Source organism: Gossypium hirsutum, chromosome A11 (assembly GCF_007990345.1).
Source record: "Gossypium hirsutum isolate 1008001.06 chromosome A11, Gossypium_hirsutum_v2.1, whole genome shotgun sequence".
Lineage (NCBI taxonomy): Eukaryota > Viridiplantae > Streptophyta > Magnoliopsida > Malvales > Malvaceae > Gossypium > Gossypium hirsutum.
In genome coordinates, this window is record NC_053434.1 from 6,550,641 (window position 1) to 6,615,177 (window position 64,537).

The 64,537-nt window shown below is 32.1% G+C and overlaps 7 protein-coding genes across 16 annotated transcripts; all 7 read right to left on the bottom strand.

The window, feature by feature from the left end:
• Window positions 1–145: 145 nt before the first annotated feature.
• LOC107924180 (zinc finger CCCH domain-containing protein 41) lies at window positions 146–2,393 on the bottom strand. Its single transcript, XM_016854501.2, has 3 exons — window positions 1,805–2,393; window positions 890–1,261; window positions 146–554 (listed from the first exon to the last, which is right to left on the bottom strand). Exons 1-3 carry the CDS (start codon window positions 1,814–1,816, stop codon window positions 213–215), a joined length of 726 nt encoding a protein of 241 aa, XP_016709990.2. The 5' UTR covers window positions 1,817–2,393; the 3' UTR covers window positions 146–212.
• Window positions 2,394–3,127: 734 nt separating this feature from the next.
• On the bottom strand, window positions 3,128–17,394 carry LOC107924179 (zinc finger CCCH domain-containing protein 41). Of its 4 annotated transcripts, none has more exons than XM_016854499.2 (4): window positions 17,049–17,393; window positions 15,078–15,122; window positions 14,226–14,952; window positions 3,128–13,376 (listed from the first exon to the last, which is right to left on the bottom strand). In XM_016854499.2, the coding sequence occupies exons 3-4, from the start codon at window positions 14,850–14,852 to the stop codon at window positions 12,843–12,845; spliced, it is 1,161 nt and encodes a 386-aa protein (XP_016709988.2). In that variant the 5' UTR covers window positions 14,853–14,952; window positions 15,078–15,122; window positions 17,049–17,393; the 3' UTR covers window positions 3,128–12,842. The 4 variants fall into 4 exon arrangements, with proteins under 4 accessions (XP_016709988.2, XP_016709989.2, XP_016709986.2 ...); XM_016854500.2 differs by having other exon boundaries at window positions 15,078–15,129; XM_016854497.2 differs by lacking the exon at window positions 15,078–15,122 and having other exon boundaries at window positions 3,132–13,376; window positions 14,226–15,077; window positions 17,049–17,394.
• A 5,355-nt stretch (window positions 17,395–22,749) lies between these two features.
• Window positions 22,750–28,011, bottom strand: LOC107924256 (bromodomain-containing protein 4). Its single transcript, XM_016854618.2, has 4 exons — window positions 27,722–28,011; window positions 25,528–25,803; window positions 24,708–24,986; window positions 22,750–24,124 (listed from the first exon to the last, which is right to left on the bottom strand). Exons 2-4 carry the CDS (start codon window positions 25,783–25,785, stop codon window positions 22,961–22,963), a joined length of 1,701 nt encoding a protein of 566 aa, XP_016710107.2. The 5' UTR covers window positions 25,786–25,803; window positions 27,722–28,011; the 3' UTR covers window positions 22,750–22,960.
• A 993-nt stretch (window positions 28,012–29,004) lies between these two features.
• On the bottom strand, window positions 29,005–30,985 carry LOC107923155 (uncharacterized). The gene has a single exon (XM_016853369.2). It carries the CDS (start codon window positions 30,580–30,582, stop codon window positions 30,088–30,090), a length of 495 nt encoding a protein of 164 aa, XP_016708858.1. The 5' UTR covers window positions 30,583–30,985; the 3' UTR covers window positions 29,005–30,087.
• Window positions 30,986–39,207: 8,222 nt separating this feature from the next.
• LOC107924299 (serine/threonine-protein kinase BLUS1) lies at window positions 39,208–46,747 on the bottom strand. Of its 7 annotated transcripts, XM_016854663.2 has the most exons (22): window positions 46,424–46,742; window positions 45,219–45,618; window positions 44,859–45,113; window positions 44,337–44,461; window positions 44,166–44,210; window positions 43,967–44,048; window positions 43,789–43,857; window positions 43,533–43,703; window positions 43,378–43,443; window positions 43,095–43,163; window positions 42,728–42,871; window positions 42,556–42,629; window positions 42,414–42,419; window positions 41,960–42,220; window positions 41,520–41,611; window positions 41,353–41,423; window positions 40,512–40,637; window positions 40,385–40,427; window positions 40,260–40,306; window positions 39,993–40,054; window positions 39,861–39,912; window positions 39,208–39,501 (listed from the first exon to the last, which is right to left on the bottom strand). In XM_016854663.2, exons 2-22 carry the CDS (start codon window positions 45,384–45,386, stop codon window positions 39,460–39,462), a joined length of 2,070 nt encoding a protein of 689 aa, XP_016710152.2. In that variant the 5' UTR covers window positions 45,387–45,618; window positions 46,424–46,742; the 3' UTR covers window positions 39,208–39,459. The 7 variants fall into 7 exon arrangements, with proteins under 7 accessions (XP_016710152.2, XP_040936756.1, XP_016710153.2 ...); XM_041080822.1 differs by having other exon boundaries at window positions 40,260–40,427; window positions 46,424–46,745; XM_016854664.2 differs by lacking the exon at window positions 42,414–42,419 and having other exon boundaries at window positions 46,424–46,740.
• Window positions 46,748–51,878: 5,131 nt separating this feature from the next.
• Window positions 51,879–55,308, bottom strand: LOC107922802 (protease Do-like 1, chloroplastic). The gene is made up of 8 exons (XM_016852973.2): window positions 54,784–55,308; window positions 54,550–54,672; window positions 53,672–53,843; window positions 53,051–53,088; window positions 52,743–52,941; window positions 52,495–52,647; window positions 52,248–52,382; window positions 51,879–52,157 (listed from the first exon to the last, which is right to left on the bottom strand). The coding sequence occupies exons 1-8, from the start codon at window positions 55,191–55,193 to the stop codon at window positions 52,080–52,082; spliced, it is 1,308 nt and encodes a 435-aa protein (XP_016708462.1). The 5' UTR covers window positions 55,194–55,308; the 3' UTR covers window positions 51,879–52,079.
• Window positions 55,309–57,608: 2,300 nt separating this feature from the next.
• LOC107924820 (photosystem I assembly factor PSA3, chloroplastic) lies at window positions 57,609–60,290 on the bottom strand. The gene is made up of 3 exons (XM_016855424.2): window positions 59,851–60,290; window positions 59,374–59,538; window positions 57,609–58,205 (listed from the first exon to the last, which is right to left on the bottom strand). The coding sequence occupies exons 1-3, from the start codon at window positions 60,244–60,246 to the stop codon at window positions 57,882–57,884; spliced, it is 885 nt and encodes a 294-aa protein (XP_016710913.1). The 5' UTR covers window positions 60,247–60,290; the 3' UTR covers window positions 57,609–57,881.
• Between the last annotated feature and the right edge of the window lie 4,247 nt (window positions 60,291–64,537).

Sequence of the window (64,537 nt, forward strand, 5' to 3'; positions counted from 1 at the left end):
ATATGATCTGCCTAGGTTTTTCCGAATACATGAAAAACTTGGAGAAATTGAATATATCCATGCCGGACACATGCATCCCTAACATCTGAGCACAAGAGACATATATTGTTTGCAAAATGTGCTTATTTCATCTTTTCCTTTTCAATATATAAAAGATGATGAATCATTGTAAATTTCATCCTCACAAAAGATGGAGCCAGAAAACAATATCCTCAGACAAGGAAAAGGAGAGAGCAACCAACATGTGCAAAATCAGAAGGCAATGGTGAAATAACTCTAAAAGCAGTAGGTCTGTTATCCAATTTGTATTTATTCAACACGAATGGATGAATGCCTACTGGTGCTGATTGACAAGACTGCCGCTTTGATTTAGGACTGTGGGACAGAATATTCTCTGTTGATTTGTCCATATCTGTCACCCCCATTGTGCATGGTGTTGCAGCAGAAGCACAAGGTCCAGAGGATCTTGGAGTTGAAGCTTTTGCAGGATCAACCGCAATGTCCACCTTTTGCCTCTTGGCAGCTTGTTCAGTATCACCTTTGACACCACTAGACTGCAAAAGGTGGAAATAAACAAATGTTAAACCTGCCTTAATATGGGATCATATGCCACATTTATAGTTTAAAAAATCTAATGTTCTGTTTCAACATTCTCTCTCAACTTCAATCAGCATGTACATGCAGTCGAACTATTGGAAAATAGAAGGCATGCATGTTGGACAATGCCCATTGGGCAACAGCCAATAGCAATCTGATTGATTTCAAAAATACCATGAACATGCAACTTCTGAGCCTGATTAATACACATTAGGTTCTTGAGATGTAAAATTACTCAAAATACTGCATATTTAGGAATATAGTATATAAAAGTAAACTAAGTTCCCAGTACTTGTTTCTCAAGTTTGTGCAACTGGCGCCGGAAGTCCTTCCGCTTCTGTTCCAGCAGTTCCTGCTTCTTGCGTAGTTCCTCTTTCATCTGCTCCAAAGTCTCTAATTTTTTCCGCGGTGCAGGAGGAACCATGAGACCATTCATACTATGAGGCTTGGGGGAATTCAGAGGAATAGGTTGAAAATAATCTTTCCTCTGAGCTGGAATAACAGAAGCTGTTAGACCACGTGAAGTTACTGACACACCACTGCCACTGTTTATGTCACCATCAGGTATTCTATCCCGATTTGCACACCAGAGCTTAATAAAGCGGTTACCCATTACAGCATCGGGTGCCTTCAGAGCAGCTTCTGCCTCTTCCTTCCTTGAAAACTGTACAAAGGCCCGTTCACTATTTAGTGGAATATAAATGTCAATAACCTCTCCAAACTTACGAAAATGAGAAAGAAGGGCCTCTCTTTTGTTGCTTTTCTGGGGAATCCCATTGATAAACAGTGTACGCAGTGCCTTTTGAGTTGGTTTTCTGTTATTACATAAACTATCAGGCTGTGACTTCAATGATGAATCCACAACTTTGGATTCATCATCCTCACTGCTGATCCACTTCAAATGACTCAAAGTACCTTGAGAGGTAGGAAAGGCTTGTTGTTCTACCTTGGTTTCATTCTCAAGACAGTCCAAAGGTGTAAGGTCAATTTTATCCTTTGTATTTATTCTACTTCTTGAGCTACCAGTTCTACCCCAAACAGACAAATTTGTGCCCTCTGACCCAGTGCTTTTAATTGGCAATATATCATCAGGGAGATAAAGATTATTTTTTTTTTAATTTTTTTTAATTTTTTAATTTTTTTCTCTTCGATTTTTCTTCATTAATTGTTTTAGTATAATACAAAAATAAAAAAGATAGAAGTTTACCTCGTTTCCCATGGCCGATGTCGGAGAGTCCTTCTCTGTCGTCGAGGATCAACCCGTGAAAGGGATGGGATTGAGAACCATCACTTCTCGGCTATTCGGGCTCCGATTGCTTGGCCTTCAAATTCGCTCGGAGGCAAGGGTAAAGGCTCGTTTTCCTGCAATGCCGGCCACTGGCTACGGCGGCGGTAGGGCAGACCTCTGGAGAAGTCCCATAGTCAGAGAAGCAAGGAGAATTTGAAGGTTTTTTTTTTTTGTGTGTGTGTTTAGAAAGAATGGCCGAATGAGGTTTAAAAATTTTTTTGGCTTTTATAAAACGAGTGGAATGACGTCGTTTAGGGCCTGTTTCAGTGGCTTTAAAACGACGTCGTTCAGCAACCCATGCCCAAGATCCGACTCGAAAACCGCCTAGGATTTGCGTGTTTTTGGACAGAAAGTCTATTTGCGTCCTCAATCCTTCCGCTTTTGAGACTGTTTTCAATCTGATCCTTTTACCCTTTTTTATTTTCGCAAATTTGGCACTCAATTTCGTTTCTTTTTTAATCTAGTCCGTCAATGGCCAGATGAAACGCTGCGTGTGAGGGCCAGGATTAATTTCCTGATCAGTCCCCTGTCGTTTTTTGCGGGTTTATGTAGGTCCTGATTTGTGTTTTATTAATTTTTACATTTTTAATTTATGCCCCAAATTTTATTCTGATTTGCAATTCAATCCTTAACCTTTTAGCTTCATTTTTTATACATTATTTATTTTAAACTGTTTATTATATTATTTATTTCAATTTGTTTCATATACCATATGTTTGAAACTGTCTCATATGTGTTTATTCTCAATTGTACTTATGCATTATTTATTGTAAACTGTTTTACTATATATTATTTAAAATTGTTTATACTATTTACCTTAAATTGCTTATTTTAAATCTGTTTTTACGTATTATTTTTTTTAAATAGTTTTATTACTTAGTTTAAATTGTTCTATATATTATTTATCTTTAAAATGTTTTGTATATTATGTATTTTAATTTTCTTTTTACATATTATTTATCTTAAACTTTTTATATATTACTTTAAATTGTCTTATATATTATTTATTTTAAATTGCTTTGTATATTATTTGTTTTAAATTGTTTTACATATTATTTATTTTAAATTGTTTTATACTATTTACTTCAAATTGTTTTATACATTATTTTATTTCATTTTCTTTGATCGTTGATATTGATATTAAAATAACATACATTTTTGTGATTATTGCCATTATGTGTTTTATAATTCGTTTATTCATGTTTTCATGTCATTGTGACTTATTATTGTAACATTTTATTCGCAAATTATTATGCCATGTTCGATATTTTCATTCCATCTTGTTTCATTAAAATCACTTCAAAAGTCATGTTTTTATATCCATAATAGGCCGTTTTATTTTACTCCAAATAAAATAATTGCATATCGTTAAGTATTGTGCTCACTATTACTCAAAGAAGGAAAATTTCTAAATCAAGGTAATATTTCGCGTTTCGGGAACTCGAAAAATCGTACCCTAACTTACGGGGTTTCGATTTTCTCGTTAAACTGAAATAGCCAAATATTCCTTTAATTTTCAAAATACATGAATTTTAAATAAAAATAAATGCGATATTTTGTATTTAGAAACTCAAAAAAGTCGTACCCTAACTCACGGGATCTCGATTTTTCTCATTGGATCTAAATGACCAAATACCCTTTAAAAATCAAAGTGCATTTTTCAAAATAAAACAATTTAAAATGCTAAATTACTTTCGAGGAATTCAAATGTCGTGTCCTAACTTATGGGATGTGACATTTTGGTACTTTGAGACGAAAGGGCCTTCAATTCTCATTTTTATTCGCTCAAAGTTTCTAATCGACATTAATAAAAAAGAGAGAATTGTATTTTAAATTCTCTTTGAGTTTTCAACTTTTAATGTTAAGACATAAATTAATCAATTAGGTACCAATTTTGGGCATTACGAGGGTATTAATCCTTCCTCGTACGTAACCAACTCCCAAACCCGTTTTTTCAAATTTCGTAGACTAAAATTATCGTTTTAGTAAATTAAAATGTTTTATTAAAACGATCAATCATAAGGTGACCCGATTACACCTTATAAAAAAAAAGATTGGTGGCGACTCTCGTCTTTATTTTTAAAATGTCGACCCTTTTTCAAAAGAGAAAAAATAGTTTCGACAGCTTGGCGACTCCATTGGGGACTTGAATAAGAGAGTCAAGCCGTAAATTGATTAATTTATGTCTTTTCGTTGAAAATTGAAAATTTTATTTAAAATACGATCCTTTCATTGCATTTCATCTGTTATCTTTGTTATCTTGGTCATAATACCTGCCTTATTGGTTCGAGTCTTTAAATATTTTTTGCATATTGCATTGCATGACCGCTCGGTCTTACCCTTTAAGTGGGAGTGAGAAACTAGTACTTCGTGAGGTTTTCACCTCCGTATAGGGTGCTGGATTGCTTCCGGGATACATCCGTACCTATGTCTTCGTGAGATTTTCATCTACGTATAGCCATAGAGAAATGTATTCCCCTGAATCGAATTCGGTCTATATGAGCTTATAATGGGTGAAGATCGAGGAATCTGCTAGCTCAGGTACACTGTCTTTAAAATCGAACCACATGTAGTGACCTATAGGAGCCTACCCTAGGTAGAACCACACCAAACCATTAACAAGCATCCGAATATGTGCTCTGCTTGTTATTTCTTACTTGTTTTAATTTCATATGAATTGTACTGACTTGTGTTGTTTTGCTTGTGGTTGCATAGCATTTCATCATAAAAAAGGTGTCAATTCAAGTCGATTACTAAACAGAGAGCTTAACACGGAGAACAAATTTTTTGATAAAGTGGAAGATAATGCAGTTGTCCGTATATGGTCGGAGAAAATGAAATTGGAAAAGGGAGATAATTTGACAGCGGGGTATACGTCAGAGTTATGAGACTTCATTCGTATCAGCATGACACAGAAAGATCTTCGAAAATTGAAGGAAATATGGGCCCAATGAGGTGATTAAGTCAAACAGCTATTTTACGACAATTACGGTGACCTATCCTACTTACTCAACATCAAGATAGATAAGCATTTATTTTGGGCTTTAGCCCAATTTTAGAAACCGTCCTACAGTTGTTTCACCTTCGAAAGCGTAGATCTGGTGCCCACAGTGGAAGAATATACCGCCTTACTTTGTTGTCCAAGGGTTCAAGTTTACAAGGCCTATTCTAGAGCCGCTACTGTTCCGACCTTTGTGAAGATATTGATGAATATCACCAAAATGAGTGAACAGTGGGTTACGCTCGGATCAAATAGAAAGGAGAAAGCAAATGTATTCTCTGGAAATGTTTGTGATATTTGATTTTGGCACACCCAGACATGAAGAAGAGGATGAATGTTTTAAGTATCTACGGGTTAGTGGTTTTCCCTAAGGCACTAGAGCATGTAAACAATGCAGTTTCTGGTCTATTTGACCGGCTAGATAAGAGAGTTACGCCGATTCCTACGATTTTAGCCAAAATATTCAGGACCTTAAATGCGTGCCAAAGAACTGGTGATGGTCGATTCATAGGATGTGCGCAACTGCTACTAGCTTGGTTCCATAGCCATTTCTGGAAGGTAGATAATGTGTCATATCGGGTATTCTCTAAGAATTACTCACCATTAAAGAAGATAGTGGCTACACCAAGACAGGATGACATATCAGAGGAAAGATGGATGGTAATCCTCTAAAATCTCCAAGAAGAGGATGTCGAGTGAAGAGCCCATTGGTTAGTTCTCGACGAGATCTTATATCGATGTGGGAATTTTGACTAGGTCCCCCTACTTAGGATTTAAAGAGCCGTAGGATATGCCCATTTGCTCGTGTTGAGGCAGTATGGGCTAGCTCAGTGCGAGTTTTCGTATAAAAGGGATAACTATAAGAAAAAGATATGAGAGATGTCTAACGCTTGTAATCAGACTCGTCGGATGAAGAGATTGGTAGTATGTCCGATAACGACCCCTGAGTATAATGGGTGGCGGAGTAAGAGAATCAATTATAATATTCTCGAGCCAAATCAAGAGGGCGCACAGTCGATAGAAGAATATCTACAAGTGGTCTCATCTGAGTTAGAAATCATAAAACAGTACTTTAAAAGAAGAAATGCAAAACTCGGAAAGAAGATAGAGGAACTGGAAGAGGAAAATATGCATTTAAGGCTAGATGTCAATATTAAAAAATTAGAGACCAAAAAATGGAGAAAATGAAATAATAAGGCCGAAGAAGATTTGGATAATATAAAAATAGATTATAAGAAATTTCACCTATTGATGAAAATCACTGGGTTGAGAAAAAGTCTAAACAATGGCGACACGAGATTCAAGAAGAGAATGCTAAAGCCGATCGATGGGAGAGAGAATACTAAGACGGTTAATGTAAAAAAAAGCCTTAGAAAAGAAACTGTCAGAAGCCCAAAACGAGAAAGTCGGGTTAAAAGCCAGAATAGTTGAACTAGAAAAATCGATTCATCAGTATCGTAGCCGTAACTCTGCAATTGAGCTGAAGGCGAGCTTGGATAAGATTAAAGAGTTGAAAAGGAAGGTCAAAAAATTCTAGATTGCATTACAAAACAGTGAGCTCCGGGTTGAGCTCTTTGAAATAAGTAATGAGTGGTGTAATGAGCAACTCCATCAATCTCAAAGTCGAATTAGGGACAGAAACTACATTACGGGTGAGGCTGTGGCCCAGATTCAAGAAGTGGCCGACCATTTATAGACTTTAGCAGTTCAAGCAGATTTATTGAGTGTGAAATATAAATTAGGATCAGACCGGGGCCGAAAATTGGCTTGGTTGCCTAGGAAAGTTAAAATTTTGAGCATTAGAGCTAGACCATATCTGTAATCCATATCTATGTAAAGAATTTTATTTTCTAGTAAAGTTGTTCTAAATAGAATTGAATCAGAGTCGACACATTTTTTCTATATTCATGAATTTGTATTTCATTGCATCATATGCATTAATTTTCACAAAAAAAAGACCCTAATTAAAAAAAATTATTTCAGTAATCTGAAAACCGACAAAAATCTACCAAGTACGCATCCTTACGGTACACAAGGAAAAACTAAAACGATGAATAAAAGATTAGAAAAGTTGGAACAAATGCAGAAGGAGATGCAAGAAAAGATACAAGCCCAAATGCAAGAGCAATTAGCTAAAATCCAGCAGGATATGAGAGACCAAATGTTGGAATCACAAAGCTAACTGTTGGACAAGAAAAAGGAAATGGCCCTATAATCAACACTGGAAATGACAATTAAGATCCTTTTTACCCTTCTGATTTTACCCAGACAAACGTTCAAACACAACCCAATGTGCACATGCGAAAGCTATCCATTACAATCAAGCCCCAACAATTTTAGGCCGATGCCTCGATGCCAATCAACTATCAAGCAGACTCAGGCTTTAATCTAGGGGATAACCCAACTAATCCCGTACTCTCCGATCTGGATGACATGGTAGAAGCCGAAAGAGTAAGAGTGAAACTCTTGAAACAATTTGAAGACTAATACAAGTGGTTAGAGGAGAAGTTCAAAGTAATGAAAAGTGCTGACTATCACTATGGGATCGATGCTAAAGATTTAATCTTGGTTTTGGACTTGTTGTTTCCCCCCAAGTTCAAAACTCGTGAGTTCGAGAAGTATAACGAGACTAGCTGCCCCGGGACTCATATTACCATGTTTTGTAGACGAATGACTATGTACTTCAACAACGATCAGTTATTGATTCACTACTTTTAGGATAGTCTGGTTGGGGCAGCATTTAAATAGTACGACTAATTGAGTCGTACCAAGATCAACTCATGGAAAGATCTAGCTCAACTTTTATGAAACAGTATAGTCACGTAACGGATATAACCCCGGATAGGATCACCTTGCAGAACATAGAAAAGAAACCGAATAAGAGCTTCTGACAATACGCCCACAGGTGGAGAGAGGTTCCTATACAAGTCCAACCACCTCGCCTAGAAAAAGACACCATCATGTTGTTCATCAATACCTTAAAGGCTTCATTCATCACTCATGTGTTGGGGAGCGCCACTAAAAGCTTCTCAGATATAGTGATTATCGACGAAATAATTGAGAATGTGGTAAGAAACAACAAAATAGATGCAGGGGAAAGTACAAAGAGGTCAACCTCAAGAAAAAAGGAGAACGAGGTGAATAACATGAGCACGTACAACAAAGGTCATTCCAAGTCGTTTACAGTGAGCCAACCAAAAACAAAGGTCAACCGTGCTTTCATTCTCTCTTAATTCTTTTCTAATTTTTTCTTTCTTTGTCTCGCATCCGACTTAAATTCTAAGCCGAAACGGTCTTATTTGTCCTTTAATATTGGCGCCCCAACCTTTTTTTGGAGATGTCTTCCAAGTTTTCTTCCTAATAAGGCCCCATTTTCAACAGTCAACTGCAAGCCCATTTTTGTAGTCCTAGATATCTTTGGCATTGGGATCCTATTCCCTTTGGTAACGAATATCGCATTCACAAATTCCAAAAATCGAAAAGAATATTCGATTGCTTCATCATTTGCCTCTAAATACGGAGCGTTATTGGTCACCGCTACGATGATGTCCTCTTCAGCATTTATCGTCACTAGCCACCCTTCTGTTACCAATTTTAACTTTTGGTGCAACAATGAAGGCGCCCCCACTGAATGTATCCAGGGCCTCCCTAATAGGCAGTTATATGAAAGCTTGATATCCATTACCAAGCAGTCTACCTTGTATGTGTTTGGGCCGATCAGAAGAGGTATTTCAATTCTGCCTATTACCCTTTTCTCTGTGCAATCGAATGTCCTCACTATATTTTGGCAAGTTCTCATGTGAGAGCTGTTTACAGACAATCTGTTCAGTGTGGATAATGGTAGGACGTTCAAAGTCGATCCGTTGTCAATTAACACTCCTGGTAGCGCATACCCCTTGCAGCAGGTAGTGATGTGTAGAGCTTTAGTTGATCCCATGCCACCGGGTGGTATTTTGTCAAAATTAAAAAAGATGAAGTTATCATCGCTTATTTTGCTAAACAAACGTATATCTAAGAAGCTTTTAGTGGCGCTCCCCAACATATAAGTGATGAATAAAGCCTTTAAGGTATTAATGACTAGCATGGTGGTCTCTTTTTCTAAGAGAAGTGGCTGGACTTGTATAGCAACCTCCCTCCACCTTTCGACGTATTGTCGGAAGCTCTTATTCGGTTTCTTTTCCATGTTCTGTAAGGTGATCCTATCCGGGATCATATACGTCACATAACTATACTATTTAATGAAAGCTTCAACTAAGTCCTTTAATGAGTTGATTTTGGTACGGCTCAATTATTTGTACCATTTAGATGCTACCTCAATTAGATTTTCCTAAAAGTAGTTAATCAATAGCTGGTTATTATTGATTTACCCAGTTATTCGTCTACAAAACATATTAATATGAGCCTCGGGGCAAGAAGTCCCGTTAGACTTCTCAAACTTAAGAGTTTTGAACTTGGGGAGAAGCACCAGTTCCAGAACTAAGCTCAAATCTTTAGCATCGATCTTACAGTGATAGTCAACACTTTCCATTGCTTTGAACTTCCCCTCTAACCACTTGCATCGGTCTTCTAATTGTTTCTGGAGTTCCACTCTTGCTCTTTCGGCTTCTACAATGTCATTCAGATCGGGGACTATAGGATTAGTTGGGTTATCCCCTGGGTTAAAGCCTAAGCTTACTTTATAGTTGATTGGCATCAAGGCACTGGCCTGAAATTGTTGCGGCCTGAATGTAACGGATGGCCTTCGCGTGTACACCTCGACTTGTGTCTGAGAATTTGTTGTGGTAAAACCAGGAGGATAAAGAGACCATAGGGCCATTTCCTTTCTTCTGTCCAACAGTTAGCAGTTGTGTTAGCTGGTTCATCACGTTCCTTTGTGATTTTAGCATTTGGTCCCTTATATCCTGCTCAATTTTAGCCAATTATTATTGCATTTATGCTTAAATCTGTTTTTGCATTTCCTTCTACATTTGTTCCAACCTTTCTAGTCTTTTATCCATCGCTTTAATTTTTTCTTCTATACCATAAAGATGCGTATTTGGTAATTTTTTGTCGGTTTCCAAAATACTGAGATGATTTTTTTTATTTAAAGTTTTTTTTGTGAAAATTAATGCATATGATGCGAAGAACTGCAAATGCATGAATGCAGAAAAAAAAGCGTCTAGTCTGATTCAATTTAATTTAAAACTTTACTAGAAAATAATATTCTTTACATAAAAATGAATTACAGATACGGCTTAGCCTTAATGCTCAAAGTTTTAACTTTCCTAAGCAACCAAGCCAATTCCTAACCTCGGTCTGATTCTAATTCATATTTCACACTCAATACATCTGTTTCAACTGCTAAAATTTGTAAATGATCAGCTACCTCTTGAATCTGAGCTACAGCCTCACGCATAATATAATCTCTGTCCCTAATTAGACCTTGAGATTGATAAAGTTGCTTATTACACCGCTCATTACTTGCTTCAAGGAGTTCAACCCAAGGCTCACTGTTTTGTAACGTAATCTCGAGTTCTTCGACTTTCCTTTTCAGCTATTTAATCTTATCCAAGCTCGCCTTCAGCTCCATTGCAGAGTTACGACTATAATGCTGATGAAGCGATTTTTCTAATTTCGCTATTCTGGTTATTAACCAAAACTTCTCGTTTTGGGCTTCCAAAAAACTATTTTCTAAGGCTTCTTTTTTACCCTAAGCGTCTTGGTATTTTCTCTCCAATCGATTGGTTTTGGCCTTCTCTTCTTGAATCTCGTGTCACTATTATTCAGACATTTTTCCCAATCCAGCAGTTCTCATCAATAGGCGCAATTTCTTATAATCCGTTTTTAGACTATTTAAATCTTCCTCAACCTTATTCTTTCCTTTTCTCTATTTCTCGGTCTCTAACTTCTAAACATCGATATTTAGCCTCAAATGCATCTTTTCCTCTTTTAGTTGTTATATCTTCTTTCCGAGTTCTGTATTCATTCTCTAAAAGTCATGCTTTATGATTTCTAACTCGGATAAGACCACTTTTAGATATTTTTCCATCGACCTACGCCTTATTGATTTGGCTCAGGAATATTGTCATTGATTCTCTTACTCTGCCAACTATTATACTTGGGGGTTATTATCGGACCTACTGCCAATCTCTTTATTCGACGAGTCTGATTTCAAACGTTGGACATCTCTCGTACCTTCTTCCTACAGTTATTCCCTTTATACGAAAACTCGCACTAAGCTAGCCCATAAGTTGTTGGTATGAACTGTCTGGATCAGTCCTGCCTCAACACGAGCAAAAGAGCATATCCTACAGCTTCACAAATCCCAAGTAGGGGGACCCAGTCAAAATCCCCATATCGGTATAAGATCTCGTCGGAAACCAACTAAAGGGCTCTCCACTCGACATCCTCTTCTTGAAGATTTTAGAGGATTGTCATCTATCTTTCCTCTAATATGTCATCCAGTCTTAGTGTAGAAACTATTTCCTTTAATGGTGAGTAATTCTTAGAAAACACCCGATATGACACTTTATTTACCTTTCAGAAATGGCTATGAAACCAAACTAGTAGCAATTGCGCACATCCTATAAATCGACCTTTACTAGCTCTTCGGCATGCATTGAAGGACCTAAATGTTTCGGCTAAAATCGCAAGAACCGACGTAATTCTCTTATCCAGTCGGTTAAACAGATCAGAAACTATTTCATCTACATGCCCCAATGCCTCAGGGAAAACCACTAACACGTAGATACTTAAAGTAAAAACATCCACCCTCTTTTTCACGTTTGGGTGTGCCAAAAATAAAGTCTCGCAAACTTTTTGAGAGGATACATTTGCTTTCTCCTTTCTGTTTGATCCTAACCGTAACCCACTGCTCACTAATTTCAGTGATATTGATCAATTTTTTTATAAAGGTCAAAACATTAGCGGCTTTAGAATAGGTCTTGTAAACTTGAAACCTTGGGCATCAAAATAGGATGGTATATTTTTCCACTGTGGGCACCAAATCTACGTTCTTTAAGGTGAAACAATTGTAGGCCGAATTTCAAAATTGGGCCAAGGCCCAAAATAGATGCTTATCTATCTTGATGTCAAGTAGAGTAAATCACCGTAATGTCGTAAAATAACTGTTTGACTTCATCACCCCATTGGGCTCACATTTCTTTCAATTCCCGAAGATCATTCTGTGTCACGCTAATACAAGTAAAGTCCCATAACTCTGACATATACCCCACTATCAAGCTATCTCCCTTTTCCAATTACGTTTTCTTCGACCATATACAGACAGCCGTATTATCCTCTACTTTATTAAAAAATTTGTTCTTCATGACAAGCTCTTTATTTAGTAATCGAACTTGAACCGACACCTTTTTTATGATGAAATGCCATGCAATTACAAGCAAAACAACATAAGTCAATACAATTCATATGAAATTAAAGCAAACAAGAAATAAAAAGCAGAACACCTATTCAGACGATCGCTAATGTTTTGGTGTGGCTCTTCCTAAAGTGGGCTCCTATTGGTCATTACATGTGGTTCGATTCTAAAGATAGGGTACTTGAACCAACAGATTTCTCGATTCTCACCCATTATAGTCTCATATAGATCGAGTTCGATTTAAGAAAATACATTTCCCTATGGCTATAAGGAGATAAAAATCTCACCAATACATAGGTACGGATGATCCCAGAAGCGATTCACTATCCTATACTGAAGTGAAAAACTCACGAATGACTAACTTCTCACTCCCACTTAAAGGGTATGATCAAGCGATTATGGAGTCTAACATGCAAAAATATTTAAAGACTTGAACCAACAAAGCAAATATTATGACTATGATCACGAAAACAATAGATGAAATGCAATGAAAGGATCTTATTTTAAATCGAATTTTTAATTTTCAACGAAAAGATATAAATTAATCAATTTACGGCTTGACTCTCTTTGTCCCCAGTGGAGTCGCTAAGCTGTCAAAACTATTTTTTTAAAAACGGTGTCGACTCCCATTTTTCGTTTTCATCTTCAAAATAAAAAGTCGACACCGTTTTCAAAAAAATAGTTTCAACAGTATTTATTCTACTTTTTGAGCTACCAATTCTACCCCAAACAGACAAATTTGTGCCCTCTGACCCAGTGCTTTTAATTGGCAATATATTATCAGTACTATCACATAACCTACCATGATGATGATCAAAGATATCATCATTTAGCGAGGATTCTGTTTCATCAATCGTGGGTGAATGTAGTCCTGAGAGTGCAGCTGATGCTTCCAGGCCATTGTTATTCCACAAGGGTTGATCAGGATCATACAAATCAGCACCACTTGCACTGGTAGAACAAGTATCATTCATACCTAAGGCTTCCTCAGTCATTCCAGGCTTGCAGCTTTTGCTGTGTAGATCCTTGCTGTTCATCAAAGTGGTTGAAGGAGGAACACCTGAAGGTAGTGCTCCAGGTCCAGCAGGTGTTGGCAATAATTTTGCAGTTGGAACTGCAGCAGGAAGGTTAAACTGTGACAGACTATGCAAATCAGAAAAAGTTACTGTTACGTAGAACACATGGTGAATGCTAGCTGTTTAAGAATCAAAGCCAAGGAAGGAACTTCCCTACTTGGATTTCAGAATGGTGTATATATTATGAATAAGATGATAAGTTAAATGACACCATTAATTGGAAAAGAACCCACTCCAACAGTCAATATAGAATGTGGAGCAAATACCAATGATGTTAGAGAAGTACAACTGCAGACATCCCTATTAATGTGGTGCACTTAATCAATGCTTAACGCATATAAGCAAGAAGTTTCTTGGCATAACACCACCATATTATTCAGGGGGCTTCCCTTGAAAAAGATATTTAAAGACCAATGGCATGGAAGCTAATCTAGCAGAAAGAGTAGAAGCAGATGATGTATGCAGCATGCATGTTATTTTCATTGGTTAAGGAATGGTTGAAAATTAAATAGAAGATAAGAAAAAGTAGAAGGGAAAATACGTATGACAGCAAATACAGTTACCAGGTGTTATGCAAAAATATTAAAAAGTACCATGAGAATATTTTGCAGAAGTAGAATATTTAGACTAAAACATAACAACAAAGCACAAGGTTAAACCCTGCCTCTGGTGGCACTGCAGCAATGTAATGCCAACAAAAGCAATTAGAAGGTGTTAAAAAAGGAACACGACACTCAAAAACATTTTCAACACATTGATCACCCTATGGTTTTTGTTGACAACCAGAGATGATAAAGTGGAGGAATATGGAAACTACCAGGCTAGAACTAAATTGCCACATGACAGTTTTTTAAGCAATTTGGTGAAGGCTCACTTTATAAGCGATCACATTAAAAAAATGCATACCTGAACATCTTCAACAACAATACGATTGACACCATGCTCCATTGGGCACATATCTCCTCTTAGACAAAATCCACGCTCCTCAAAGTCTCTACAACATTGGCGAGAAATGCACCTATTCAACGAAGAATTTGTCAGTGGCCTGAGAACCCCTTGTAAACCAAGAGGATGAAGTGTATCTAGGCTACCATTAGGTATTCCTGGCACAAGCCCAAAGGTGCTCCATGATGGGCTTTGTGCAATTGAAACATTTTGTAATCTCCTTCTTGCGAAGAGACCTGGAGCAACAGAACCTGGCTGAACCATTTGAGAAGCAATATCAACAAAGTTGAACCTAGAATCATGTTGATTCCAAGAAGAGTTATCCCTTCCTCTTCCCCTACCAGGACCAGAATCTCTGTTGAATGTTTGGTTTGACCTAATTCTCTGGTTCAGATCCAAATCTCCTCGAGGAAGTGATGCAAATCCAGGGTGTTTTCTATCAAACTTAGATGTCAAGTCAGTTTTTGGAGGCAAACCATTAGAATTTTTCCAGGCTTCACCTGCTAAAGATTCATTTTCTCTGACTGGATGCCCAGTTTCAAAAGGTTTCTTGTGCTTTCTGTATGGTCTTGTAAATAGTGGGTCCATAGAATCTCTCTCTAATGATCGAGGATGTCTATCTCGCCTGCGATGCTTATGGTTGCGATCATCATCATCATCATCACTGACCTCTTTCTCCTCTGGATCACTGATGCAATCAGGAAGAGAACCACCACCAAGTTTAGGTGATGAAACTTTCAGCTCCATTGGATCCTTTTGAAATAAATAATAAATCTGTGTTATTTTAGAGCATGCAAAGCTCTAAACTCTAACCTGATGCAGTAGTCAAACAACTTGAGAAGCAATTTGAACGAAAACCTAAGAACTGGGAAAGAGTTAAGATAGGTAAAACAACAAAAAACAGTATTGAAGAAAGCAATTCATACAAAATGCAAATTAAAATTGCAGATGTTAAGGACATTTACATGAATGGATCTATAGCATCACAGACAACAGAACATAATCTATTACAACCATTAGAACAGTAGTAACCAGCTTAAGAGCTCATGTATATAACCCAACATGCATTACACCAATACTGGTTCAACAAGCAGACATCAATATGCTACAGAAGTTGAATCCATAAACAATCTCTTTCAACTAATCAATCTATAGCTTTGATTGAACCGTGTTTGTTCCTTAAGAAGATTAATCTGTTTTTAAGTTTTAAAACAAATTCTGATGCACTTACATTAAAAACCACATGTCCAAACGAAATCTATATAACTCAAGAACCAAGAAACAAAGAATCAATTTGAGCAGCAAGGCCAATAAGATAGCTTCCATAGAGGCTGACTGCATTTCCAATGCCTCTTAATGAGGTTCCTGATATTGCAATAACTCCATTTTCCAGCCCAAGTATCAACTAAGAAATATTACATTCAGTGCAAAGAAACTGCCATAGGACCATATCCAATACTAGAAGCTAGTTTTCAATTTCAAACCCAAATGTTTCGGAACTCAAAAAGGACGGAGATATAGCTGTATCATCATAGTTGGACACTGGCAAGTTGGTATGTCTGACATTGTCAGAATACAGTTTCCTAATTAAGGAATATTTGAGTGTATCAGATAGGATTCTGTAAATATTTTATCCCTAACTTTAAGGCTGTTTTTAGGTACAGCATCACTAGAATTAGTCTGTTTCAAGTTAGGCTCACTATGTGTATAAATATTTATGTAATTTCTTGTGAATAAACAGAATTGAAATAGCCTGTTTTTAACAGACATCTAACAGTTTAGTCTCCATCGAAAGGGTGTCATTACTGGCTTCAGAGATGAATCTCTTTGTGTAATATTTTCAAAAAAATATGATTCATATGAAGTATAAACTCCAAGAAAACCTTATGCTCACTAAAGCCAACTCATTCAAATGCCCAAAACTCATGCTGACATGAATACCAAAGAATATCCTCAATAAACCAAATACCTTTACCAAGAAAAAAAAAACTATTTGAAGATATGTGGTTTTAAGCTCCTTAAAGCAGACCTTTATGGTCAACAAAACCGCCATTCAAATGCCTAGAACTCAGACTAACATAAATACCAAAGAACAGCTGACTAAACCAAATTCCTTTAACAAAAACACTATTTGAAGATCGAAATGGTCTTCAGGCTCCTTGAACTCATACTAGAACTGAAGTTAAAGAAAATGGTTGCAATTCGTCAATAACTTCTTTTTAGCTCAAAATTCTTCGAAGTTATCAAATTAGCATTCAGTCATATACTGAATTTACCATTTTGAAACCTCAAAAAGAAAAACTTAACCAAATAATATGCCACTGATCGTGCTTGATCGTGCAACAGTAAAAAATCATTTCAATAATCCACACACCAGTGAAAATTCAATCCTACAATATAACTGTCAGCTCCAACACAAATAGCATGGCCCAAAAACAAAAAATTTAAAAAAAAATGAGCTCTATAATAGGCATCCAGCAATCAGTTACTGCAACAACATCGATTAGTTAATTACAAAAATTTCACTATAATTTCCAACTTAAAGTACAATAATGCTGAAAACGACGAAAATTTTAGCGTAAATTTAATCGATAATCAAAGAACAATATCTAAAGATGCAAAAACTAACCCAAAAACAACTAAAAATATATTAAAACTGAGCTCTTAAACCTATGGATTTCCACATTTACAATTTTAGATATTCAGGCGAAATTCGAAAACTTGAAAAAAAAAATTCTAGTTTTCACAAATAAATTATATAAATTAGGGAGCAAAAGAAATTACAGAATATTCTAGAAGAACGGAAGGAGAGATGTCTTCGGAGATATGTTCTGATTCCCGATTGAATCCGACACCCGACGCAGCAATGAGAGAAGGTAATTTAGGGGGCGATGGAAGGGTATTTCGGGAATAGAAAGAGAAAAAAGAAAATATGGAGAGAAGGGACGGGAAGGCAGGATTGTAATAAATATATAATCAAGGGGTGGAGGGGTTTATGAGAATATTTTTGGAGGCTTTGCCGAAGGTGTGGGAGGAGGGATTGAATTTCTGAAAAATACTTATTTTAAAAAAAAAGTTACTGGATTAGGTTTTTTGTTTTTTTTAATGATGGGATTAGATCGGAATAATTAAAACATTCCTAACTGGAAGTGTTTTAAACTAATTTGTAGAAAAACGGTTTCACTTAAAAAGTACTTTTTGTCACGTTAGTTAAACTGGAAACATTTTCTTGTGGTTTTTAAGGTTTTTAGTTTTTTATATTTTTTAAATTTATTATATATTTCATATTGAAGAGAACGCGTCATTTGTTGATAATCTCGATTGTCAAAGAAATATATTTTTGTTTAGCTAAACCTTTTTCGAAGCAAGCTGAAAAATATATTGAATAGATGAAGGGCAACCATGTTTAGAGTGAGGATTAACTGAAAGAAATTAGTAAGGCTACAACATGAGCAAACTATATGCATCTAGTCTGTTACTCATGCGATGACTTATTGTTTCGAATTACGAAGTTCGACAAACTAGACCAAGGTATCGCCGAGGGAGCGTACCATGTACACTTGAGAGAACGAACCTACAACTGTAGGAGATTTGACATACTTTGTTTTCCATGTGTTTATGCAATTTCAACATGTAGCAATCAACGTTTAGATCACATGAGTATTGTGGATGAAATGTACAAACTAGAACACATGTATAACGTGTGAAGAAACATATTTCCACTGATTCCAAATGAAGGTATGTGGTCGCTGATATCGACCGCTCCATTCAACTTGTTATTCAACAAATCATTGCATCACAAACTAAAAGGTCGATCAACATCGACACGGATACGCGACAACATGGATATTCAGGAGAAGACAAACCAACAGAGACTATGCGGGTGGTGTAGGAACATAAGGTATACAATGTCGTCATGTCCACATCAACGTGATGATATATTGACAACACCTCATTAACATATTTATTAATTTTTTAACTGCAATCTATTTATTGATTTTTTCATTCATACTCAAAGTTTGTTGTAATTTGTAAACATGCATTTTTATTATATTATACAAATCAATAAAATATATGACTTTGTTCCATTGTTCCCGTGCAGACTTAATTTAATAATATGAAATGACAATGACACTCAATTTTGATGCAAAAACAATATTTATTTATAAACATAAGGATGTACAACATTGATATAATAAAAACATTTCATATTTATTTAAAAATTTACATGAGAAGTACAAAAAAATAAATCAATCCAATCCCCAACCAGAATATGTGCCACATCGAGGTGGCCAACGGTTGCAAGTCAAATTCCTTCTTGGTTCAACCTCCAGTACCAATTCTGGTCTCAAGCTTTCATATTATTCGTTTTCATCCATAGTAGATTGCGATCGGTTACTCCTCGATTGCATTGTGTACTGTTCTAGGAATAGGTGGTTGCGAAGATGGTCCACCTTAGTAGAACAATTATCCCAAAGGTGTTTACGACACCATTGGCATAGAGGTATAACTATATTGTGTCTTATACACCGATGACATAATAATAGGACTTCCGGTCGATGCCCTAAACATAGATGAACTATACATTTTCAACTACATTGTTATCATCTAAAATGTCGATGGCATCGGCGTGTAATATGCCGAAGATAGAGGTCCATAAATAAAACCTGGCATCAAAGTAGAAACAGAAAAACGTGGTTCAATATGCGGTGCTTTTGTAAAAATGACGGGGTTAGTATAAGCGCTAGAATAAGTCGAGTCATACTAATCGGGGGTGGTGCGATCATCGATGTCGGTTCTTGCATAGGTGTATACGATGGACTCGCCTTGACAGATCTGCCAGACATTGGATGCCTAGGCACCCGTCGTGGCCTCCTCATATGTGGTTGCCTACCCCTCGCCTCTTCACCTAGCAGATATAGCTTGCCATGGACCATAAACCATGACATGTACTCCAAATAGCAGGTTAACTCCAGAGCAACAATAGTCTCGCGAGTAGGTAAAAACTTGTACCTATTATTCCAAATGTTGATATATTGCACGTGGAATGTAGGTCAATGCTTGTAACAGCCTAATTTTCAGTGGTATCGGGAATAGAGATTTGAGATCACCAAATCCGACGAGTGAGTTAAAAATTTAATAAATTAATACCTATGAGTCAAATGCGAATATAAAAGCATTTTTGAATTTGTGAATTTGGTGATTTAAAAGAATTAATTAGGTAAATTGGGTCGAGAATGAGGTATCGAGACCTCGACTTCATAAATCGAGCCATAAATATTTTTAGAAATATTTATGGAGTGTTGGTGAGGTAGTATTAAAATTTAGTCAGAAAATTTTGACGTTTGGGTGGTTAATTAAATAAAAAGGACTAAATTGAAAAGGGTGTAAAAGTTGCTAGAAGGATTAAATAGCTCAATTGTCAAATGGGGAAGGACCTAAAGTGAACATAGTCCTAGAGGAGATATTTTGGGCGGCAATAGCTGAGAAAAATCAGGAAATGGATGAAATAAGGGCAAAATTGGAAAATTGCCAAAATTGGCTAAATAAAAATGTGACTAAATTGGAATATCTAGAATTCTCTTCATTTCTCTTCATATTCATCAGCTGAAAAACAGCCATGGAGGAGGGTTCAAGCTGGTTTTCATACTCTAGCTTCATGTAAGTTTAATTCTTGCTTTCTCCTTGACATTTTTATGTTTTTGTGACTTTTACAACTAGGTCCACTTGTTGAATTCATTAGTTTTTGATTCTATGAAAGAAATTGAAAGTTGATATAAATATGTGCTGGAATTATATGATGATTTGGCATGGAATTAGAGCTTTAAATTATTTATATGCTGATTTTATTGAAAGAATTGAATAGAAAGTGAATGTTTGGGACCTAATTGTAAAAGAGTTTGAAGTTAGAGTTTCATATGGAAATTCTGAATTTCAATAGTTATGAAATAACTTATAATGTCTAGAAAAAGTATTAATTGAGAAAATTATCTTAATTGAGGAGTTAATTGAGCAAGGACTGAATTGTATGAATTGTGAAATTTGGGGCAAAATGGAAATCAACATTTTGCACTAAAACTGTTTTAGACAGCAGCAGTAGTCTAACTTTGAAAAATCACCAAAAATTATATAAATCGAATTATAGGATGAATAAAATATGAAATTAAAGCTTATTGAGTCTAGTTTCTTATAAAATAAATTATGTAAGCAATGGAATTGTAAATCATGAGATACAATAACTTTTGTGAGATAAGGTCAGAATGATTTCGAGTTACCCTGTTCTGACTTTGGAAAATCATAAAAAATTGGATAAAAATAATTATGGGATTAAATTTATATGTTTGGAATTCTAAATGAGTCTATTTTCAAGAGAAATAAACGAGGACATCATTTGAATCCTGTACAAGAAGATAATTAATTTTTAGTGAAGAAGGGTCGGAACTGTCAGACAGCAGAACAGGGGAGACTTTAATGAATAAAATGTATTAATTGGCCCAAGAAAAAATTATGAAATTTTTATGGTAATAAGGTATATGAGTCTAGTTTCAGGGAAAATTATAGGATCTTAATTTGGAGTTCTGTAGCTCAAGATAAAAATAATTTAGTGACTATGACACAGATGGACAGCTTGAATATTCACATAAGTAGATAGTGAAAATTATGGATAATGTTACCTACAAGTGTGTTGTTTATACTAAGGATGTGGAATGGAGAGGAGGAGGAGGAAAAATATGTATGAATATTCAGCTAGCATGGCTAATTTGTATGTTTTTGGCTCAAGGACTAAATTGAATAAAAGTAAAACTTTATGGGTAATTTTATAAAAATATCGAAAATGACTAAATTGAAAGGAATGAATTATTTTATTATCTAAATTAGTAAATTGAATGAAATTATCAATTTAAGATTGGGTGAAATTTGGGAATATGGTAAATCACCAATATACCCCTAAAACTTGGTATTTCTGCAATTTAGTCAGGTAGGTTCGTATATCCTGCATGAGCATGTAAATATGAAAATTTAAGTATTTTATCGTATTTTATATGATATTTTGAATTGAATATATGAAAAGAATGTTACATGAAACATGAAAATGAATACTAAATAATATAAATTAATTGAAATTATTCTAAAAATCTCGGTAATGCCTCGTATCCTATCCCGGTCTCAGGTACGGGTATGGGGTATTACAATGCTCATCCGTTCTCTCTCTCCCACAAGTCGATATGATGCAGATCTTCGATGACTTAGGGTGCCGGTGGAATTGTTTACCTAAACTTGAATTGCCGCAATACTCTATCCAACTCGTGCATCTCCACAACTATCTCAGCCATTGATATAGTTTAAATTGTATTGTTGAATTAGAATGAACTCAACTATAAATAAAAATATTTCCCTCATTTTTAATCATTAAATTAAAAAATAATTAAACACTCAAAACGTTTACTTAAACACATTGTGTGGAAATTTTCTTGTGCCTTTTTCTTTTCGTTTGTTGCTTGTTTCATTAGTGTGTTCGCTTTCCCGAAGTTTTGTTGCCTTGGAGAATAGTCACCTGCTTTTAGTTGATTTGTATACAAAATAAAAATAAATAAATACAACATAACTTTTTTAATCGCAAAGATAAAAATTTTAATCTTCAATAATTCAATCTTTTGTATCAAAAACTAACTAATGGTTTAATGTTGAGAATTTAGACTTTTTCTCAAATTAAATCACAAACCAAAAGATTTCTTTTTAAATTTTTTAATCTATAACCGAAATTAACTCTATTCCATTATTATTCAATATATATTTAATTGACATTTATAAGATGATTTTCATAAATAAATCTTACACATTTAATGATCAATTGTTGAATATTAATGATGTAAAATAATAAATTGAATCTTAATCTTAGAGTCAGACACTCAAAACACTATTTTATTATAGAAATATCATTAATATTTGTATTTTTTTGGTAGAAAATAATAGCTTAAAACAAAAATATCAATCGGTTAAATCTTAACTTGATATCAACCAAACTATATCAGCGGATAATTATCCTTTCACCGTAATCGAGAGATCTTCTTATGCTTAAGCACATTTGACCATAATTCCGACAACTCCATTATGAATTCTTTAAATATGGTAAATCATTACTCTCCAAAATTTGTCCAAATTTGTTCTTAAAATCCCTCTACATATAAAATGATTTGGACTCAAGTTATACCCAATATGTGCTTTATAATTATCTAAAAAGAATAACTGACATGTTTCTATTCATAAATAATATTTTTAAGCAAACTCACCTAAAATTTTCCATCCGACCCAACCGAATATGTATCCGGCCATAAATCATGTTAGAACTCCATTAACATTTTCTAGGAACTTATTCGAAGTTTGTAAAAAAAAATTCAAAAGCAGATTTGTTTAAATTCGATTAACATCCCAAGAATCACGCCTTTTTTTTTTGGGGGGGGGGATCATTGTTAACAAAATGAAAAGTTCACAAGTCAATTCAAATTATTGAAGTATACACAAATGTTATTTAAAAAGAAAACCCCGACAGTCAAACAAGAAAGGTGAAAAAGAGGGGTAAGTGGAAAACCTGAAAGCAATTAAGAGGGGGTGAAATATGCCCTTGAGCTCCAAACAAGTACAACGAGAATCAAGTGATAATTCCTATACATGACTGAATCAAAGATACCACAGGTTTACCTGCCAATCCAAGCTCTCGGTGGCTGTATATCACTATCATTCATTAGCTTATCCAACACCACATTGAGGTCAACCGACTGGCCATTCTCCGTCAACTTTCTAACTGTTGCTCTAACATGGTCTCTAGGAAATCCCATGCTGGTTACCTTGTCCACCACATCATCAATGGGAACCCTGTTTCCAGATCCAGAAGAAGCTGATTCACCACCACCCCCGGATACAGTAGGTAATGCATGTGGTAGTACCCTAGCTGTTGGAAGCTGCGGATAACCACTTCCGGTAGAAGAGGGGAGCTGCTGCAATTTCATTGGGGAGGCACTGCCATACTGTGGAGGTGATCCACCATAAGCATATTGTTCACTAGGCCCAGATTGTGGGACATATCCAGTAGAAAATCCTAGACCAGGCCTTCTAGATGGTGGCTCATGCATTTGAGGTGGAATCCCAAAATACTGTTGGGAGGAAGGAGGGCCACTGGGTTGCTGAGAGGGTGGCTGGCGCAGGTTTGGTGGATAGGTCTGAGAAGGAACATAAGCTGCCTCATCAGGATGGTGGCCCATGGAAGGTTGGCCTTGAAGGGGTTGTGGTGGTTGAGAGTACTGCAGTGGAGGGGCCGGTTGATATGCCTGATGAGTCGGTGCTGCAAGAGGGGGCTGTTGCTGCAGTGTAGGAGGCATTGGGAAGTGTTGACTTGGAGCCTCCTGAGTTTGGCCAGGTGGTGTATAGTAAGCATCTCGCTGAGGGACAGGTGGAACTTGCTGAGTAGGAGGCATAGGGAATTGCTGACTTGGAATCTCCTGAGTTTGGGCAGGGGGAGTATAGTAAGCATCTCCTTGAGCGACAGGAGGAACTTGGCTCTGAGGGAATTGTTCTGGATGCTGGACTGGAGGTCGCAAATTTTGCTGGGGAAGAGCTGGAGGAGGAACAGTAGGAGGTGGAGGAGGAGGAACGGAAGAAAGCGATTGCGGAAAAGAGGCAGCCAATGGAAGCTGTTGATGAGATTGAAAAGGAGCAGATGCAGCTTGTTGCATGGAACCTATATGTGCAGTGTTATGAGTTTCCGATGGCTGGTCCATCTTGGTCTCCTGCAGCTTTGCATGCTGTAAAAGAGCTTCAACACTCTCCTGCTTTTCTTTTACAACATGCACCTCTGTTTGCACCTGCACATGGTTGGTCAAAACAAGAAATAATCACTCAAACCAGTGATCAAATTACTCCTCTTCGCAAGTTTCTTAAGTGCCATGAATAATCAGACAGATATATTTCCTATGGAGTCACAAGAAGATCTTGCTGGTGAATAACATATCCCTAGGATTTACTGAAAGTGGTCAACAAATCCACCTTAGCTTTGGAATCTAGATATGATTTCTTGATAATGGATGAAGACATAGAGCGATATAGACAATCAGGTTCCAATCTAAAGAGACCAAGAACATAACACAAAATCAAGTGTTTAGATGGTGTGACAACTTCATATAATATATCAAGGATACCTATGCAATTTACTTATTTGACTGCTAAGTCAATAACGGCCACTTGAGCTAACAAAATACACTATGTAAATCTATTTCTGACAGCTCTTAAAATCATCATCAATCACAGCTGTGGGACTTGAGCTAAAAAGTTAAACAATTTACATCTAATTCTTCCGTTACATACCAGCGGCAGCCACAACAAAACCAAATACCACAAAAGATTGTTTAAGAAAATATCTCTTTTACTTTTCCAGAAAAAAGAAAATACCTCTTTTAAAATGTTCTCCAGCTGTCTCATTTTCCCATCAATGCTTCCATGATTGTTTCCTACAGACATCTTTAAATCATCCACAGAAGTCTCAAGTTTACTGGTTCTACTCTCCAGCTGTGTAAGTCGGTCACCAACACCTTCTAACATGTGCATCAAATTATCAGTATGTTTCTTCATGGTTCGATCAATTGCAGCCACTAAAGATGTGTCAAAGCCTTTTTGGTCCTTTTCTAAAATGTCTTTTACAGGTTCAATAGAGTCAAGAGAACCATACATCTGCCCAAAGCAAGGAAAAAGACAGGTACACAATAATGCTGTAGAAGAAACCCAACTGTATCTCTTAACTACTAAAAAATTAAGTCGATACCAATAAAAGTTTACTAATCTAACCATAACGAAAAAGAAAAAGTCATTAACCAAAAAAATAGCAATCTCAAAAAACACATATGTAATAAGGTTAACTGTCAAAAATTAATTCCAAACCCAGAAGATTATTAATCAAACTCCATTTCATTGAATAAATCCCAAAAATTATAAAAAATACTCCAAGTAGTACATAGTAAGGTTAACTTCTAAAAAATTATCACCAGATACATAAGATCATTACTCAAACTACATTTTATAAAATAATCCCCCCAAACTAAAAAAATTGAAGGAAAAAAAGTTTACAAGCAACTTTTATTTGAATCAATTTGAAAATATACATATATATCTATTGATCAAACAATAACACAGAATAAAACTAAAAAATCAATTCCTCGGAAAACCCAAACTTTAAATAACAAAAATGTAGAAAAAAAGGAGGTTAAAGATTTACCTTAATTTTAGCATCAATTGAACTGCAAGACCTGGAATTATTATTAACTCCCGGGGCATCAAGGCTAGCTGAAACAGGTCGCAGCGGCTGGAAATCAAAGCTGGGAAGGATCTCTTCTTTGTTATTAATCCCATTATTACCGGAACTAAACCCAGAGCCTTGATTGTGAATATCTTCATTTTGAGGGTGATTAATCAGATTGACGAAATCTTTGCTGGAATTTTGGGGAGGTGAAGAAGATGAGGATGTTAAGTCCATTATTTGCTCTTCAAAGAACTGCAATGCATTCATTAAGAAGCTCTTCAATTATTTGGTTTGGCTTTTGGTTTTTTCCTCTTTTTTAAGGGTTGAATTAATCCAGTTATTATACTGTTTAAATAGAATTATCTCCGATACATGGTAAATTTTCACTAGTAAATTTAGCAAAATAACACATTTCAGCAAGGAATAATAAAAGAATACTAAAAAAATTAATATAACAAAGAGAACATATGTTAGATTCTTATTCCTGTTAATAGAAATTTAAAACTCCAAGAGTGCATAGAAAATGGAGTTTATTAAATATAATACAAAAAACATTGAATTAATACATCCATTAAAAAAAAAAAACCCCAAAGATGCCTATAAATATTATTGGGTAAAAAAAAATAGATATTGTTAATTTGTGACCAAGAAAAAAAATTAGCCTATCTAAGAAACATTTATTAAGACAATAAAAACTAAAAAGCAGAAAGCATGTGACCCGCTTGTGAAGTTGAAAATCTGTATGTCAATGTATCAAAAATGATATCTGTAAAGAAACATCATTCACATCTCCTGATCCTAGATTACAGCACTAGGATCATTCATGAATTTCTCCTTTGTCCATTGCAATTCTTAAACAATGGCTTTATGATTCCATGAATGGATAATAAGTGAGAGATGGAAAAGTCAGTTCATTTATGAGATTCTTTTTCGTTCTTTATAAATAGGTAAAAACTAGACCCATATTATCAGGCAGCTAATCAGTCACGCAAAATGTTCAGTGTCAGTCCTGCTTTTGTTTCAATAGCTATAACCATTTCTCTTATGGCTGAACAGTTTAGCAAAACACTCTGTTCTGCTTTTGCTTCGTTAAAGAGAACCATTTCTCTGGAGGTTAAAAGTGTAGGAAAATGTTTCAGTTTTTCTTTTGCTTGAAACACTAGAGCCAGCTACCAAACACAGCTAAAATGGTGGACACTGACTAATCATTTTCTCCTATGCTTTTATAGTTTGTCCTTGCCAATGACATTCTGTGTTAATGACAAAAAGACAGGAAAAAGAAGACCTTGAAATCATGAAATTTTGTGTTCAAGTGACTTTGATTCAAATTTATGTTGAATTTATAATGTTGTCTCGTTCATTTATTTGACTTCACTCTTTAGGTTGCGTTGACTCTTCATTTCTAAGCATCGGTGACTGATGCATCTCAAAAAACAGGCAAAAGGATATGATACTGTTAGGACCATCCAGAGACAAGGAAATTGGAGAATTTTTAAATAAATGCATGTATGAGACATTCAAATCCAAGCAATATTGATTAATTATGTGGTTTTTATATATGAAGATCTTGATTATAATTGTCACTTCTCTAAAAATTTTGTCAATTCTCACCACTTAGAGCCTAAGACAAAGCCATTTTCACTACTTTGATTGCTCGGTCGCGGTAATATCACTAATTGTATCCTATCTCGATAGACTAGTGAAACTTTCAACTCCGACATTAAGTTATTACATTTTATTAGCATCATGATCGAGTTCTTTTCCATCTTCTGACAAATTTGAATGTTAGAAATTTTTTTTATAATATCTTATAAGTTACAAGTCAATTTGCATTATACAATAACTTAATATTACGTTTCTATTGAATTTGGTCATTATATTTTATTTATTTATTTTAATTTGAAACAGAGAATAAACTAACAACCCAAAAACTCTGCATTCGCATTCAATCAAACTCGGTTCAAGAACAAAGTCAAAAAAAAAAATCTCCATATTCTGCTAATAAGGAATCAAAACCCTAACCCTAAAATTGGGAAAGGTGGTAAACGATAACTTAGAACCCTAATTCCCACCCGTTCTTTTATCAAGGGATCGAGAGAACAAATTAAAACCACAGAAATAAAAATCAGATATGGTAAAATGAAGAGAGCATTTATGGCAATCGAAGTACCTGACGGCGCCGGTTCGAAGAAGATGAACGAGTATCGCACTTTCGAGAAGAAATAAGATTTTTATTTTTTACTTTTTGCTATTTTTTAGTTTTTCTATTCTATCACTTTTGCAGTGTTTTCTACGAAAGAAAGACCGAAGGGAGATAGGAAGCAGCAGTACATTAGTAGTCTTTTTCTTATGCCTTAATCCATGATTTAGATTTATTAAAAAGAAAATTCACGTCAAGATTCGGTTCGACCCAACCCCGATCAAATTTAGGTTCTTTAACAGTGTCAAAATATGTGACACGTTCAACTAATAAATTCGCTTAATAAATATATAGATTATTAAAATAATAAAATTATATCTTTATTATTATAAAAATTTTAATTTAATTTTAATTTTTTTTAATTTAGTTTCGCCCTAATCATTTTTCTTAATTAATTTAAAAATTCAAAAAATATTTTTTAAAAAATATATATTATAAAAATTTAAAAATTGAATATGAATAAAATTCGAAAATAAAAAAAAATAGTTTAGATTTCAAAATTTTGGAAAAGGGAAAAAAATATTACAAAAATTCAAACAAATGGCTGGCATTCGATTGTTCTTGATCAACATCAATAATTTCTTATTTTTTTAATTTTAACTATATTTTTTATTTTAATTTTTTTAATATTTTCTCATTTTTTAATTTTTTGAAAAATTAGCTAATTTCTTATTTTTATTTTTGAATTTTATATATATTAATTTTTTAAATTTTATAATATATATTTCTTATAATTTTTCTGGAATTTTTAAGTTTTTTTTTAATTTTTTAGAACTATTAAAGTGGAAGGTACCTATTTGTCCACATGTCACATTCTAATTTGACCACTTCACTTAATTTATCTAAAACAAACGTTAACTGTCTGTTTGTAAGAATTAATTTATTCAATAAATTTTAACTTTAAAAACTAATTTGATCTAAAAAATATTCAGTGTCTAAATTTTGAGGTCATTCTATATATTAAGCCTAACAAATATTTATTTATAAATATTTATTTGCTCATGTTATTTGATAGCACTTATAACCAATTAAAAACTTTAAAATATATAAAATTTCAAAAAGAATTATTTGTTTTTATAAGGTATAAATTTAATGTATATTATATAATAAGATATGCAAACATTTTAAGTAACAATGTAATGTGTCATTTTAATATTGTGACAATGTCACGTGTAAATTACTAATATTTATATTATTAATAAAATATTGATTAAATTGATGTTACAGATTAATTAAATATTAATTCAGTTAAAAAATAATTAATTATTTTTATTAAATTACTATTATTATTTCGATTACAAATAGTTGGAGTCAAGTGCCAGCAACGAGTTGAAGATTTGCTTCGGCTACAAATACATCATGAATGCCATGTGGGGGTAAATTTGAAATTTACATACACTTTCGAGACTGCAATACTACAAGAAAAATTGTATTTAGATGAACTAAATCAATATCAAATTTTATGGTTAAGATTGTATCACGGGCCTCACAAAGGTGCTGCTTGTGGGCATATATACCCCAAGAATTTCCATATTCTTTCCGATGTGGGATCAACGTACCTTATCTATTTTTTTAAAGCGTTTGACGTGACATTCTTCCCACCCAATCACTTTCCATTCCTAAAAGATATATCTAATAGGATTAATCCACATTGTCTACTTCCTTCATCATGGGCTCCTCTATTACAAATGGTCCACTTGGCCTACCCACTTGTTGGGGTGCTTCGCATGAAATCAAGCAGTCAAAAGTCGCCTACTCCCTTCATAATGGGTTCCATCACAATTGATCAACTCAACCTATCCATCTGTTGGGGCGCCTTGCGTGTAATCCAACAATTAATACGCCTTTAGAGAACAGGTTTTGAGTTTCACGAGAACCGACCTTCGAGGATTGAGAGCCTCTATCATGTGATAAAATTGAGATTATGCATGCTAGATTTCGTGCAACATAATGTTTCAATAATCAGAGCGTAGCTCATGATTTGTAAAATAAAAATTAATATTTACTCCAACTCAAACATAAATCCTTGAGTTTAAAGTCAAAGATCCTAATATTACGAGTTTTAGTTATTAACTCCAATTCAAACAACCAGAAATGCAGGAGAAATTATAAAAACTACTATATATATAATTTTTTTCTTACGAATTCCTTACAAATTACCATGTATTAATCTAATCAAGGGAGAAAATCCCAGCTAAATTCTGATGTTAATTTTCCCACCCTAAACTAAAATACCCTCTTTTTTTCCGAGAAAATAATTCTGAAAACTTTCAAACTTTACAAAATCCTAAGTACAAATGTACATATATTTTTATTTTTTTTAACAAAGAAAAAGATTAAATACCAGTGAAGGAAACCCTCCCAAAACCCCAATGGCCAATCTGATACAGCTCTAACCAAACACTCTCGGCTTCAAATCTGGCACCAAATGTCCCCATTTCTTCTTCTTCTTCTTCAAATCCTGCTGGAAATTCCCAGATTTCCTGTTCTACCCTTACCCTCCCTCTGAAATTCTCGTCACCTTCATTAACAGTAGCACTAGTTTTCTTGCGTTTTCTCTTCATTTTCCCGAACCCCAAACACCTCCTCCCCATTTTCCACGGTAGCTTAATCAATGCAAGTGTCAAAAAGTTGAGCAAAGCACAAGGGCAACAACAGATTGCGACACAATCGGCGATTACACCAGCGGTGCATGATCCACAATACTTGCCTGAACACTCCATCAAATCCCCACCTTCTTTTTCTCCTTCATCAATGGCGCTCTTCTTTTTCCTTGCAGATCTTCCTTTTCCTTTATGTGAATTCCCCTCCATTTGAATTTCTTCAATCATTTCTCTCTTTCTCTCTCTCTCTCTAATATCTGACGCATTGAATATAATCTGTACAATGTTGAGATGAAAGTTTTTAGAGCTTCATATTTTTTTAAATGCTATAAAGTTATATGTACAGTGAACTGAGTCCCCTCCCCCCTTCTTACATGCATTTTTATCTCTGTAATAATTCAGCAACACTGGTAGATAACCGGAAACCTCACGCGCAGAAGTGGGGGGTGAGGATGAAGAACCAATGAAGGTTTGACATAGATGGAGAGTGTGTGAGAATTTGGATTGGGCGCGTGGAAGTTTGATATGCAATTTTTGTAAAATTTTCTGAGATTACCTAAACCTCCCTGTTTTTAGCAGGTTAACAACAATGGAAAGTTTCTTAAATTACAATAAAATGCCAACTTATTTCCTTTTTTTTTTTAAATAAAATTTCCTTGTAACCAAGTTTGTCTTGTGATTTAAAGCTTTTTTAGCTTAAATAGTAAAAATGGTAGATATAATACTATTAACGAAAAAATAATTAAAATATGAGCCCAAAAATAATTTAAAAAATATGTAACACGAACAGGAAAATTAAAGAAAAAAATTAAGGAAAAAAGAAGGAAGGCGTGGGGTGCTTGAAAATGGAAATGTGACTGAGACGAGACACCGGAGACAGTAATACCCCGTTCAATAATATTTTTCTTTCCATTTCCTATTACTACTGATAACTATCATAACAAATTACATAAATAAATAAGCAAATGTCTGTCTCTTTCGACGTACCTATTTTAGTTTTGAAACAAGGGTAAAATTACCTCCCTGATCACTTTAAAGTAAAGTCGGTTCAATTTTGATTATTTTAATTTTTTAATTTAATTACTTTAAATAAAATAATCGTGTAAATTAGTCATTAAAATTTTTATTTTTTCTAACGGAATACTAATATAGCATATTATCACATTAAGTAATTAACACATGACATTAAATACAAAATAAATTTTATTTATTTATGAACACTATATATATTAGACTTTTTCATCTTCAATAATCACATTAAATTATAATTAAATTTATTATTAGATAAATTCAACCATTAACGTTATATTTTCTATCAACAAAACTTAAAAGTTCACTTAAAAGAACGTAAAGTTCCGTGTCACTAGACCCACAACATGGATACTGTCCATTATTTCATATCGGAATAAAGCAATATTTAATTTTTTATTATTTTTTTAAACTTTGATCCCAGCAATGTTGTGATACCAAAATCTGAAAAATGTTAATAAGTTATAGAAATAATATAAACAAAAAATGGATTTAGTTTTTTTTCAACTCGAAGAATTGTAAATTTAGTTTTTGCTTGTCCATATTTAATTTTTAAGATTAAATTTTATTTAAATTAAATTTTAAAAATGCACTAAAAGAATGCTAAAACAAATTTGTTATCAGTATTTATATTAAAAACAATACCATAAATATAATTTTATTTTGTATTAAAAAACAAAAATAAATATATAAATATTTTATTGTATTAAATATAATATTTTGAGTTGAGTTATTTAGTTGTGTAATTTTTTTTTAGGTTTTGGGTAATGAGTTTAATTGTCATTGGATGAGTGATTTAATATAAATATAAATATATATAATTATTATTTAACATATATAATTAATATAATATTATTTTATAACATAATATTTGGGCTGAGCTTGGGCCAATAAATTTTATTGAAAGCCTGACCTATATAGAAAAAAAAACTTAAAATTTTATTAAATCCATTTTCCAAACTGGCCTTTAGGTTTGGGAGGGTGGCTCAACACATGAGCAGGTTTACTCAAGATATGACGACGATATATATATATTAGAACATTGATCATTATTTATGATGATATTTAAGAAAAATATTATTAATATATTATTTATTTTTATAATTTAATATAAATAGTATATTAGGGTGTGTTTGATAAATTGAAATTTTAAATGCTAAAAAATTAAGTACTAAATTTTATAAGTGCTAAATTTATATTAAAAACTGATTGGTAAATTTAAAAAATATTTAGTTCTAAATTTTAATCTTACTAATATAATATTTTATATTATTTTGAATAGTTTTACATGAAAAATAAATATGATAATTTGAATATCTCATTTTTTTATTTTTTAATAAAATAAAATTAATTTAATATTTTTTACATAAGTAGCTACCTACTTACCTATTTTATTCAACACTTTATTGTTGAAAATATTATATTAAAATAATTAAAATAATTATCGAATATATTTAAAATATTAAATGTTAAAAAAATTATTTTCAATAAAATGAACTTTAATAATTTATCAAATACACCTAAATGTGACAGTCTTCACTTTAATGTTATTTTATTTATCTTTAATTAACGTTATTGGATTAATTAATCAAATTCACAAAATTATTCTTCATTTTCTTAACTTTTTTTTTAAATTAAAATCATAAAACAAACAAAGTAATAATGTTTGTGATATACTGAAATTATTTTGTAACTCTTAAAAATCAAATAAAATCAAATATATTTAATATTTTTACTTTTTCTTTTTTGAAATGCCAACATTTGTTTAATGTTTTGTCAATGAAAAAGGAAATTTAAAAGACAGAAGAAAAACGTACATGGTCTCTATAAAATCCAGCTAATTTAATAATTATTTTAGAAATATATTCTTATTGAACTCGAAAAGAATAATGCATTTATCAACTTTTCTTTCTATATTTATCATTTTTAATCCATGTCACTACATGCTTATTAACAAATTTTCCCCTAAAATTATTGTATTTTTTTATTGTTTATGTAACTCATAAAAGAAAACGAAAGATGAATCGTTCACAAAAGAAAATAAAATAACATTAAAATTTTAAAATAATTATTATAAGTGTTAGAAGGAACCGTAGTTTACCATTAAAAAACACATTTATTTGTAAAAGCAAAAATAATAATTTTAGTAAATAAAAGAAAACTGAAATAGTATTCAAAAAGTTAAATAATATAAATAACGTTTAAATATAATATGCCAAGTTAAATATAATCAAATTTGATCGAAAATTTTAATTTATAAAATGAAAAATCTAATAAGATACAAATCACACTCGAGATTTTCTTTTTTATGCATGATGATTGATTTCATGATGAAATATATATTAAGTAAAAACAAAAACATGAACTTACCTTTGGTTGGATTAGCTGCTCCTGTTTTTAGCTTTCGAGGGGAAATAATGGTGACGAATTTTCTTTTAAAAGAAAAGAAAAGCTTTTGATGTGATCTCAAAATCAGAATGAGCTTTTAAGCTCTTTGGTTTTCTAGCATTTCCTCAACATGAGAATCAGAGCTCCACTCTCTCTCTCTCTCTTCCTGAATTTCAGGTATTTTTAAAAAGATTAAAAAGGAATGGTTAATTTTAAGAAAGATAAAAAAAAATTCCATTTAACAAATAATAGGCAAATTAAATTGTCTCTATGTCATATATTATATTTTTATTGATATTTTTTAAAATTATTTTTAAAATTCGTAATTATTTTTTTAATAATATTATTTCTAAGTTTCGAAATATTATCTCTAATATATTAATGCTCTAAAAACTCTTTCTAGAAAATAGTGAAAGAAATATTGGAAATAAGCAATAATGAAACTATAATGTTTTCAATTAATATATGCGTTATGATAGGATGGGTTTTTTTTTTTTTAGAAGAAAGACAGTTACATGATTAATTCAATGCATTTAACATGTGTTACAAGCATAAACAAGTTAATATATAATCAAATGATTCGGTTATATAATTATATTGTGTTTGTTTATTTTCTGACATATATTAAAAATATTTTATGTTAATATAGATTTTGACAATATAATATTAGTTAAAAATATATAATTCGCATTGTATAAAAAATTGGTACTTTAATGTATTTATAATAATTACTTATTTTTTGGTCGTATTATATTTAATTAATGTAATTATATAATAATAAGGGTCTTCTATCCTTGAATTATTGAGTAATAGTGGGGAAAGCGTATAATAAAAGAATTTGATAAGTCCCGATGACAGCAAATATAGGGAATTGTCCCACTTTTTTCACTCTTCTTTATTTAAGCTATTTCCCCACTTCTAACAGTTATTACTTTTTTGCTTTTAGCGGAATTGGGCAGGGCAGGTGGATACAAGTTATGATGGTCGGGTGAATTGCTCAAGCTCTAAGCCTCGGAGGATTGAAGTAAAAATATATCTAAAAAATAATGTTTGATTTTTACATGTTCCTAGCCTTAAATGAGATTTTTGACTTGGGCTTGACTCACTTAATTCGAATCAGTTAAAATTTTTTATTCTTTTACTATCTCGTTGTTATTTCGTTGTTATTTTGTTGTCATTTCATTATTATAAAGTTATTATTTTGTTGTTATCATTTGAATATTATATAACTATTGTTCTATTGTTAATTTTGTTACTATTTAAGAGGTAATTGGTTGCTAAGTTACAATTATTTTAGTGTTATTTAAGTAAAAAAACTTTTTTAATATGTTTTTAATTTGCTGAGAAACATTTATTTTAATGTTTTTAATGTATTAGATGTATTATATTTTTTAAATTTGTTTTAAATAAAAAAATAATCTTACTTTTTTTTAAATATGGACAGGTCGTATCAAGCTCAAATTTAGCATTTTTAATCTAGTTCAAGTTTGGACAAAATTTTAGGCCCATTTTTCGACCCGAATCAATATGGGCAGGTCTTATTAAGCTCGAATTTAGCATTTTTAATCTAGTTTAAATTTAGACAAAATTTTAGGCCTATTTTTCGACCTGAATCCGAGTCTGAAAAATAAACTTGAAATTTTAATCAGTCCAACCCATGATCAAGTCTACTGTAGAATATATTAAAATATTATTTAATAATTATTTTGTAAGGTGGGCTTAATTAAATGATGCACATTCATTTAAATTTTGTTGTGATTATTTCAAGTGATGTAACATGTTTATAGTATCCATTGCATTTAAATAAAATTTAGTTTAAGTTAAAGTAAATTGTGAGGCTAACGTGACATATTATTTAAAAATTTATTTAAAATTAGGTGTAATAATAAGATATATTACACTTTTGAAAAGAGAATCATATTCAAGTTTTAAAGATGACTTTGTTAGGAAGGATAATTACGAACTTTGAATATCAACCATAAAATGAACATATAAAATAAAAAAATAATAGTTTTTTTATCATAATTTTAAACCGGGATGGTGGATGCATGTAAAAATCACGAGGAGGATCGCTCAATTCCTCAAGCCTAGATGGAGAATCTGGTGTCTTCGGATGATGCTAGCTAACTGGTTTAGAGAGTTTGTTTGGGGGAGAAGTGTTTTAGCTATGGTTTTCTATTTCTACTTTCATTGTTTGTTTTCTTTCTCTAGGATATTTTTTCATTTTGTTCTTTTGAAGACAAAAGTCAACGTTGCAAAAACACATTTCTAACCATTTTCGCCAGAGAAACTCCATAAAATCCAGCATCATGCAGAAACACCAGATTCCTCATCATAAGTCTACTGGATGATCATAGCAGTTTTAAGTAACGTTTTGATTTTTTGTCCCACAGACATAATTTTTCAGCATTAAAATCATCTTAAATAACACATCTTAATTATCCAAAACTATTGAAATTTCAATATACAAAAATTGAAAGCAAAGCAATTTGAAAATATATTTCTTGAAATTCAATTTTACGATTTCATAATTTTCTAGCCACTTTCCCATTAATTTATTTTTTGGTAAATTATACCATTAGTCACTAAATTAAGAGTAAATTCTTATTTTCGTAACTTAACTAAAAAAAGTTACAATTTGGTCATTGAACTATTAAATGTTTTCATTTAAGTCACTGAACTATTTAAAATTTCATTTAAGTCATTGGGCTATTAAGTTTTTTTTTTTTAAGTTTCGCCATCAGGCTCCAAGTGATGATCTAAGTCAATCTGACAATTAGTGCCGGAAATTGAAGAAAAAATTATTTGAATTTTAGTTCGCAGATTTATGACATCTAAAGTTGTTTCATAAAAAAGTAACTATAAAATATAGGAGAAAGAGAGCTTTCGATTGGTGCAGACAATGCAAATAAAGAAAGACATAGCTATCGATTTTAACAGTCCAGTGACTTGAACGAAAACTTTTGAATAATTTATTGATCAAATTTTTAATTTTTTTAATTAAATGACCAAAACAAAAAATTCATCCATAATTTAGTAACTAATGGTATAGTTTATCAAACAACTTTGACTAAAAAAATATTATAAAAGTATCTTCCAACCCAAAAAGCCCATTTTGAACAAAAAAAATCAAAAAGCCCATTAAAAAAACTTATAAAATTCATCTCCAAATTCTTCTCGAATTAAACAGTTAAAACTTAAAACCCTAAGGTAATGTTTCCTTCAATAAAATACCTTATTTAGGTGTATTCCATCCCGGGCTTATGCTGTGAAATTTGTTTATTTCTATTTTCTCTCCTTTCCACCCATTATTGATTCGGTGTTTGAAGAACTCTATTCTATTACAGTGAACTAAACGTATCCTAAATCTCTCATTGACGGTATCAATCCCCCCACTGCACTTTTTCTTTCTTCATTTTTTTTTTCATTTAAGGTAAACAAAAGAGAAAGAAAGAAAGAAATTAATGATACGAAGGCAAGATGAAGAATGATTTTTTATAATTTCTGCTACCCCTTTTCTTTGAGCAGAGGCAGCAAACTCTCTGATTCTTTTGAATTCTCTCAATTTCCTTTTTTGGGGTTCCTTTTGCACTGGGATTTTCTTTTTTAGTTTTTAATACTATTCGATTTTTAATTTCTTTTTAATTATTAAGAAAGGTAATATACATCTTCTTATGTGGACAACTTGTCAGCTCAGCTTCATACCTTACAATGACTGAAAAAATTGGCCATATTAATCTGTAGCACAGTTTGCCTCCCGTCAGATCTGTCTAAATTGTATGTTTTATTGTCGATTGCACAGCTTCCCTATACTACGAATCACCCCCAACGCAATTCAAGCTTTCAGAGAAGAATTGATACATGTTATAATGGGCAATTAGTCTCAACAATGACCTGTCGAAAACCAGCAGATCAGGCAACCAGCAGCCCCTCTCTAATAGCATGTAATTTCGCCTGCAGTATCGAGCTCATCCCCAAATACCCGCTGAATCCCGTAAACTAGTTACCACGGTGATCCAGTATGAGATGCTTCATTCGAAATCGGGTATATCACTCCATCACAATTGAGCTTAACCCATCCAATATCTGGAGCTAGCAAGTGAGCATTCAAACCCAAACTGTCAGCACCAACATACGTATATTGGTCTGCATTCAAAACATCTGTGGACAAAGCACTACAATAAGAAATAATTTCCTCAGGCAACACGTTCTCTTCAGTAAAAACCAATTTGTTACGAGTATGCCATAGACACCAAGCCAACATACTTAAGAGTAAGCTCCATTCCAAACCAGGCGTCACAATGTTAAGGCAATTTCGAATGTTGCCAACTATCCAATCAGTAGACCTCGATGCAGGAAAGCCGGCCACGCAATGCGCAAGACCCGAAATCTAATAGCCTATGCAAACTCAGTCACGTAAAACGTGCAATATCATTTCTAACTCGCAACCATAAGCCGGACAAGTTGGATCCCATGCAACACTTCTTTTTAAACATTCTACATTGATTAGCCATAAAAGTTGTCTGACACGTTTAACACCCTTAAACATTAATCATTGACAACAAATTTTATATTCCTACTAAATGAATATTTTCTTTAAAATGTCCAACTACCAAATTTAACACAGTTAATAATTAATTTTAAATTTTAAATTTTAAATTTTAAATTTTAAAAAGGACTTAATTCATAAAAATAAAAGTATAGAATTTAAGTTCTAAATTTGTGAAAAGTACTAAAATTTATAATAAATTTTAACCTTCTCAAAAAGTATGTATTTTTAAAAAGTTAAATTAATTTTTTAAGCTATACAACAAAAACTTTGATTTTTTTTTAATATTAATTTCATTATAACTTCTTATAAATCTACTATTTTTTGATATAATGCATAACCCTTTTCTAACCTTTAAATAAGAAAATATTATATTTCAGCACACTCGAATCCACGACATCTTGCACTAACAACAATACCGATGCTAATCAAGCTAAAATTTAAAATTTAATTTTTAAATTGACTCATTTTAATTTTTTGGTTTTCAACTTTTTAAAAGTAAATTTTATTCAGCCATTTTCAAAATCCTTGGATTAGATTTAAGCCTCTCTTGCCCCTACCTTTGATATATTTTTTTATCAAGTTATTTTTTTATTAAATAAACGATACTGAGTGATTTCAAAGAACTTTTTTCTTAAATCTTAATCACCATCAAAATTTAAAGGTAACATTTTATCAAATTTTGAATTGAACATTCATTTGCTTAGCTTAAAAATTAGGTCATATATATAAATAGACTCAACAACACATGTTACGCCCACAGTTAACTGAGATTACCTTCAAACTGTTAATCTAATATTAAACCAATAAGCTTTTCTTTAAAATCATTCATCTCTAGGACAAATATATGTGTGTGCAAAGTGTGTGCATATATATCAGAGAGGGAGAGCGAGAAAGATTGTAATTATATTACAATATGGTGTCAATAAATACAACAAAGTCAACTGAGATCCAAGCAATGGCAAGCAACTGAGATCCAGCTTAAGATACTGCCATGGATATGGTGTACACTAACGGGTAAAAAAACACAAACAAATACACTTCTATTTACCTAAAGAAAAAAAAAATATGAACCCTAACAACGATGAAGAAATTATCTGGCAATTTAAGTATCAAACATCTTCACCATTGTTTCACCTTCACTCTTTGTTGTTGGCCAATGCATTTAATTGTTTCTCTAACTGCAAGGTCACACCACAACGTAAAATTAACCTGGTTGTCAGACAATGGACAAAAAAGAACAAATCTAATTGCAAGCAAGACAAGTGATTGTGAACTCCTGTGATTGGCTGACCAAGGGGAGTTCACCCCATAGAACCCCACTCGAGTTTGAGTCTCTTGGGGAGCAAGTGGTATTATTTAGGCAGCCCCCTTTGGAAATAATGTGTGCATGTATGGTATGGTTATGTCTCTAAAGATGTATTCGATCTGAGTAGTCCAAGAAAAATGAAGAGTCGTTCCAACATAGATGCATGAAATATAAATATCCTCAGAATTCAAGAATAATGCACAAATATATATTCAATAATAACGCACAAACCTGAGCGTTCTTCATTTTCTGCCTCTGCAATTCCTCAACTAGGTTCCCGATACTGACAACATAAATAAAGTTTCAGTAAAATGTACATGATAAAGAAAGGAAGTCTGCACTGTTTTGCGTTTCACCTCTTACCTCTGTTGCAGTTGAAGCACCCGAAATTGCAGTTCTTTCTCCCTCGGAGAAGAGTGCACTATCTGCATGTACAATTAGTTAAATCATTCACTAAAATCTTTTAACGAAGTATAGGCCTATATGACAAAGTTTGTCTCAACATGAGATATCCAACATTGGGATAAACCAGAAACACTTAAAAAGAAAGCATAAATAGAAAGGGTAACTGACACCATGGAATATTCCATCAAGAAGGTCATATGACTACAGAGAAGTTAGGATTGATACCTGCAAAAGGTCATTGATGCCCACTTCTGTAAAATCCCCAAGCTTACCTGTACAAGGAAGAGAAGGCAAATTTAACATCAAATAATTTCTTGTGGTCATGCAGCAGAAAAGCTTAGAGGCTTTACCAGAAGTTTGCTCCAAATGTTTGATCAGTCTAACAATTTCTTCCTGTTGGCAATCATCAAAAACAGAACTTGTTTCAAGACTGGCAATCTCTATGACATGAGATAGGACATGCAAAAACAAACGTACCCCTTGTATGGTGTTCTGCTGCAAAATGCATTGTAGAGATGGGAGAACAGCACTAGGTGAAAGGTTTAGAGATGCTGGATTGGTTGAACCTCCGGTAACCGGGTTAAGTATGCAGTTTGTAGGTCCCTGAATGAGAGAAAATAATGGCAATGGTTACAAAGCCATTGCCTAAAAGATAAATTGATAAGTTCAATTCCTATCATTCTTCAACGGTGAAACATGAGATAATATAGACAGTCATATATGACAGTTTGTACGCTGAAATGAGGAAGTAAAAGCCAAAATGTTTTCATGGATAAAAATCCAGATATTAGAGGATAAACTTAACATACATGACATCTAACACGAAAAATACGTTTGAAATTAGGATGGATGCATCAAGCAGATGAAATGCATAATCAATTACAACCACATGTAAAGAAACCAAAAAGATATGAAACCAAAGCATTCAGTGGAACCACTTAGAATATAGCCCTTTAGCAGAAGTGTAATTTACTTGGTGTGGGGTTCATAAGTAATAGCTGACAGCATATTTGTATGTCATTTTTTTTTTCAAAATAAAAGAAAGAAAAAAAATTGATGTATGTCATTCTGTTGACGCAGCATTTACATGATGCCTAACAAATGGTGTCCAACTATGCAGATATTTATCGTTACAGATAAATTACACAGTAATATATTATAACAAACAGGAATATATAATATACACACACCATATTTGCAGCAATTCCTAGCAGCAAAAAGATGCATGTAATTGCATGACATCAAAAGACAGTACCCAATAGGTTGCAAAGTTTCTTTGAATGGATGAGGTAAACATATCATTATATTGCAAATGTACCTTGGGACTGAGTTCGGCTGAAGTCACTTTAAAGCGCCCCCGCCGAACAACTGCTCCCTCTGATGCATCCTCTGAATAAAGGGCCAAAGAAATCAAACCGAGGTCAATAGAGTACAAACAAGTAGCATCACTTCTAAGTAGAAATAGAAGAAAAAACCAGGAAATACCTGGCGAAGGACTATTTGTTTCTCTCTTCTGGCGATACAACAACGGACCACTGTAGTTGTGTTCAGATTGAAATTTGGGCTGTGGAAAGTCCCTTCAAAACATTTTTGGTAAACCCAATTTAATATAGATTTATGAATCACTTTTTCCAGTTAAAGTAAACGGCAATGATAAAAGCAACAATATTCCTTTTTAATTACAGAACAGCAGAGTCAACGACCAAGTCAAGAAGACAGTCCCTATGTCATGTGTAGCAGATCATACATCTAGGACTTCTCTTCAACTCGAAATCCACAGAATATAGAAACTCATCATATCAGAGCTTGATAATGGGAAAACAATCTTCCTATATATATATTTAGAAAAGTCACTTCAGTTATTTTATCATGTTTGGTGATAACAGCTTTGCAGCTAGGGATAACTTCGCTTGGATGAAGCTTACCTGTCCCCATTTCCTGTAACCTTTTTAGGAGATAAGGCATTATCAGGTATTAGTGGACCGCTCAAGAACTTTTTGTGCTCTGGAATGACTTGATGAAGTAACGAGCTACTTTGCCCGGAGTTCTCACCCTCGTTTCTACTAGCATCTTGCTCCATAGCTCTTGATGACTTTATAACAAATGGCTCACTTCCTGATTGGTTAACACCTTTCCGATTCGGACTGTTTACATCCTCATCATCTTCACCAATGTCAAAACAGCCTCTGAACCAATTAAATAGTTGCATGAATAAAAAAAGAAGCTAAATTACCAAAAACAATTCGACTGCCAACCTTTCTTTCTCCAAAATAGTAATTAGCTGAAGAGATGCGATAAATGTTTTTAAAAAATAGAAAGAAGATACCATTAAAAACCACATAACTTAAAAGATGAAGGATTAAACTTGTGAGAACTTACTGCTTTCTGCATTAAAAAATAAAACACCTACAATTCACAATCTCTTTGAACATAACAAATGTGAATAATGATAGCATACTAAATATGTTATAACAATGAATTCTTTGCAATAGAAAGTCAAGCAAGCATAAAAATGTCATACTTGAGTGCTTGAAGAGGTTTAATGGGAAACGAAGCAAGGGAACTCTTCAGATCATGAAGATCATTAAGCCCATCCTGAAACAAGTTAAAGGAGGATATTAATCTTGAAGTACCAGCTTAATCGTTAGGTCTGAAAGTTCAATTACAGTGAAATAATTTGGGGTTACTGGTACCTCCTGGCTACTTGAAGCAATGGAATTACTAGCCATTTCAGAAGACATTCTCTCTGGTGATAATCCAACAACACCATTGCTGTTTCTTTGATTCCTGCTGCCATCTCGATCTTCTGCATTTGGCACATCATCATAATCATGAATCTGCAAGTAAAACAGTCAGCATTTCTGATGAGATAAAAATAATAGAGCAGGTCTTGGAGTACATCCACATAAATAATGTTACGCATCCAACCTAAAACCAACTGGCAAAAGATGGGAGGGGCACAACATAAGGATAGAACCATAGGAAGCCCAAGACTCAAGAGATGCAGGTTAACACCACTGAACAAATAATAAGTTGAGCTGGACAATTGAAACTACTTACAAGTGCAGCCTGACTTTTCAAGTCCTCCAGGTTGAAATTCCAGGCACTAATTCCTCTTATATACTCTTTCTGCAAGGTGAAAGGATTCATATTTAAAGTGATACCATGTAGTCATAAATTTTTTATATACCATGGTTATTCATTAGTGAAAGAAAACTAGCTACAATAGGAATTGATAGCAATTGGATTAATCAAAACACAACCTAAAATTACTAGTAAGATTTGAAGGAAAGAACCTAGCACTACTTTTTGTTGAGAAATGTAAAAGAGCTACATTATTCACCTGTGATAATTGCTCCTTGTCCTCATAGAGAGCCTTGTTCTCTACAAGAAGATCAGCTTCTTTTGTCTGAGACATAAAAACCAGATCAGAGTGTCGCATTTATTCCCCATCTCAAACAGAGATCACAAATTCAATAAAAACAGTAAGCAAGAGACCTTTAGCACCCTAAACCGTTCACCTAATGAAGCAAAACCATCAAGAATGGTTCGAGCTAGATAATCATAAGAGCGTGCATTTTTAAAGAACTGGTGCTTCAAAAGCTTATCCGAAGTTGGACGTTTCTTTGGGTCTTTCACCAAGCAAGCAGCTACCATCTCCTTGAAAGACTAGAGAATAATAACACTATTAGAACGATGCTGTAGATACCATCAAGTGATACTAGACAGTAAGACAGAATAGAACAGCACAAACCTTTGAGAACCTCTTGTCCCTTTCATAATCTAGACCAGGAGGAGCATTTTGCAAGGTCATTAACAAAACCTGCGGCAAAAATGGGAGTAAACAATCAAACCAAGAACTAAAAATAAAGGCAACAGCAAGATAAATACAATAATAAACTGATATAACTATCAGAAAACCAAGAGATTACTTTCATTGGTGGATACTTCGAAAATGGGGCATGGCCATGAGCAAGTTCGAGTGCTGTTATTCCAAAAGACCAGATGTCGGCTCTGTAAGCGGGAAAGAACAAGAAACATAATGATTCAAAAGGTATAAAAGCAAAAGAATGAAAGGAAATGAAATGAAAAGAAAAGTAAATATCTGTATCAGCGAGATAATCAACTCACTTGAAGTCATAACCATGCAATTGCTGCATAACTTCTGGAGCCATCCTGAGATAGAGCAACAATAAGGAGACACATTATGGTCATTATCAACTCTCAAAAATTGAATTTACATGATAGAAGTACCGATATAAAGTAAACACTGAGATGTTGGAAGGCCAAGGGAACAAATACCAGCAAGGAGTTCCAACAAAAGTATTTCTGGAACGCTGTCTGTCTCCAGCATCAAACATGCTTGCTGACACTCCAAAGTCTGCCAACTTGACAGAACCATCAGAATCAATTAAGATATTCCCAGCCTGCAAACATAAGTCATGAACGTAGATAAGAATAAAGACAAGAATCCCCAAAATGAGGGTAAAAAGAATTAGGACAAAATATCAGGCAGTAAGCTGTTGGCATATTGCCAAAGAAACAAGAAAAAGTCATGTTGAACTACTAGACTAAGAGAATATTAGCATAAAGTTTGTGTGCGGAACAAAGCTATATTTCCAGCATTTATCATATATAGTTAATTACATTATAAGAAGAACTATAAGTTTCTTCATGTGATTGTTACAAAATATAGCTGGAGCAATATCTTACAGATGAGACAGTCAATAACTAATCAGCTTGGCCCCTGAAAACAAACTAGTTGCATAAATAAACAAGAAAACACATGGCATACAAATAAAACAAGAAAGGGCAATTAAAAACCTTCACGTCTCTGTGAATGTGCCCATGGGCATGAAGATAAACAAGAGCTTTAAGGACTTCACGCAATAAAGTAGCAATAACAGGCTCTTCAAAACCTTCTGGATAAGCGGATTTCATTATATGCAAGCAGGATCCCCCAGCCATGTATGGCATCACAATCCAAAGGCTGTGACCAGTGGTGAACGAGCAAAGTGCCCATAGTAAATTTGGGTGATCAATCAAGCTCATGGTCTGTACCTCTCTTCGGATGCCATCCTGCATCATTCACAACTGTTGATGTGACGGAGTTGCTGGGACTCATAAGAGAAGGTACAAGTAAACATGACTTCTCAGCAACAAACTGTGAAAGATCATACTTACCAGATCACTATTGCACTTTTCCAAATCAAGAACCTTGATAGCAACAATCTCATTAAGTGGAATGCATAAAGCCCTGTACACAGTGGCACTGACACCTTCTCCAATTTCTTCATATAACTTGTAATCTTTTGGATTGACTGGATATCGTTTCTCCAAAGTATGCTCCATGGTTCCCTTTTACTGCATACTATTGCCACTCTCTTTACTTCTAGATGTTCCGATTAACAAAGGCACACTTTTAGCTAAAGATTGGACTGTCATTCTAATGCGGGACTTCTTCCAATTTGGTAGCATCTTCTCTTTTTTTAATGCACAAGAGTATACAAGTAAACTGACTTCATCAAGGTCCCAGACCTTTTCCTTGCGTGCAGATACAGTTTAAACTTTAAACCTCAAAATCCTAGTTAACAACAGAGAAGATATTGCATTACACCAGGTATCCAGCGATTGAACTATTGGAACTAGCAGTGGACTGTCAACCAAGAGCAGTCAACAAAGCTTACAATAACAGTCATTTACCCCAGACGACCGAAAGAAGCCTAAACGTTAGCAAATGTTGTATGGCACAAAACTAATAAATGCACTCGAAAACTAAGAAAAATTTGCGCAAACTAACCAAGAAACAAAATAAATAGAGCTAACAAGAAGCCTGTTACAAGAAAGGTGATATCAGGTATTTTTAACCTATACAAAACCAAGAAAAAAGTGTTATTTCTTACTTTTAAAAAAACACAAATTTCTTTTCGAAACAATTAAAACAAATACAAAAAAGAAAAGCGAAGCAAAAGTTTAAGTAAAATGTATTAGAGGCTCTTGAAACATGAATAACAAAACAAAAATTGGAAGAAAAAAAAGAAAAGAAAAAGAAAACAGACTGATTAATATCTTTCAATTCTTTTAGCTTCTGTATAGCAATCTAGATTCAACTTTATTTTTAAAAAATCAATAAAAAGGCGTTTTCTTTTATATAATTCTTATTTAATTAAAAAATAAACTTAAAGACAGTCTTAATTCTAAGTAAATTAACTATGATATAACATAACATTCATGAAATCGCTTCAAAGTTTCCATAATTCCTCAACAAAACAACTAAAACTATAGTCAAATTTCACGAATTCCAAACAACCTCCGAAGAAACAAAAAATAATAACAAAAAACTTCATGATTAAAAAAAGAAGCTAAAATTACCATAGATTTATACAAACCTGGTATTTCAGTGGAATGAAATCAAAGCTGAATCTGAAAATCTGATAGCCCCACCTCCTCCTCCAAACCACTTCACGAGACTTTGTTTAAACGCTTCTTCAGTTTCAAATTTCGATTTTTTTGTTGAAGACAGATTCTAAAGATGACAAATAGCGATGATAATAATTGGCGGACAGATATTATAATAATCAAATAAAAAATTCCAGTCGAGTTTCAGGTCCTTGGATCAAATCTTACAACTTCCGCAGTTTGCAAATAAAATACTCTTTTTTTTGAAGCTTTGGTTTTAGCAAAGTAAAATGAGGATGGAAAAGTAAAATATATATATAGTTGAAAGTGAGAAGAGATTTTTATGAGTTATCTTATCTTCTCTTCCTTTAGTAGGTGAAAATATCGTATCTTCTTTAGCTTATTAACATACGTTGATGGACAGTAATAAATTAAATTGCGGAAATTTTGGCGCATTCATGTGAAATAATATTTTTTATTTAGTAATCTTTTCATATTTAAATTATTTTATTTTTACTCTAAATCATGTCATGAAATCTTATCGTGTCTTAATTAAATTTATTATGTTTCCTTTCATCCTAATTCTTAACTTTTAAAAGTAAGATTGAAGTATCATTTTATTCTCTTTCTTAATGATATAAAATTAAATTTTTACTTTTTTGAGTTGAAAATATGTGTATTAATAATTAGGGTAAAGTATCAAAATAGTTATTTTTGTTTTTCTTAGACTATATTTTAGTCATTTATATTTGAAATATTACGTTTTAGTCATTTATATTGACGTGTTGTAACATTTTAGTCATTAAGTTGTTAATTGTCATTAACGTTATAACGATAAGCTGACGTAGCACGTTAAATAATCATTTCAAATAAAAATCTTAAGTTAAACTATTCAATTAGTCTCCATCTTTTTTTTGTTTTGAGTAATTTTTTTCTTTTATGTTCTTTTTAACTCTTTTTTTTTATTTTCTTCTGCTTCTCCCTCTATTTTCCTTCATTCTCCATATCTTTCAACGTAAAAGAAAAAAATTAAATTGCTTAAAACAAAAATATAAATATAGGGGCCAATTGTATAATTTAATCTAAAAATTTTATTTGAAATGATGATTTAATCTGTCATGTCAGCTTACCGTTATACCGTTAATGTTACAACATAATAACATAAGAGACTAAAACGTATCATTTTAAATATAAGTGATTAAAATGTAACCTGAGAAAAATAAAAGTGACTACTTTGGTATTTTACCCTAATAATTATTGTGGTTTGCCAATTGAGTCTTAATTCGATTAGCATAAGCATTATTGTCAATGGAGGAAGATATGGATTCGAGTGCACTGATGTGTATTCCTATTTATAGATTGAGGAGAGCTATGCTTAATTCTAAACATTATCTCAAAAATAACAGATATGATCAAATCTTATAAAATATATTCAAAAAATAATAATTATCCCTAGGGATTAGAGTTTTTTCTTTCTTTCTTTATATGATAAAATTCAAGAAATACATATTTTCATCTTCAACATCCAAATCATAATTTTAGTACAAAATTTTCTGTTGGATCATAAAGCAAAGAGATATCATTGAATAAAAACATTTTTCCAGTTTTGTTTTCATTTTTTAATTACCATTTTAACAAAAAAAATTCAAATTGATCCTTTTCAATATATATATTGCCATTTTCACGCCCAAGAGGGCTTCAATAATTCCGTTGAACTATAAATAATTGGCATAGAAATACAATCTCAGCTCATATTTCATTGCTTGAAGTTAGTTTGCTATTTAAACTTTTTAGTCACAAAAATTGTTCATTTCTTCAATCTTATATACCTTTCAAAATAGGAAAATAAAAAGGGTAAATTGTACAAATGGTCACCCAACATGCCCATGTTCTTGTTTTGGTCATTCAATTTTAAAATCTTCAATTTAGGCACTAAATTTTGTATTCATTTCTATTTTTCTAACTGGTATAATAACATATTTAGTCCTCAATACTTACATATCTATAAATTTGGTCCTAATTCTAAATAATTCAATAAATTTAACCCTTGACATTTATAAGTTCCATTAATTTAATCCTCAAACTTCCTAACGAAAGCTTTTAACTTTAAAATTTGAAGCAATCCACATCTATAAATTTATAAAACTCAAAAAAGAAAAAAAAACCTTCTCCAATTGTGCAAATCTCCATCACTCAACTTTTTAACAATACCTCTTATTAATGAAGAATTTTGGGGAATGGCATATTTTTTCTTTAAAATTTTATAATCTAAAATTATTCAACAGCAAATTATAATAATAAGCATAAATAAACAATCGTAAAAGGTAAGTTACAAAGTCTCCGCCACACAACATTAAATTAAGGTAATTAAGTTTTTTTTATTTCAATACAATTAATCTTAATTTGAAATTTAATTTTTCATTTATGGTTTTTGAATATTAGATTTGAGATAATAAAAAAAAAAGAGTACAGATAGTAAATTAAAGATTAGTATCGACTTTAGTATTTCCACAAGTAAAATAAAAAAAGATAATTATATAAATATATTTAATATAATAAAAAAATAAAAGTAAATTAAACATGCGATAAATTTTTAAACCTCAATTATAAAAATTAAACTTTCACTATCCATATATGTGATGATAATCCCTGAATCAAACAAAATTCTTTTGATTAGCATATTTGGTAGAATTGAAGAAGTTTTTCTTTTCTTTTTGGATTTTACAAATTTATAGACATGGAATGCTTATATCTTATAAGCTGAAAATTTTAGTTAAGAAATTTAAAGATCAAATTGATAGAATATGTAAGAATTTGAAGACTAAATGTGTTATTATACCAGTTAAAAAAATATCACACTATTACTTTTAATATCAATTTAAAGGTGGGTAATCAAAATAAGAACAAGTATTTAGTGCCTAAATTAAATATTTTTAAAGTTAGATGACAAAAATAGAAATACAGATATAATTGAGTAACCATTTGTATAATTTACCAAAAAAATCAATAATTCTATTTCAAAAAACTAAAATATGAAATTTTTATTCAGAATGTCACTATTATTTCACATGCTTCATCATCAAACTTTTTTCTTTAAAAAAGAAAAAAATAGTTTATTAATCACAGGAATCTTCATTTCAAGGCTAAAAAGGTGGTTGTTTGTTATTTTTCTTCTCTATAAGAACTCTAGGCTTACCATATATATCACGTTATTAACCTATCAAACGACGAGATTATCCTTTTAGATTTGGTTTCTAATTTCTATGGGTGTGGCCAAGCCACTAGATTCAACTTTTGTATATTTCACTGATTTAAATTACTGTCTAATAATAATAATAAAAATATTTAAAATTAATTAAGAAATATAAAAATATATTTTATTTTATTAAATTTTAAATAACAGTACTTACCATCATTAGAACTTAAAAGGAAAGAAATTCAAATCAGATTAATTTACCAAATTTTATCCATGCATTTAAATTGGTTGCCATTGTCGTTTAGTGCAGTTTTTCTAAAATTTACCAAAGTTTATACGTGCAATTATCCGAGGAAGGTTTTATTTTATGGATGCCAGCAAATCAAATATTTATATTTTCTCTACGACTGGAATCTGAAAATAAATTTAAATATTATTATCTAAATTTGAATTTAAATTAATTTAATGATTCGTTAAATATTCGGATCCTTTGATAAATATAAAGATATTATTCATATGCAATCTGAATAGAAATTTAAATATTATCCGAAATTACATTATTCATTCCTATCCTTAATTTGTAAATATTTAAATCTTAAATCTGATATCAATAATAACTTAGGCAAAACAAATTATTTTAATACTATTCTTTATAAAAAAAAAATGTCTCATTAAAAAACATACAGTGAAAAAAGAATACACCTTACCCATTCATTCATCAAAATAAACAATGAAATTCGGTGAACGATTCCACCGCATCGAATAATCAACACTTAAGAGAAGCAAAATCGGCGCGAAACTATAAAGAACGTAGAATTATGACAGTTCAACATAACGCAATTTAAGGTTTAAATAGGGGAAAATATTAAGTAGATATGAGTTTTACTTTTTAGTCCTTACACCAATTGAGTTTATAACTAGAGATTTTTTTTTTTGCTTTATAATGTTAGAATTGTTAGTGTATTTTAATCACTAATGTTATCAAAACCTAATATTTGGATCTCTCATTAAATCACTAACGATTATTTTTTTATTGACATAATAATAAATTTAGTCTCTTAATGTTTACAGATTTTATAGTTCAGTCTTAAATTTAACAAATTTAGCTTTAACTTTACACATTCTATTAATTTTGTCTTGATTCTTAAAAATTAAAAAATAAAAAATTTATTTTTCAATAAAAATATATAAAATATTTATGAATAAATGAATACTTTTTTCTAACATAAAATTTAATTTTTAAAATAATAATTTTATTTATTTAAGAGAAAAAAAAACTATAAAGAAGACCTATGCAGATTCACTTGTTCATTTTGAGTTGAAAACTACAGTAAGTCAAAAATGATGCAAATTGATGTTTTTAAGTTATCCAAAGCAGGTATTGGCTTTGAATTATGTTTATAGATGAAAAACCATACCGACAACTATACAACCAACTCCTAATTTGATTGCATGAAAATAGATGTGGAAATTGATGAGTTTTAAGTAAAAATTATTTGTGCTAGTGATTGTAGACGAAAGTAGTGCTCAACATTTGACAAATTTGATGAGAACTGAAGAGCTAGACATATAATAAAATTTATTATTTATAAAATAAACTAAAAAAAAAGTTTGGAGCTGATTTGTGTTGTTAGTGGGTTTCTTTTTAAAAATATTATTTTAATAAATAAATTACATGTAAAAAAATTTGATAAAAATGGGTGTTTATTTATTTATAATTTTATACGTTTCCTTTTTCGAAAAATAAAATTTTAAATTTAAAAAAAAATGGTAAATTATAACAAAGACAACACTGACTAGGAGAAACTATGCCCGATGAAGACTACTCGGAGAGGCCCCTGAACTCTCGAACAATAAAATCTGCTGCAGATCAGCTGAAGCCCTCCCTAGAAAATGGAAACCAATCGGATTGCAGTTCGTACTTCTCGCTAGAGAATCCGCAGGCAGGTTGACTTCACCATAACCATGCTAGATCACCACATTCCATTGTCTGGTAAGGAAACCTCGAATTCGCTGGACCAAGACAACCACGACATTCCTAAAGCCCCGTTCTAGTAACAGTCGCAACCCATCTAGGGTCGACTAGATTGTGTAAAACTAAGGACTAAATTTGTTGAATTTTTTAAAATTACGACTAAATTGATTGAATCTATAAACATTAAAGAGCTAAATTTATTATACCAATAGCCAGGTCACCGTTAGTGATTTAACTGATGAGTGAGCAAAATATTAAATTTTGATAATGTCAGTGACTAAAATAGAAAGTTTTAAACTTGAGTTACCAAAACAGGAACACACTAATAGTTGGGTGACTATTTTTATAATTTACCCGCTGATGGCATATGTACATTGTACAACAGGACCATTTCCAGTGGAATGGTCATAATAAATAATGGCATTTCATTGTATATACACGTACCTAATGTTACACACCACAGCAAAAAGACATTTCATGTCTCGTCTGGCGTTGGCTCGAGAATTACCGGGATCTTCTCCTTATGATCACCGCGCAACACCTCGACGGTAACCTGCGAGAAATAAGATAATGGAAAAAATCTACACTTCAAAAACATCTGAAGAATATTCTAGGAATATACAGGCAGTATTTGATTATATACCTTATCACCAACTTTACATTGATCAAGAATTCTGTACAAGTCGCTGCCATTGGTGACCTTCTTTCCGTTAACAGAAGTTATTATATCACCCAATACGAGTCTACCATAAGCATCACGCTTTGTTGGTCGCAGACCCTGTTATATGCTAAAGGTTAGCTGTCAATAGAAAATATGAAAAGCTTCAACATGTTGAAATGTAACAATCTTCAAAAAGAAAAGGTGAAAGTCTGATGCAGAAATTTTATACCGCCTTGCCGGCTGGACCATTCGCAGGAGCATCTAAGACAAGCACACCACTTACTCCCAACTGCTCGACAGATTGGTCGGGTGCAAATTTAATCCCTAAAATTGGTCTTGTCACCTTCCCGAACTTCACCAACTGATCAACGATGCCACTAACCTGGACATGTAGGAATAGCGAGATGAATTTGGAAAGAAAACGAAACAATATAAATTCTTCCATCTCAAACGAATCAAGGTCTATGTAATACTCACTGTGTCAACTGGAATCGAGAATCCAACACCGGAATTTGCACCAGAAGGAGAATATATAGCGGTGTTTATCCCGATAAGGTTTCCTGAACTATCTAGGAGTGGCCCTCCACTATTACCAGGATTAATAGCAGCATCTGTCTGTATAACATCTTGAATCGGGCGACCTGTAGCCGCAGAACTGATCTCTCTGCGAAGCCCACTATAGGTAAATATAAAAGAAGCATTAGCAACTGTAATTCATATAAAAAAGAGCAATAGGAGAAAACTTAAGTATGATATATCAGTCAAAAATCGTTGGTCTTTGATACCTGATAACACCAGTTGTAAGAGTGTGATCAAGTCCAAACTGCAAGGACACGAAAAAGAAAAATCAGAAATCCACTCAAACAAGTAATCAAAGAGCTAAAAGAATAGGAGTAAAAGCACACGATCATTAACTCTTGATCAGGCACTTAAAACCATAGTGAGGGCGGCACTCTTATTAATCAAATTCATCTATGTTGCTTCGACACTTTTATTTCTCTTTAAGTGTTTGTGTCTTGATGCATATCCGTACTTGGGTACGGAGATATGACTCTCCAAAGACATGGAAAAGCTTCAAAAAAATTCAAATGCCCGTGTTGGACACATACTTATATCCGACACTTTATTATGCAAGCATATCGAAAAGCAACCTCTTTTCCATGCCAATCCTATTAAACATCATTATAAATGTGTTCGAAGAGAATGGATAAACGGAAATATGATGTATCAGAAAATAAAAAATAAGATATATAATGAAGGAAATGTATAAGATATTTAACGACCTGCATATATAAGTATGTTCATATCCTTGATATCACTACATACAGTCTCCATTGAAGTGAAACACATAAAGTACTCACCACACAGGTATAGGTCATATTCTACAAGTATAAACATGTACTCACCGGGTTACCGATAGCATATACTTTCTGGCCAACAAGTAAATCTGCAGAGACACCAATAGGTATAGGTCTTAGTTTGTCTTTGGGGGCATCAACACGCAATACAGCTACATCCTTGTCTTGGTCGAATCCAACAACTTTTGCATCATACGTCGTCTGGTCCGCAAAAGTAACCCTGCAAATAATGAGCACCAATATAAGATTTCGTATATCAAGAACAAGAAGCTTTAAAACATCTTTATCCTTTATATCCATATTGCCAAAGGTCAGGTAGTTAACGCCGCTAACTCCTGTTTCTTCATATATGATTACTTTCAAGACTTAGAAACAATCAAAATAGCAACTCAACCAAGCTCAATACCTCCAAATAAATGGTGTATTTATTTCCTCAAATTTATTTAATGCACTATCCCGTTGCTCTAACAAAACAAAAAGATACCAAGAACCAGATGTTTATTCGTCATGCATCGCATTCTACTCCTATGTTAATCGAACCCATGAATGAGTGCTAGAAACAAATATGTTTCTAACATGAGTATATTCAAAATTTCCAACTTTTTTCACATTATTGGAGGATCATACCCTATAACAACATCCGAATGGCATCGGATACAGGTAACTTAAGGAAATGAAGAGTCCAGATAAACATAAATTAGCCCTAAACGATCTTTTCATATTTTTCCATGCTTAGATAACCAAATAGATTATATAGGTTCATGCTTTTCCAATACATTCATTCCAAACACTGAAAATAACATCCATATTCCATAATGATGTGAATTGATATCATCTAAAAGTATTTCCATTTCCATTCTGTAGTTATTCAATCCCAATAATTTACAAGAATAACAGGAAATAATAAAACTAATAAAAGAACTAACTTGAGATCAGAAGCACCACGGATCACATGATAATTGGTAACAATGTGACCATCTGTGTCCCAAACGAAACCCGACCCCGATCCTTGTGGCACCTCCAGCACATCCAACGTAAAAGCATCCTGCCTGAAAAAAGAAGCCCGTTACCCAAAAAAAAGGGGAAATACAAACTACGCAGCAGCAAATTGAATAAGAAAGCTTAAAAATGAATGACGGAAAATTCAAAATTGAATTAACCTGACGGCGAGATTGGTGATATAAACAACAGAGGGAGTGTTCTCTTGAAAAAGACGAACCGTAGCCAACTCATCGGACTGTAATTTCCGGGGAGGGGTCACCACAAAGGCCGAGGCGGCTCCCACATCGGTTACGAATAGCGAGAAAGATAGAGCAAGCGAAGTGCAGAGAATAAAGAAGGAATCGAAAGCTGAAGAAACTATGCAACTATTACTAGAATTATTGTTAGAACTGTTTTTGGATTGATTGAAAATGAGACTGTGGAGAGAAGGAAGAGAGAGTTTCCTGGTTGGAAAGAGAAAAGAAGGTTTAGAAGTGGATGTGAGAGAGAGGGGAGGAAGCTTTGGATTTCTGTTTGGGGAGCGAGAAAATGGGGAGGAAAGTGTGGACAGGAGTGAATAAGCTGCCATCTCTTTGCTGACTGGTTTAGACAACTCACTGCAATTTTATTATGGTTATTCTTTGAAAAATTTTCCATGGCCGAACGAAAGAGTACTGAATTTTAAGGGGACTCTTTTTGACCACAAAGAAAGTATTTTATTGTGTACTCGCTTAATAGATTTTTATTTTTATTTTTAATTAATATTTAAAAATAATTTAAATATTAATTTGAATCTAATAAGTGTCTTTCTTGAACATTCTTCGATTAAAAAGTACTAAATCCACATTCACTTATTCGATTTTTCCTTTTAAGTAATCCGTTATTGATTGATTAATGAAATAAATGTGTCAATTTTTTAAATTCACATAATAACAAATTTAATTTATAATATTTATACATTGAATTAATTTAAGTTTAATTTTAAAAAAATTAGTCATCAATATTTACATATTATCTACTTTATTCTATTTTTTACATGAAAATGTAATTCAATAGATAAAAATAAAAAAAAATATTATTAAACTAGACAATCCTCAAATACATTGATTTTCTTGTACTAATTCATTATTTGTTAGGTTAAGTTGAGCGCCATTAATTAAGCAAATCAAAGCTTATTTTTGTAAGTTATTAGAGTAACAATTGGGTTGAATTAATAAAGTAGATATTTTTTTTATTTTTAAGCAATTAAATTGGTAATTTTTCAAATTTTGGGTTGTTTTATTTATTTATTTCTTTCTTTTTTTACTTAATCAAACACATGGATAATGTCAGAAAATTTTACAACGAAAAAGTAAAAATGTAAAAGATAAAATTACATAATGTGTAAAAGAGTTCAATTTTTAAAATTAAAACTAAATTGACATAATTCATAAATGACAAATAACTTAATAGCTCTGATGGTACTAATTCATTATTTGTTAGGTTAAACTGACCGTCATTGAATAAGCAAATTAAAGCTTTTTTTTTTTAAGTAGTTAGACTTACAATTGGGTTGAATTAATGAAGTAGATATTTTTTTCAAGCAATTAAATTGTCTATTTTCCAAATTTTGGGTTGTTTTATTTATTTTTTTTACTGAATCAAACACATGGATAACGTCAGAAATGGTTACAACAAAAAGTAAAACTGGAAAAGATCAAATTACACAATGTATAAATGTCGAGGATTCAATTTTTAGAATCAAAACTAAATTGGCACAATGTACAAATGTCAAGGGTTAAAATTGTTATTATGTCAATTTTAAAAGCTAACACATCAACTTCCCATTAGTTATTTAACTGCGTGTAACAAAAAAAGAAAAATCAAATGGATGACTATTTCGCAACTTTTCATAATTAGGTGACTAAAAAAGAAACTTCCTAATAGTTAGATGACCACATGTGTAGTTTACCCTTAAATTTAAAATTAATTATAAATATCATTTTAGTTTGAAGAATTTTAAATCTATCTCAAATTCATCTTTCAACTTAAAATTAAATTCAAAATTTTTAATATTTATATTGCTATTGTTTTCATGTAAATTATATATTTATTAAATATAAATATGTTTATACTTCTATGTCTTAATTCAATTGGAAATTATTAGAATTATTTATTTTTATAAAGAGTGAATATTATTTTAAAAATATTTTAATTTTTTATATTTTTATATAAAATGCAGAACATATATCATCACAATTGAACACATATTTAATATTTATATTCATATTTACAAATTATTCCTATAATATTTATGCATAAAGATACTTTATATGATTTCAGAAAATGTATATAAAGATACTTTATATCAACTTTTTTAATAATTAAAGGCGGGAGTCGAGATATTAGGAATTAAATCCAAACTTTCAGACCATAATATCAATGTTTTTTTGCTACCAAACTAAATGATTGTTGATTACTCTATATCAAATTTTAATTATTTTATCTTTTAGAAAACTCTTTAAATGCATGCATATTTAAAGGTGAACAAAATTTGTGAAAATTCGAGATAAAGACATATCCACCCAACAACTAATTGCTAGGATGATAGGTCAGTGATACGATATTTAATTTAAAGGAACAAAGTTCGTATCTCATTAATTATAAAGAATAAAAGAATAAGTGATTATCAAATTTTTAATAATTTAGATTATAATTTTATTTAGACAATAATTCAATCGATTAATCAAACTAAAAATAGATTAATATATTGATTCAGATAAAAAAATTAAACCGATTTTAGATCAAATCATTCAAAATCTGAGATTAGAATCGATAATTTCATGTTTTTAGTCTAAATTATTAGCTCAAACCGAAAGAAAAAAAATCAAATCCACCCAAAGACTTAAAAAATTGAGGGGGAAAATTAACCTGAATAAAAGGATATAATTTATGCTTATGTCATTATTTAAAACTTTTTTCGATTTTTTTTTTAATTTCTGGACCAATTTGACCATAAGGCCGGTTCCAAAAACATTGCTATGAACTTGTATTTCACTCACAAACTGTTGCCTTTAATGGTTACACCCTAAAAATGAGTTTCAACTCAAACTACAAGAAACAAAACATACTGAAGACCCAGTAAACCTATGATTTATCTGCCATTGAGTGCAATCTGAAAATCAAGTGTTGGATGGTTTCAATATGGAGCCATTTCCTTAGCTTCATTTTCTGATACCATCCAAGTGCAGTTCGAAGAAGCGAACCGACTCCAATTTTTTCATTAAAATCAGCTCTTTCATGTCTCCGTGTTTTGTTTAAGGAATTCAAGGTCTTTCATTTGCATTTGTACAGCTTCCTTTGATAATGGCTTTGGTTCTGGAACGATGTCTGCATCATCACCACCTTCTGCTACTTTGATTGCTTTGTCCTTGATGATTCTTTGTATCATTGATTGCTTGACGGTAGGGAAAACTGCACATAGCATGATATTTAGCAAGCTCTCGTCTTCCTCTTCTATCGGGTCTCTCCCAAAGCAACAGACATAAATGGCATCAACAGCCTTTTCGGCTCTAATCTCCATGGGAAGAGTTGGGGCATCCGCATTCAGCTTAGCTCGCCTCTGTAGCAATATAAGTACTAAATACATATGATATATAAATATACGCACAAATGTGTGTGTGTGTGTGTGTGTGTTTGTCAAACAAGCTGAAATAAGCATTAAAAACTCCATGGACAACATAAAATTGGAAACATAAACAACCATGCACCCACATAGAGCAGAGATTATCGAGCAGTTAATTATTCACTCATCTCTTACTCACAGTTAAAAGCTATTGAACTATGTTTACTCTGACTCTTTATTTTGCTTGAAGTATCATTGTCCCACACATACTTAGACATTGGTGTAAGGATATGAAATTTCGAGGATACTCCAACTACATAAAAAGAAATTGAACATACTCATGTTTGACACATATTCATATCCAAAACTATACCAAGTCCGAGCAACATAGCTATTGAATGCCATCGCTCTAAACATTCTTGATCATTTGTTTAGTGAAATGGAGACCAACTAAAGCCTATTTATCATGACAATGAAAATCTATAGCACCATAAAAGCACTGTCCCGACATCCACAAAATCTAGCTGGTCGGCCAGATTGTGTTTCGTAGCACATAAATTCCTTTGATCTTTTGAACTTACTTAAAACCTCCCTTCCTATCATAATATGGTACTTAAACCATGTTACATTGACTCGAGACAAGGTATCAGACACAGATGCAAATTTTTTAAGTTAACTTGAGGATATCCTTTTGAATAGTCAAGTATGTGACACAAGTTGTATTATCCAGACATAGGAGTAAGATAATGATCTTCCAAAATATATAGAGAAAAAATTAGCATATCTGTAGTTGCTACATTCACATATCGGATGCTCCCTTGAATATAGGTAACTAGGACACAAGCAGATGGCATCCTTAGCCTAGCTTGGTTCCTTCAAACCTTATAATTCCTACAAAATTTCAAGTTTTTAACAATTTATTTAATTCAAAAGTGGTAAACAAACTATTTTGGCATTTTATCCCGATCCCCTGACTTGAAGTTCTTGACTTTGTCACTAGTTACATGTTAGGGTGAAGTGAAGGCTTTATCCAACATAGGCAATAACTAGAAGTGCTTGGCATGAAATGAACCTACGGACTCTTCATTTATTTTTTAAGTATCCATGTCCGACACAAGACACATTGATATGTAGAAATGGGATAGTGTGAATGAGATGAACTGACCTCTCTTGCTTCATTCATCATTGCAATAAAATTCTGCTCTTCGAATTCGATATCATTGGAAATCCGAAGCCTTGCCACCCCCTCCAATATCTCCTCAGATTTAAGAAGACCAGCACCCACAGCTGCTAGCCAACATGATAGCAGAACATACAAAGGATCCCCTCCCTATCCAAAACCACAAAATCCAAGCCGAATGTCTTCATTAATTCATGTTAGAATACCGTGTTAAAAGATAAGAACACGAGAGCAGACAAGATAAAAATAACACAAAACAATGCATGATCAACCAAAAGGCTACGTTATTAATATTAGGAAATGGCGTTTTGTTCTATAACATAATCTTAACCATTTACATTTATTAATCTAAGAATTACTAATACCAAACATATGTAAAACAGGAAAAGCAAATTACTCAAATTTGTGTTATGAACGTTTCATTTAACTACAATTATCCTACCAGAAAGAAGAAAAAATTACCCGGCCTCTCCTTTCTTGGAACTCGTAAAAGGCTCTAGAATCAGTAACAGTACATTTCTTGCCCACCCTTCTTCTAAACTCAGCAAAATCAATGATATCCCCACCAACACCGCCTTCATCACTAAAAATCCTAGCGACAAGGCCGACTATAGGGAGAGAGCCAATGACTTTGTTTGCGAAACCAGAGATGGAGTTTGGGTTTTCCATGTAAGCTTTGATAGCCAAGTCGTAGGCGCCATCTAAGGAGCTTGAGTGTTTTCTTCGCCTTTGTGGTTGTTGGCATTTCGGGTTGCTGTAATGTTGACGGAAATGGAGGAGCGAAGGTAAAATTTGGTTGCATGAAGAGAGAATTTGGTGAGTGTGAAGAGATGACGGCAATGGCTTAGCTGCCGCCATTGATGTTTTGTTGGAGTTGGGAATTTGGATTGCTGTGTTTTTAGCCGCACGTTTATATATATATATATATCTTATCCATTGATCTTTTTTTTTTTCCTTAATTATTTGTTGTTTAAAGATTATACTTAAAAAGTAATTAGTTTTATATTTGATTAAAGACGGTATTTCTAGGGCTAAATTGTTCAAATAAGAGTACGTTTATACGAAGAATTAATATTTTAAAATGTTAGAATTTGTAATAATTTTATTTGGATAAATAATTAATTTAGAAAAAAATTATTAGAGTTTTATAAATTAAAAAATAAAAATAATTATATTAAAAATAAATAATATAAAATATATTCGAATATCATTATATATATTTGTAAAATTTTATAAGTAGTTTTAATAAAACAAAATTTAAAAATATGTATTATAATTTAAATAAAATATTTTTTGAAGCTTAAGTTTTTATCTTATGGTGGAATCATTTGTATTAAATTAAAGGTCTCTTATAGAGTAATTAAATCAAAATGTAATTATTAGGTAATAATTTCAAAAAAATTGTAGTTCTTTAGACGTGTTTGGCTAACACAATGTAATTACATTATAATTTCTTATATCATATTTTATAGTACAAATTATAATTACATAGTTACATACTTTATACTTGTAAAAATATTAATCAGTATAAAAAATTATAAGTATGATAAAAAAATCTAAATAAGTAACAAAAATTAAAATCAAATCATCATATGCAATTTTATCTAATTTTTTTAGTGTTTCTTTGTTAGGTTATTTCCTCTTTAATACTTAACATATGCTCTTTATTCTCATTAATTGGTTCTTAACTGAGTTCATCATCTAAATTTGAATATGCATTATTATGATTATCAAGATCTCCTTCTTCTATAGTTTTCAAAGTACGGATCTTTTTAATTTCACCTATGATTGAATTTATGAAATATACAACATATTAATACAATCCAACCTTATTTTTTTATGTTATACTAAGGTAATTTTGTTAATATGAGAAATATTTTTTAGAGCAATAAATGTCAATCTCAACCACATTTTGCTGTCTTGAATGTCTTAAATTAAAAAGTTCAAAAGTTATCTATCGTGCTTGTGTTTAGCACTATTCTCTCAAATAATATTATATCCCACAATGTGGTGCAATAATTTTTTTAGTATTTACATAATTAACATCGGCCTTATAATATTTGGGTTCACGATCTAAATAACCTGTAACTTTAATTATGAAGAACTTATATAAATTTAATTAAAAAAAACTAATGCTAAGTTATACCCCTTATTATAGTATGTAAGTTAAGTAAAACATAATATAAAATTTATAATATATAACATTTATAAATAATATTTTAATAAATTGTCCAATAAATTTCATAACACTTATTATAAATAATATAAGTTTTTTTATCATAACTTTAGAAAGTTATTTTCTATAAATAAATTATGATAAAAAACTATATTTTTTAAATAAATATAATATTTTTATAATATATAACTTAAGCGTTATGTTCATATTTCTTAGCCATAAATTTTTATAAAATAAATATATTATAACACTTATAAGATGTGAATTACTTTTTATAATAAACTTTATGTCTACAACTTTAGAATGTTTTTAGGATTAAGTAATATATATATTTTGTTATAACTTTATAAAATGCATAATTTATTTTTATAATATGATTTTTTAAGATTTATAGTATAATAAATTTTGTCATAATTATCCAAAACTTTACATGTATTCATGCTCACAATATATTTTTTTATAACTTGTATAAATAAATATATTTAAATTGGGTTTGAGTGTAACTACCTACGTAATCACTCCAATTCTCACCCTCCCTTAAAAATTAGAAAGTGTAATTAAGGTGTTTCAATTAAACCCAATTCGGTGAGACCCGCCAATTATAATGGTTAACCAAACATATCATGATTGTGTAATTACAAATAATTACACACAAATTTAATTACTAGTCGGACACTAACTAAATAAAATTATAAGGAAATTTAAAAAATCACCTTAGGTGAAATTTAGAAAATGAAATTGCGCTATTAAACTACCCTCTTGAAATTACTTACAAATTATAAAATTCTTCAAAATATTTACCCAAATAAATAGATTCATTTTTAGAATTTTGAAAACATTGATATAAATAAAATTCCTCTTACAAATTTCTCACCTAAACAAAAAAATTGCTATGTGACATTTTTAGAGATGATGTGTAAATTTCCTTAAAACTAAACAATTTTAACATGGAATTTATATAAAAAATAACTATTTTAAATATAAAAAGAGAATTTATTTTATTTGAATTAAAACTCAAATTTCCCAAATTTGAGAAGAACCCTAATCTTGGTTGCCTTTGTAGCTTGAAGCATTCATTGTGAATCCAACAACAAATTGTCCCATAGCCCCTAACATTTTTCACATAAATTTCTATCAATCTTTTCCTGCAACCTCAAAGTAAGAGAAGAGCAAAAATGGTGAAAGTGAAAATATATGATTGCTAAGAGATATGGCAAATTTTCAATGAGACACTTGTTAGTTATTGTTTACCGATTGTGTACGAGTTCTACACTAACCTTCTGGAAGCAAGTTAAAATACAAGTTTTGTAATAAAGAAGAAAGTGCATTTCGATCCTTAGACTATTAGGAAATAAGAACTTCCAATGGTTGAGCATTGTGTGTGTACTAAGTTAATTAATTATGAGGTAAATATGAATGTGGTTTGATGTGCTGACTCAAGGGTGTGGGGTAGTATTTACGTATGCCAATAATACAATCCATTCAACGAATCCTTTTCTGGAGGTAAAGATATAACTACAGTTCATTAATCATCACATATTTTTGTCAAAGCAAAATAATGAGTTGAAACGTTGAGTTTACCCTCTACTTTTTTTTTTATATTTTGGTTGGACGTATATAGACATTGGACAGTTACTGAATGAGCAAATGCATATTCATGCAAAGTCTGTACAAAATAGTTTATTTGTCTGATTACTGAGTTGTATTTTGAAGCCAAAGTCTAATTACGACCTAATGAAGCTATGACTCGTCTTAACAAATCAATTGACAAATATATTATTTATAATATCTTCCAAGGTGATCTCAAAAATATTAATACAAAGACATTAAATCAATTACACCTATGGTTGAAAAAATTGGGAAGAAGTTTGTATAGAGGTTTTGACTATTGAAGCATCACAACCTTTTTCATTTGAACAAGCTCCCCTAGACTTATCTTCAAATCCATGAGTAGCTTAATAAAGTTAAATTTGTCATATCTTATGGATATGCTACAAAATTTGAAAAAAAAATCGAGATTTCCGATGCTCATCGCACAGAGAATGAGAAGAAGATCCACAATTTCGTTGTCAAATGGTGAAAATTTCGAGAAAAGATTCCACAAATTATCTAGTGTTGATGTCTTCTCCCTTTGGACCGGATAGGGAGTACCCACCACCCGATGTACCCACACATGAGGATGATGATGAAGATGTTGGTCCAATCTTACTTGAATTGTTTACAAATTTATGCGATGATTTTTTTTTTTGTAAAACCATGTTTCTGCCATGTTTCTTAGTACTTTGGATAGAAGATGTTAAATAAGTTGAGATCTTATTATTTATTCCAAAATTTATATCATTGAAAAAATGAATTCCATAATTGTACTCATATATTATTGGCGACAGTAAATTTGATCGAATAAAATTCAAATTAAAAGGAGTAGATTATGATTTTCTTTAAACAACCATTTGGATGATAAAAATGTCGTCGGGATGGTTATCAAGCTATTAAGGGGAAAGAATAATGAAATCATGATTTTGGTATAAAAAAAATCGAAGAACTTAACAATATTTATAAAGTTACACCAAATTCCTGAAGCTTTATACCAAATTTTTTAAAGCTACACCAAAATTTCTGTAGTTTCCTTATTGATCAACATAATATTTTAGTGTATCAAAAATTTTAAGGATTTATCAATTTTTTCAGTATCCCATACTCGATCAACTCAACTCAATATTTTGATATATCGAAGTTTCTAAGCTTATATCAAAATTTTTAAGGCTACATAAAAATTTTAAGATTTTATCAAAATTTCTAATGATTTACAAAATTTCTAAAAGTATACCTATATTTCTAAAGTTTTCCTTTGTGGCCTGGAGTACTTAATCAACTCAATATTTTAATATATTAAAATTCTTAAGATTATACCAAAAATTTTAAGGTTATACAAAAATTTATAATGATTAAGCAAAATTTATAGGAATTTATTAA

Bases quoted from the DNA above. Each gene is read 5' to 3' on its own strand.
- LOC107924299 (XM_041080822.1), bottom strand. From the start codon at position 45,386: ATGGAGCATACTTTGGAGAAACGATATCCAGTCAATCCAAAAGATTAC. The intron at 43,444-43,532 runs GTCTCTTGCTTA...TTTATGTCTCAG, and splicing joins AACGGTTTAGGGTGCTAAAG to ACAAAAGAAGCTGATCTTCT. The intron at 39,502-39,860 runs GTTTGTGCGTTA...GTGACCTTGCAG, and splicing joins AGAAAATGAAGAACGCTCAG to TTAGAGAAACAATTAAATGC.
- LOC107924820 (XM_016855424.2), bottom strand. From the start codon at position 60,246: ATGGCGGCAGCTAAGCCATTGCCGTCATCTCTTCACACTCACCAAATT. The intron at 59,539-59,850 runs GTAATTTTTTCT...GGTTTTGGATAG, and splicing joins TCCAAGAAAGGAGAGGCCGG to GGAGGGGATCCTTTGTATGT. The intron at 58,206-59,373 runs GTCAGTTCATCT...ATATTGCTACAG, and splicing joins TGATGAATGAAGCAAGAGAG to AGGCGAGCTAAGCTGAATGC.
- LOC107924180 (XM_016854501.2), bottom strand. The intron at 555-889 runs GTACTGGGAACT...CACCTTTTGCAG, and splicing joins TGCACAAACTTGAGAAACAA to TCTAGTGGTGTCAAAGGTGA.
- LOC107923155 (XM_016853369.2), bottom strand. From the start codon at position 30,582: ATGATTGAAGAAATTCAAATGGAGGGGAATTCACATAAAGGAAAAGGA.
- LOC107924179 (XM_016854497.2), bottom strand. From the start codon at position 15,011: ATGGAGCTGAAAGTTTCATCACCTAAACTTGGTGGTGGTTCTCTTCCT. The intron at 13,377-14,225 runs GTATGCATTTTT...AGTCTGTCACAG, and splicing joins TTGTTGTTGAAGATGTTCAG to TTTAACCTTCCTGCTGCAGT.
- LOC107924256 (XM_016854618.2), bottom strand. From the start codon at position 25,785: ATGGACTTAACATCCTCATCTTCTTCACCTCCCCAAAATTCCAGCAAA. The intron at 24,987-25,527 runs GTAAATCTTTAA...TGCTTTGGGCAG, and splicing joins CAATTGATGCTAAAATTAAG to ATGTATGGTTCTCTTGACTC. The intron at 24,125-24,707 runs GTATTTTCTTTT...AACCATGTGCAG, and splicing joins TGGAGAACATTTTAAAAGAG to GTGCAAACAGAGGTGCATGT.
- LOC107922802 (XM_016852973.2), bottom strand. From the start codon at position 55,193: ATGGCAGCTTATTCACTCCTGTCCACACTTTCCTCCCCATTTTCTCGC. The intron at 53,089-53,671 runs GTGAGTACATGT...GTGTCCTTGCAG, and splicing joins TATATGCTATCGGTAACCCG to TTTGGACTTGATCACACTCT. The intron at 52,383-52,494 runs GTATAAAATTTC...AGCATATAACAG, and splicing joins ATGGTCCAGCCGGCAAGGCG to GGTCTGCGACCAACAAAGCG.